This window comes from Bos mutus, chromosome 12, assembly GCF_027580195.1.
Source record: "Bos mutus isolate GX-2022 chromosome 12, NWIPB_WYAK_1.1, whole genome shotgun sequence".
In the NCBI taxonomy this organism is placed as follows: domain Eukaryota; kingdom Metazoa; phylum Chordata; class Mammalia; order Artiodactyla; family Bovidae; genus Bos; species Bos mutus.
In genome coordinates, this window is record NC_091628.1 from 82619845 (window position 1) to 82691933 (window position 72089).

Below are 72089 nucleotides of genomic sequence, written 5' to 3' on the forward strand. Positions count from 1 at the left end.
AACCATAGCTTTGACTAGATGGACCTTTGTCGGCAAAGTAATGTCTCTGCTTTTGAATATGCTGTCTAGGTTGGTCATAACTTCTCTTCCAAGGAGCAAGCACTTTTTAATTTCATGGCTGCAATCACCATCTGCAGTGATTTTGGAGCCTGAAAAAATAAAGTCTGACACTGTTTCCACTGTTACCCCATCTATTTGCCATGAAGTGATGGGACCAGATGCCATGATCTTCATTTTCTGAATGTTGAACTTTAAGCCAACTTTTTCACTCTCCTCTTTCACTTTCATCAAGAGGCTTTCTAGTTCTTCTTTGCTTTCTGCCTTAAGAGTGGTGTCATCTGCATATCTGAGGTTATTGATAATTTCTCCCAGCAATCTTGATTCCAGCTTATGCTTCATCCAGTCCAGCATTTCTCATGATGTACTCTGCATATAAGTTAAATAAGCAGGGTGACAATATACAACCTTGATGTATTCCTTTCCTGATTTAGATCCAGTCTGTTTTTCCATGTCCAGTTCTAACTGCTGCTTCTTGACCTGCATACAGATTTCTCAGGAGGCAGGTCAGGTGATCTGGTACTCCCATCTCTTTCAGAATTTTCCACAGTTTGTGGTGATCCACACAGTCAAAGGCCCAGTCAATAAAGCAAAAGTAGATGTTTTTCTGGAACTCCCTTGCTTTTTTGATGATCCAGCAGATGTTGGCAATTTCATCTCTGGTTCCTCTGCCTTTTCTAAATCCAGCTTGAACATCTGGAAGTTCACGGTTCACATATTGCTGAAGCCTGGCTTGGAGAATTTTGGGCATTACTTTACTAGTATGTGAGATGAGTGCAACTGTGTGGTAGTTTGAGCATTCTTTGGCATTGCCTTTCTTTGGGATTGGAATGAAAACTGACCTTTTCCAGTCCTGTGGCCACTGCTGAGTTTTCCAAATGTGCTGGCATATCAAGTGCAGCATCTTCACAGCATCATCTTTGAGATTTGAAATAGCTCAACTGGGATTCCATCACCTCCACTAGCTTTGTTCATAGTGATGCTTCCTAAGGCCCACTTGACTTCACATTCCAGGATGTCTGGCTCTAGGTAAGTGATCACCCCATCATGATTATTTTGGTTGTGAAGATCTTTTTGTACAGTTCTTCTGTGTATTCTTGCCACCTCTTAATATCTTCTGTTTCTGTTAGGTCCATACCATTTCTGTCCTTTATTGAGCCCATCTTTGCATGAAATGTTCCATTGGCATCTCTAATTTTCTTGAAGAGATCTCTAGTCTTTCCCATTCTATTGTTTTCCTCTATTTCTTTCACTGATAACTGAGGAAGGCTTTCTTATCTCTCCTTGCTATTCTTTGGAACTCTGCATTCAAATGGGTATATCTTTCCTTTTCTTCTTTGCCTTTTGCTTTTCTTGGGGATGGTCTTGATCACTGCCTCCTGTACAGTGTCAAGAACTTCCATCCATAGTTCATCAGATACTCTATCAGATCTAATCCCTTGAATCTATTTGTCACTTCCACTGTATAATCGTAAGGGATTTGACTTAGGTCATACCTGAATGGTCTAGTGGTTTTTCCTACTTTCTTCAATTTACATCTGAATTTGGCAATAAGGAGTTCATGATGTGAGCCACAGTCAGCTCCCAGTCTTGTTTTTGCTGACTGTATAGAGCTTCTCCATCTTTGGCTGCAAAGAATATAATCAATCTGATTTTGGTATTGACCATCTGGTGATGTCCATGTGTAGAGTCTTCTCTTGTGTTGTTGGAAGAGGGTGTTTGCTATGACCAGTGCGTTCTCTTGGCAAAACTCTATTAGTCTTTGCCCTGCTTCATTCTGTAGTCCAAGGCCAAATTTGCCTGTTACTCCAGGCAAAAGTAGGAAGTCAAGAAGTACCTGTGAAGTGACGTGAAGTCACTCAGTTGTGTCCGACTCTTTGCAACCCCATGGACTGTAGCCTACCAGGCTCCTCTGTCCAGGGGATTTTCCAGGCAAGAGTAGTGGAGTGGGTTGCCATTTCCTTCTCCAGGGGATCTTCCTGACCCAGGGATCAAACACAGGTCTCCTGTGTTGTAGGCAGACGCTTTATCGTCTGAGCCACCAGAAAGTACCTGTAGTAACAGGCAAATTAGGCCTTGGAGTTAATCGTCTATATCCCAATACAAAATAAAAAGTTTAAAGGTTGCAGAAAAAATTAAGGACTTTTGTTTATCAAAAGACACCAACAAGAGTATGAAAAGGCAAACCGCACTGGGATAGTATGTTTGCATGTATATATAAATACTAAGACCTAATACGAATATATAAGAGAAAAACAACTTGTTTAAACAATGGACAAAAGACACGAACATCACAAAAGGGTGATGGACATCAAAAAGGTACATCACGAAAGAGGAAAACCAATGGCCAATAAGCATATGATTATTACTGACCTTAGAGAAATGCAGAGTAAAATCCACGATGGCATTCCACCACACACCCACCAGAATTACTGAAGTGAAACACACTGACTGCACTAGGTATGCACGTGGGTGTGTGGAGTAGGTAGACTCTGCGGGGCACTGCCCGGATCTCCTTTCAATGGAGTGATTGTTGCCCGGATGCTTGGAGCACGGACAGCCTCCACCCCTAATCCTTCTGTGATTGTCTCAGCCGCATCTCATCCAAGGTCACAGTGACTGAAGGACGGAGGGCACAAAGGACTTGACACAAGTGGCACGAGTCACTTGGCCCGACTCGGGATAACTCTGCGGGGCCATTCTAATTCTCCCGAGCCCAGGTAGTTGTCGGCCCTGCAATGCAGCTCAATTTCCCTCTCCCTCTACCCAATCTTGGTTCCTACTGCTCCCGTCTGCAGGATCCAATCCCAGGGGCGTGTGTGTGTGTGCTGTCACTTCAGTCGTGTCCTACTCTTTGCGACCCACCCTATGGACGGTAGCTCACTAGGCCTCACTGTCCATGGGATGCTCCAGGCAAGAATACTGGAGTGTGTTACTATTTCCTTCTCCAGGGGATCTTACTGACCCACAGATTGAACTCACGTCTCTTAAGTCTCCTGCACTGGCAGGTGGGTTCTTTACCACTCGTGCCTCCTGGGAAGCCACCTGGGATTCCAAGGGCACTCCGTAATAAACATCCTGCATACTAACTCTGTTGCAGCGTCTGCTTCCCAGGGAGCCTGTCCTGTGACCCGTGGAACTTGAGTTCTCACTCACCGCTGGTTTTGGTGTGAGCTGGTACAACCACCTGAGAAAACCGTCAACTGTGACTTTATATTTACCTGGGAGAAGTGAGCCTTGTGTCTGTCTACCACCAAAAGCCATCTATGGGAATGTTCATAGCAGCATTTTTTTCTCCATAATAGATCCAAAGTGGGAACAGCGCAAATGTCCATCAACTGTAGATTAATTATGTAAGTAAGTTCATACACAGGAATGCTGTACAGCGATAAGAAGAAGCTACTGTTACACATAACAGCATGGCTAATCTCACAAATACAATGCTGACCCAAAGCTTCTAGATACAAAAGAGCATATGCTGTGTGATTTAATTTATATGAAGCTCATGAACTGGCAAAACTAACCCATGGTGTTAGATGTCAGAATGATGTTAACCTGTGGGGTGTGGGTATTGACTGAGAAGGAGCATGAAGCAGCCCTTTGGAGGGACAGAAATAGTCTGTATTATGATGTGGTTGGTGCTTTCATATGTAAAAGTTCCCTGAATTGTACACTTAGTTTTGGGCATTTTACTATATGTGTGTTATTCTTGTTGTTGTTCAGTCGCAAAGTTGTATCTGACTCTTTGCAACCCCATGGACTATAGCATGCCAGGCTCCCCTGTCCCTCATTGAATCCTAGAGATTGCTCAGATTCATGTGCATTGAGTAGGTGATTCTATCTAACCATCTCATCCTCTGCTGCCCTCTTCTCCTTTTGCCTTCAATCTTTCCAGCATCAGGGTCTTTTCCAGTGAGTTGGCTCTTCACACCAGGTGGCCAAAGTATCAGAGCTTTATTTTCAGCATCAGTTCTTTCAGTGAATATTTAGGGTTGATTTCCTTTGGGATTGACTGCTTTGATCTCCTTGCTGTCCAAAGAACTCTCAGTAGTCTTCTCCAGCACCACAATTTGAAAGCATCAGTCCTTTGGCACTCAGTCTTCTTTATGGTCTAATTCTCACATCCACACCTGACTACTGGAAAAACCATAGCTTTGACTACATTGCACCTTTGTCAACAAAGTGATGTCTCTGCTTTTTAATACATGTCTAGGTTTGTCATAGCTTTCCTTCCAAGGAGCAAGAGTTTTGTGTGTGCTATATATATGTGTGTGTGTGTGTGTGTGTGTGTTATAGGTCAGTTAAAAAAAAAAAGCAAACTCAAACTAAATTCCGTATTAACCCACTGTAGATTAACTGGTTTGTGGACTAAATCTGGTTAAGGTGCTATAGTCACCTGTGATACTGTCGCTTTCTAGGGAAAGTTGGTTGGAATGGGTTTAGTAAAAAGACATCCTGATTAGTACACTGACTTGCTCCCCTGCAGCAGAAAGAACCAAGCTCTAGGGCTTGGTGATCTGATGGGGGAGGAGAGGAACGCTGTAGGGTTCACACTTCTGATTTAATCAGGACAGTTCCTCCCGCTCAGATATCTACCACATCTTATCAGCCAAGATTCTCTGGGAGAAAACCTCTCTAGGGAGAACAATCTCTTTTCATGGGCAGTTAGGATAGTCTACAAACCAAACCAGTTTATCTACAGTCTGGTAAATTCACTAATTGACAGGAAATCAATCATCATTAGACATTTAAACTGCTTCATTATCAATAATTATGAACCGATTGTACAAGGAAGAAAAAAGGAATCAGATAGTTACTATTTTTTAAAATGAATTTCATAAATACGTTTTCATTAACCTTGACCAAGAGGGATTAAATCTATAACTTAAAGGCTCAACCTTTCCAACTTCTCTGGTGATCCAGTGGTTGACTCCACACTCCCAGTGCAGGCTAGAACTTCCTCACTTTCTTACCACACAGACATGACTACGGACCAGATAAATGAACCCCTGGCTGCTTTGGTTCACCCTTTTTTGGCTTCCTAACTTGGAGTTTCTGACTTTCTTCACAGAAATTCTATTGTCTCTCTATCATATATCATTCCTTGGTGTTAGTAGTTTCCACTCAACAGTGATTTATTTCAGTTGCTATAAGTACATATGAATCACTCATTTTGTAGAAGGGTCTTAAAAAAGAACTTTCCAGTCCTGATGTTTTTAACCATAAATCTAAAACCAAAAAATGTCTAATATCCAACTGTAGGCACAGACCTGGCATTTACTCTTCTGTGTCCTGATACATACATGCCTCTGGCCCCCTTAGTTTTGCTGTGTCCCTAAATTACCTCAGAGCCCCCCACTGCCCACCCTCCAGGAGCAGGGAGGGCCCTTGCAGATCTGTTGTCAGCCTGAATGCCTCCTTAGGAAAGAGACATTTGCTCCAACAGCAGAGCCCCAGAACCCTGCTGTACGGCCATCCGTCCAGACTCCTCAAGCTCCTCAACAGCTCAGGTTGGTTGCATTGGCTTTGGAAAGAATGGAGCCAGCTGCAGTACCTGTAGACTATGCCCAGGACTCTGGGTCCTCCTGGGTTGCTGGAGCACTGGCATGTAAAAATAGGCAATGAAAAATGAAAGTGTTAGTTGCTCAGTTGTGCAACTCTTGGCGACCCCATGGAACATAGCCTGCCAGGCTCCTTTGTCCATGAATTCTCCAGGCAAGAATACTGGAGTGGGTAGCCATTCCTTTCCCCAGGGGGATCTTCCCAACCCAGGGATTGAACCTGGGTCTCCTGCATTGCAGGCAGATTCTTTACTGTCTAAGGCACCAGGGAAGCCCTGAAGTAGGCAGGGTACAAGTTAATTCATTCTTGCCAGTAGGCTAATTCGTATACAGTGAGGTAAAGGGAAAAGCAAGAAGACTAGTAATAGAGGCTGAATGTTTGTTCCCTCAACATTTGTGTGTTGAAACTTAATCCCCAGCATAATGAGGCTTTTGGGAGGTGAGGGAGGTGACTAGGTCATGAGGTGGACTGCTCATGAATGGGATTAGTGCCCTGATGAAGGAGACCTCAGAGGGCTGCCTTCCCCCTTCTGTCCTCTATGTGAGGACACGGAAAAGTCAGCCATCTGCAACCCGGAAGAGGGCCCTCTCTGGACACTCAATCTGCCTGAGCCTTGATCCTGGACTCTGCGATCCCTGAAACTGTGAGAAATAGATGTTTATTGGATAAACCACCCAGTTGATGGTATTTGGGGCTTTCCAGGTGGCTCAGTAGTGAAGAATCCACCCACCAATCCAGGAGACACAGGGGATGTGGTTTGACCCCTGGGTCAGGAAGGTCACCTGGAGGAGGAAATAGCAACCTACTCTAGTATTCTTGCCTGGGAAATCCCATGGACACAGGAGCCCGGTGGGCTACAGTCCATGAGGTCGCAAATATCTGGACACAGCTGAGTATGCAGGCACGATGGTATTTTGTCGGAGCAGCTTGAAGGGACCAGGACAATTAAATTGTCTTTGGTATCAGGGATTATGTGTCTGTGCCTATCGGTAAGGTTGTGCCATGCCAGGTGTAGGAGTAATCCTCAGGGAATAACAGATGAGTGAGCCTGGAATGAGTGGATACCATTTAAAAAAAGAAGTAACAGTAGGAAAAAGGTGATTTAAAGTTATGAGTCTGGATCTCAACCCTGGCACTTTTATTAGTTCAGTGACCACGTGTGATTAATTTTTATTGCTTTAGAGCCAGTTTTCTTATAAGCAACATAGAATTATTTATCCTTCTTACACATGTGTGTGTATCTGTATATGCAGAGAAAGATGTCTAGAATGGTTTACATCAAATATTAACATGGTTGTTTGGGGAATTTGGAAATTGAGTGGCTTTTCCCTTTCTGTACATTTCACTGATATTTGATCTTTTTAAAGGTAAAAGTGTAAAGCATACCCCAGTCAATATAAAATTGTAATGATATGATAAAACAATGAAATCTTTCATATTTTTGAGTTTTTGAAGTGGGAGATTCCTTAATAAAAATTCCCACAGACAGAATCACATTATTGTTCAGTCAGTTGTTTTCCCCTCTAATTTGTGTGTATAAGTAGGTCTTCATATTGAATATTTCCAGCAGGTATTCTTCTACTTTTTTTCTCCATTAATCATGTACGAATCTTTAGAAAGGTAACATTAAGACCATTGTTCAAAGAAAATATTTGAAGAAATAACATATCACGTCACCTGGAAGAGCAGCAGAGAAGGCTGAGCATCAAAGAATTGATGCCTTTGAACTGTGGGGCTGGAGAAGACTCTTGAGAGTCCCTTGGATGGCAAGGTTGGTCAAACCAGTCCATCCTAAAGGAAATCAACCTGGAATATTCACTGGAGTCAGGACTAATGTTGAAGCTGAAGCTCCAATACTTTGGCCACCTGATGAGAAGGGCCAACTCACTGGAAAAGACCCTGATGCTAGGAAAGATTGAGGGCAGGAGGGGAAGGGGACGACAGAGGATGAGATGGTTGGATGGCATCACCAACTCAATGGACATGAGTTTGAGCAAACTCCGGGAGATTGGGAAAGACAGGGAAGTCTGGTGTGCTGCAGTTCATGGGGTCGCAGAGTTGGACGGGACTTAGTGACTGAACAACAACTTCAAAAAAACAAAAGCAAAAAGCAGGGGAAAAAAGTTAATATTGAAAATCTAAAACCAGTTTAAATTTTCCATTTAACAAATGAAGTATCACTATGTTTTTTTCCTAGTTACTTGGAAACATAGATATTCATGTTGAGATTTGACAGAAAACAAAATTCTGTAAAGCAATTATCCTTCAATTAAAAAATAAATTAATTAAAAAAAAATAAAGAACATGAAAAAAAGTGTGCTATACTAGAACAAATGGGTGTTTGCTCATGAAAGAGGATGTTTGGGTTTTTTTTTCAGGGATTACATTTTTCACCCTTTAATGTAATATATTTTTCACGTAATAAAGTTTATTTATAGAGAAAGAAATAAGAGGTCAGCAGCTTTTTAAAGGGATTTTGTGACAATTTTCTCTGCTTCACAGGTCTCAAGAGGTCAGAAGGGTTCCCAATTGGTAGCACTTTTCTCTTTAGCTTTTTATATTTTTATTCATGGTCCTCTAACAATCAATAAACAGTACAGTGTGTTAGAATTTCAAAATTTTATTTTCCAGTCACAAAGAAATTCTCCCAATTGGAAGCAGAATGTGATAGGCTTGAATACTTTACAAAGGCTTCAAATGAGATTATGAGGCCAACCAGTAGATACTTGTTTATTATACTAAAATATAGACACATTTTCCTTTAAATATTTGAGATTCTGCCTACAGTGCCTCTGTTATATTCATTCAAATTATTCTATTCCAAAACAATGAGGCTTCTAAACTGGTGGAATGTTGCCAGGAAATTTCAACACAGTTTGAAGGCAACATGACCAAAAGGCACAGTTTAAATTGGCTTAGGGAATGAATGGGCTCCTTATCAGAGCAGCTGAAGGCTGTATATAATTAACAGCATCTGTCAACATTCACAGGGCCCTATATAGAACAAGCAGGCCCTACAGCCCTTACTAAACAGCAACCTCCAGCCTCTGGTACCTTAAAAATCCACAAGACCTAAACAAAGAGACACCCCCAAGCCATCAGTGGAAGGACACAGATACATTTCTGTGATACCAGCAGGGCCACAAAGCAACTGCTAATTAATGTTAATTATCTAGAACAATTCTGTGAACGTGAATACCGTTGAGATTTCAAATTAGCCAGCTATCATCAAAAATATAAAATACTGTTCATATCTAAACTTACTAATTTAAAAATCTTTCTCATGTTTTTATTTTTAAAAGCTATGAAAATGATCTACTAACCTCCCTTTTTAATATGATGAATTCTCAGCTTGACCATTTCTGTAAACAGAATTCTACAGCAATTTTTAGTTTTTGAAAAAATACATTTCACCCATGAACATACATACAAAACAACAAGAAAAAATCCAGAGGCAATTTCATTAAATAAATTTATTTGTTAAAATAATTTAACTCCAAATACAACTGTTGAATTTGCATTGAGTTATAACTACAATTCATGTTTTAACTGAAAGGTCAAGGTTTAACAACTGACACTGTTACAAAACAATAAACTGTTGTTCAATTTTAAATGGTCAGTTGTATTAGAGCTCAACAATTAACTGTGAACTATATTTATCTCTGGGAAACCCCAAATCAATAAGGATAAGTCTGTTTCCAAAACCCACTGCAGTCATTCTTGAAACCCTGATCAAGATTTAAGAGATGCACAATGACATGTTAATTAAAAAAAAAAAAAAGACCCCCATAGTCTTTAACATTTGATTGGCTAAGGAGACCATTAAAGCTTACCCAAGTGCTAACACAGGACTACCGAGAAGAACAAAAAACCACAAAACAAACAAACAAAAACCCAATGGCAACAAGCGAAATAAGCACTTTCATATTCATACACATAGACAATATTCCTACTGGACGACTCCTGAAAACAAGCAGCAGACATCCTCAGGCAACATTTCTTTATATAGAAAAGCAAATATCAGTAGTTTGACCACAGAAAAGTGATGGCAACTGTAGTGATTAGAGTCAAAAGTTCAGTCCTAATTCTACAAACCAAAGAAGAAAAATCATCAAAGCACCTTTCCATAGTTTAAGGAAGATTTTATGTAATACTTTTGATCAGATGCTGGCTTGTTTTGTATGAGTTGAACAAAAAGAAAGGCATCAGTTACCATCACTATCACAGCTTAAGAGAACCAAAAAACAACAAAAAAGTTGCGACATAGAACAAAAAATCTTACCAAAAAAAATGCTGCTTTTGTATAAAAGTAAAACAAGACAAAACAAAGGAAAAAAAAAAGAAAACCTTATCGTAGTAGCTAAAGAAAAAGTGGGTCTTTGGATCAAACCATAACATTTTTAAGGCATGTTAGAAAAACTTTCACTTATCTAGTTGCTATTCTGATCAGGGCATAAAATAAATAGCGACACAAGGTCACCAACTATTAATCATGTGCCAACAAATTTCATCTTCCTGTTCTTAAGCTCTGTATTAACATCTCAACAAACACATTCATTCAAGCTGAGTTATTTTCATACCAGATGAAACACCAACAGTAAGAGCACACGAGGGTTTCCAAGTTTCTGGATATATTTGATGCTTTGTCACTAAATACGCAGGGCTGGGTGGAAACACTGATCAGGCAGCCATATCAGTTATTAACATCTTTACAGTAAAAATAAAAACAACCACCTTATTGTCTGACATAAACACATCTAACTAAAACCCAAATTTTTAGATAATCGTTTCCACCTTATATCCTGCCATACCTTTCACATTATTTAACTTATTTTTCTTGTCTGCATAGCAATCCACAATGTAAAACCGTAAAATCTTTATAGATTTTTTATATGTAATCTTACTTGCCATAAATTTCTACTAAATATGGAATTCTAAAAACCAGAATCATTCTGAGAAGTCAGAGGCTTCAAAACTCAAACAGTGCACTAACAAATATTTCTCTTTCAGTTGATAAAAATCATACTTCTTGAATCACTGACTTGTCTACATGATTGAGTCAAATCACCTTTTACATGACCAAATTTGATGCAGTAAAACTGGTTAGAACTTTCTGGCCTATAAAAGGTGCTTCATAATTGGGAATTATTCAAAAAATTATATTGAAGAATGCAAATATTCACAATTCAAAGACTTTTGACAACCATGCCTGGTTTGACCCACACATCTGTCTTCTCATTTATGAAAAGTACTATCCACCTTTTTTCTCTCCTCCAACATTAACATCAGTTTACTAAACACTTGGGGGGCGGGCTAGCAATGATTTCAAGAATGTATTAAAAAAAAAAAAAAGACAAAAAAAATGTTTTTGCTCCATGGTATTCTGCAGGACAGATTCTCAGTATAGGCAACTATCTCTGACTTGTGCCAAATTCTTCAGAACATTAACGCACGTGCACACGCAAACACACATTCTCACTCAGTAACACACGTAAGACCCAAGGTGACTTGCACAAGAGTGTGAAACCGACAAGAAATTTGAGGCGGTATGCAGATCACAGGCTCAGTGATACTGCAGTTCTGAAGGCCAAATTCATCTCCAGAGGATCAGCTCAAAACACTCTCTTCGGCATTTTATAACTCTGAAGGTGGTTGAAAACCCTTCTGCGCTTGATTGTAAAACTTATGAATACGTTTTTCCTGTGCCATTAGTCATGCAAATGATAAATACTTGGCGGCTATAAAAACCAAAAATGTCAGGGCTTGAGCACCTTTTCAAGACAAAATATTCACTCTAGCTTTATTTGCCACTTCAGTAATCAGGGCAAAATTGTTGTAAGAAAATCTTTATAGAATTTTCCAGGAAAATTAAAGGTTTTTTTTTGTCTCTTACCTTCCACTCTATAATTTCTGTTCTACTTTTAAGCCCCAATTATTTCACATGGTTATTCAAATTTTTTTTTAATGCCTGCAATAAAGCTCTGCTATAGAAAACTTGATTTTGAAAGCAGGTTAGCCAAGAATCACACCACAACCATAGCCCTTAAAGGCAAGAAGGAATTTGCTGCTTTAACGAACATAAAAATGCAAGATATCGGTACTGTCCTGTGAGGTTTCTGCAAACGGGAACATGTGGATGCAACATGGCTTCATTTTCCTTACACGATGGTACTAGTTCATCTACTGGAACGCTTCTCATTAGTAAGGCTAGGCAATCTTTTTCCATCACAGTTGCTTCCTTCTTGTTCAGTAAAGTAACAAAGACCATCCCTGCTTGGTGAACAGAGGGGTGGGTCTGGGGTTTTAATTTGACTCAAACCCTTGTGAGAGTCTCCACTTTCTGGGCAAAGCAGGTGATGACATTCTAACATCAGGCTGTATTTTCACCCAACCTGTGCTGACTCTGGCTCTATCAGAGACTGGTGCGTGAGTTAGTTCTGTGTCACAAATTAGGATAACATCTACAATTAAGCATCAACCTTGAAAAACAGAAGTGTGTCAGCTGAGCAAAGAATCTCTCCCTGGAATGCTGTCGGCAGGTCAGCTGCTATTACTTCCTTGATGTGATACATTGGTTAGAAGCACTATCTCAGTTCCTGAAATTCAGTACTCTGGTAGGAAAATATTTCTCCTTGACTCATCTATTTTTTTTAAAGAAGACAAAATATTTTAATGGTTAAGCGGTCACAGGAATTCTTCCGGTTTCTGTCCCGTGATTACTTTTAACGTTGACCATAGTTGCTTCTGTCAACTCAAGTGACAATGCCATCATAGCTTTCGAAGGAGGTCGCCCTGTGGATCAACTGGGCCACTACGCCTGAAGTTGCAGGTGCCTGGAGGGGACTGAGGACGATGGTGAAGACTGCAGTAACTGGACCCAAAGGTGACTCAGAGATATCAGCTGACAATCGCCGCTTGGCTCTGAAGGACAATCTGCTGCTTCCCTGGAGGTTCACACCGCACACCCTGCAGGCTCCATGGTCGAGCAGGAGAGGCTGGTGTCGCCTCCAATGGTGGGGGGCGGGCAGCCACATGTCAGTGCTATTGTATGTTACACGCAGAACAGCACGGGTCGTCCTTGTCGGGCTGTGCGGCATAGTTCATCTGCCTCACGATTTCGGCGAAGAGTTCGTCCACCATGGTTTTACTCTTGGCCGATGTCTCCATGAAAGGGCAGCCCCACTCCTCGGCGAGGGCCCGGCCTTCATTGGAGGACACCTCTCTCTCACTTTCCAGGTCTACTTTGTTCCCCACCAAGATGACCGGCACTTTCTCATACCTAGGAGAGAACAGACACGGACACAGGGGTTGGAGACGTTAGCACAGAGCTAGACAGGTGAAGTGGATTTTCTCTTTTTTCATCATATACTACAGAGTCCCTTGGACAGCAAGGAGATCCAACTGGTCCATCTTAGAGGAAATCAGTCCTGAATATTCACTGGAAGGACTGATGCTGAAGCTGAAGCTCCAATACTTTGGCCACCTGATGTGAAGAACCGACTCATTGGAAAAGACCCTGATGCTGGGAAAGATTGAAGGCAGGAGGAGAAGGGGATGACAGAAGATGAGATGGTTGGACGGCATCACCGACTCAATGGACATGAATTTTAGTAAGCTCTGGGAGTTGGTGATGGACAGGGAGGCCTGGTGTGCTGTAGTCCATGGGATCGCAAAGAGTTGGACACGACTGAGCCACCGAACTGAACTGATACTACAGATATTCTCCTTAGCTACATGAAAAATTATTTGCTCCAGTTGGTTTGACATTGGCCAGAAGGCATTTAGAAGCAGCTCTCACAGTAGATCACAAATGGGTTGTTCAAAATGACGTTTTAATCAATTACATATCTTTTAAAATCAATTTACCTTTCCAGATATACTTGGAAAATTATTATCAGAATCTCAGAATAATCCCCTTGGATGGATTAATGTAAACTTTGTTCATTATAAGGGATGTTTATGCAGAATTTCAGATGATGAGGTAATACCTCTAGTGACTAAACACGTAATTTGAATTTTATAAATTTTACTGTGTTCTAAAAGTATACCAGGGTTTCCCAGGTGGCTCAGTGGTAAAGAACCTGCCTGCCAATGCAGGAGACACGGGTTTAATCCTTGGGTTGGGAAGAACCCCTGGAGAAGGACATGACAACCCATTCGAGTATTCCTGCCTGAAAAATCCCAGGGACAGAGGAGCCTGGTGGGCTACAGTTCATGGAGCGCAAAAGAGCCAGACACGACTGAGCAACTGAAATGACAATGAAAGTGTACAAAACTGATCACATTCTAATCATTCCTGAATAAGAAAAAAGCTGGCAGAACTCACTAGGATGGAACCCACCAAATACAACTATGCTCTATCCCTTTATACAAACTGTCACAGATTAGCCTGTTGAAAGGTAATTACTGTTCTTTTCAGCCTGACAAGGACTTAAACGTTCCAATCATTAGCTCTGTTTGATGTCGTCTCTTCTTTTCCTTCCTGACTAGAATCAGCGTGCTATAGATTAAATGTGTGTTCCCTGAAATTCGGATGTTGAAACCTAATCCCCCATGGGATGGGATTTAGGAGGTCAGGCCTTTGGGAAAGGACTGGGTCATGGACGGGATTTGTGTCCTTATACAAGAGACCCCAGAGATCACTGCCCTTATAGCCACGTACAGACAGAGTGAAAAGATGACCCTAGGGAAGTGGGCCCTCACCAGATACTGAACCTTCCAGAGCCTTGACCTTAGACTCCCCAGCCTGAAGAAATATGAGGAATAAATTTCTGTCGTTTAAGCCATGCAGTCTGTGGTATTCTTGTTACAGAAGCCAGATGGACTAAGATAAGGTGTCTGTAAGTCAAGATGTTTGGAAAATGCTAACAGACAACAGAAATATGAAAAGAACAAAGACAAGAGGTCGTAAATCATTTTGTACTGAAAGATGATTCTCTCTACAATGGTTATTCATGGTGTAAAAAACAGATGCTACTGTGCAAATTTATTTACTACTTGTGTTTGTTTGTTCTAAGCAATGTTGCTAATACGTTTTTACTTTATACATCGTTCTAAAGGCTTTTTGTGATTTCAGCATAAATCAATATGTGTGTCTGTACTTTCTCTTCTAAGCAGAATCTCTAAATTTATCAAGGAAGCAAACTGCAAAACTGCACACAAGTGATAACAAATGTGACTAGACACAGCTAATCTGTTAGAAACTACACACAGTCAGGATTTACTAAGGCAGGGTTTGTGCAGCGTTTTTATCATTCAGGAACCAGTGACGGGCAGGCAGTTAATGCTAGCAACAATACTTTCACAGCTTCATCTTCTGGGCAACATGGTTCTCTCCGCTCACTCTAATTTATAAAGCTAACTGTATTCCCAACAGAGTCTCGTTTTTTCCCTTTGACACAAGATCACACTGACAACGGTCTCAACAAGAGGGCATGCTCTAGGCAGTGTGCTCCTTAGCAGTCTGAAACACACAACTTCAAAGTGCAGCCACGAAATTAAAAGACTCTTACTCCTTGGAAGAAAAGCTATGACAAACCTAGAAAGTGTATTAAAAAGCACAGATAACACTTTGCTCACAAACGTCCATACAGTCAAAGCTATGGTTTTTCCAGTGGTCATGTATGGATGTGAGAGTTGGACCATAAAGAAGGCTGAGTGCTGAAGAATTAATGCTTTCAAACTGTGATGCTGGAGAAGAGTCTTGAGAGTCCATTAGACTGCAAGGAGATCAAACCAGTCCATCCTAAAGGAAATCAACCCTGAATATTCTTTGGAAGGACTGATGCTGAAGCTGAAGCTCTAATACTTTTGCCACCTGATGAGAAGAACTGACTCATTGGAAAAGACCCTGATGCTGGGAAAGACTGAGGGTGGGAGGAGAAGGGATGAAAGAGGATGAGATGCTTGGATGGCATCACCAGCTCGATGGCCATGAGTTTGAGCAAATTCTGGGAGATGGTGATGGACAGGGAAGCCTGGCACGCTGCAGTCCATGAGGGCACAAACAGTCGGACATGACTTTGTGACTGAACAACAGCATTATCAAAGATAAATCTAAGATTTGGATATTGTCATTTCGCAGGAAATGGATCTGGACAACTCTAATTTTTATCAAAGGACTTTGCATGCATTTACTGTGTATCAGCAGTGATTATGCTCTCTGATCATACTGAGAGCTCTGAACGTAGGACCCAAGAGTTGTGCACATCTAGGACCTTCACATACAACAGTTACGTGTTCCTCTTGTGGCTCAGCTGGTAAAGTATCTGTCTGCAGTGCAGGAGATGCCAGGTTCGATCCCTGGGTCAGAAGATCCCCTGGAGAAGAGAATGGCTACTCACTTCAGTATTCTTGCCTGGAGAATCCATGGACAGAGAAACCTGGGGGCATACAGTCCATGGGGTCGCAAAGAGTTGAATACAACTGAGCGACTAACACTTTCACTTTCAGTCAATGTATTATATATTTATCCATCCATTTAACAAGTGTTTATTTGATAGAAGCCTATTTTTGTGCTAGATGCTATTCAAAACACTTAAGATACATCAGCGAACAAAGCAAAGAGCTCTGCCATATAGTCTAGCAGAGAAGATAGTGGTTGATAATAAACCCAAGTAAATAAGTAAATTATTGGTTTACTAATGAAAGTGAAAGAGGAGAGTGAAAAAGTTGGCTTAAAGCTCAACACTCAGAAAATGAAGATCATGGCATCTGGTTCCATCACTTCATGGGAAATAGATGGGGTAACAGTGGAAACAGTGTCAGACTTTATTTTTGGGGGCTCCAAAATCACTGCAGATGGTGATTGCAGCCATGAAATTAAAAGACACTTACTCCTTGGAAGCAAAGTTATGACCAACCTAGATAGCATATTCAAAAGCAGAGACATTACTTTTTCAACAAAGGTCCGTCTAGTCAAGGCTATGGTTTTTCCAGTGGTCACGTATGGATGTGAGAGTTGGACTGTGAAGAAAGCTGAGCACTGAAGAATTGATGCTTTTGAACTGTGGTGTTGGAGAAGACTCTTGAGAGTCCCTTGGATTGCAAGGAGATCCAACCAGTCCATCCTAAAGGAGACCAGTCCTGGGTGTTCTTTGGAAGGAATGATGCTAAAGCTGAAACTCCAGTACTTTGGCCACCTCATGCAAAGAGTTGACTCATTGGAAAAGACTCTGATGCTGGGAGGGATTGGGGGCAGGAGGAGAAGTGGACGACAGAGGATGAGATGCCTGGATGGCATCACTGACTTGATGGACGTGAGTTTGAGTGAACTCCAGCAGATGGTGATGGACAGGTAGGCCTGGCGTGCTGTGATTCATGGGATCACAAAGAGTCGGACACGACTGACTGACTGAACTGAACTGAACTGAAATGGTGTTAAGTGTGATGGGAAAAAACAATCGCAGAACAGGGAGGGGGCTGGGGGCACAGGTGCAATTTTAAACCAGAAGAGCAGGGAAGGCCTTGCTGGGATGGTGGCAGTTGAGCAAGACCTGAAGGGAGGGAGGGAGTTTGCCAAAAAGGTGTCTGGGGAAGAGCATTCCAGACAGGACACAGACCAGGCAGTGTGAACGCTGGTGGGAAGAAGAGCAAAGGGCCCGCGGGGTCCATCTGTATCGCCTCCCTGACTCCAGCAGTCAGAAATCCTGCGGTGTAGGGAACTTGTTCACTTGGAACAAATGAACTTTGGAACCTGGGTGGCGAAAGTGGCCTCAGAAGACGAATGTGACCTTTACAATGAGATCGACTGGATTATTTAGGAAGACTAGGTGCTTGGTTAGCAGGAGATAATTAGTATTTTCATCTCATGATCATTATTTACCATAGTTTGGTGAGCTGTCTTGATTTTTGCTCCCCACTTTCTATTAATAAACATATCACTTAGGAATGAAATTGAAGATGCAAAATCCCCCAAACACTTAATTTATGTGTTACTGTTGATGTGATCATGAACAGGGCACTGCTGTATCCACATCTCAGGTATCAGCTGGTTTCTCATCGACTTCAGCGTATCTTCCTTAGTATTTCCTTTGAGAGCGCAACCAGGGTCATACAGTGGCTTTTGCAGCTCAAATCGCTTTACTTTTGTTTATGGTCTGAGAACTAACACTGGTTTTATTAACATGAATGTCCCTGTTGTTAACAGTATTCATAAGCACAGTTACATAATGTATTAATAAACAGAGCTAGTTCTTTTGAGCAGCTCTGCTTAATGCATTGAATGAAACATCAGAAACACTGGCTTGAGTATCACTTAGCTGTAGAGCACTGATGGGCTTCTCCACACGAGGCGGCTTTGTAAACCTGAACAGTTCAAGCGCATCTGATGTTTATCAATGGTCTTTATGTAACTGTCCCGATAGGGGTATATGTGTATGTGAATTTAATTGTGGTTGTGTCTAAACTCAGCTGATCACTAAGATTCCCAGGCCCAAATCCGGGGTTACTGAATCTGAATTTCTGGGATTGGGCCTAAGTGCCTATTTAAAACTGTGTCTAAGTTCTGAAGAATGATTGTGAGGTTTGGCAAGGTTTAGGAATCACTGACCTGTTGTTACTTGTGACCCTAGACAGCACTGGGTGTGTACAGCTCATGGTTTTATACTGCGGCAAGCCCAGGCTCAGTTCCTTTTCCCCTCGTTGATTCACCAATGATAACCTGGGGACAGATGCCACCACACTCAGTTCCTTTGACTTCCTTTTGAGGGTGCTCTATTGTAGCATGTTAAAAGAGGCTAGGCCCTCACACGAATTTCAACACTGTGCTATTTCCTTACTCACTTTTCTGTAAGCAGGCTGAAATACAATTCTCTTTGAACTCAGAAATGAGAATTGGACAGAGTTTTACTTTCCCTTGTTCAACCTTCTACCCATTGTTAAAAATCTCACCTACCAAGAGAGTCTCAAGGTAAAATGTCAGAACACCTGATGCTTTAATCATTTCCATGACAACCTCACCAAATGGGTTGTATCTGAACATCTTTAGTGATGCGGAACTCACATCTCAGGCAACCCATTTTGTCCCGTCAGCTCTGTTAAAATGTGAGTGTTAAAAAGTTGGTGCTAAAAAGTTTATCCCTATCTAATGAGCTGTGACCTATAACACCTTGTCCTTCCTGTGACTGTTGAGAACACAGAAATCTTTTCTCACAGGTTTTCTTCCCCATCTCCCTGCTCAAATTAAGTAACGCAAGATAATTTTTTAAAGTCCATGGCAATATTTAAATAAGTAAAGACGAAAATGAAAAAACATCCTTCATTTCACCTCCATGAGAATGACTGCTATAACTATTTTGGTGTGTATCGTTTCACGCTATTTTCTTATACATACGTATACAAATGTAGATTTTTCGGAAAGGCGAGCATACCCGTTATATTTAGTCGCTCTATTTTCACTTATTATCTTGGACTTTGTATACCCATAAGTGGTATGCATCATATTAATGGTTAAGGAGTACTCCATTTTATAGTCTATGTGATAATAAATGTACCATAACTTAATTACGCCCTCCCCATTTGTGTGTGAAGCGTTCCCCTCCCTGTGTTCTCATTAACCAACAGCAAACCGATGAACCACACCTACACAGGGAGCTTCCTTCTCAAAAGTGTGCACAGTGTGTGTTGTATGCGTGTGTGTATGGCAGACCCTCTGAACCAGGAAAAACACCACCACCACATTTCTAGATTAGTTCAGACTACTGTGCTCACACACATGCAATCTTGACTGACATCCAGGAATTTATACTACAGCCAGTAGAGCTGAGGTCAAGGGTGCCTGTTTCCCCACCCTTGGGATGGGTATTTTTAATCTTTCAGGGAAGTATGATGGCAGTTCTAGACAAAGAGAGTGGTTTTATGGCTGGGAGTTGAAGGCCCCAACCACAGCCTGCTAGCATAAAAACATCAATACTTCTTATAAAGGTGGAAAACGTAAGCTAAGTAAGGCTTCCTTCTTCCTCTAAACTGACTTGTTTTGAGGTGACTAAACATTTCATCTTAAAAGGGAATTTCTGGTAATTTAGCTTGAATAATAAAAGGAAACCAAAATTCCTGGCGGTAACGGTCTCCTGGTTTCAGACTGCATGCATACTGAAGAAGAACAGAAAGAAATCTGTAAATGTAATCTAAAAATTAAGTAAGGGCTGTAATGACACCAGAAAGATATACAAGGCACTCAGGGCTACTCCATGACGATACAAATGAAAATAATCTGTTTTTACAGAAATTAAGAGCTGACACTGTATCTGAAGAACAGTGTGATGGGGAGGGACCAATTGGTCATGACAATGTAACTCAGGCACTTTGAATGTTGTGTTGAAAAGCCATTTGGGAGAGAAGATACTTGGCAAAAGGCATCTGATAAAGGGCTGTTATCCAGCATATACACGGGAGTCTTAAAACTCAACAAGCAACAGACAACCCGATTGAACAATGGGCCAATGACCTTTAAGATACACCTCAACAAGGAAGGTATACAGATGGGCAAACGGGCATGTAAAGAGATGCTGCACATCGTGTTTTGTCAGAGAAATTAAAATAGAGACACCAGCACACACCTCCTGGAATGGCCACAATCGAGAGCACTGACAACACCAAATGCCAGGAGGACGTGGAGCAGCAGGACTTTCAGTCACTCCTGGTGGGAGTGCTAAATGGTGCAGCCACCTGCAAGGCAGTTGAGTGATTTCTTAGAAAACAACATATACCCTTACCATACAAACCAGCAATCCCTGGTATTTAGCTCCCCAAACCAAACATTTACAAATATATAAAGCCTGCACATAGATGTATATAGCAGCTTTATTCGTAACTGCCCAAACTTGGACACAACCAACATATCCTTCAGCAGGTGAATGGGTAAATAAACTGTGGTATATCCAGACAATAAAGTATCATTAGTGTTAACAAGAAATAACCTAATGAGTCATGAAAAAAAAATAGGAAATTTAAATGCACCTTATTAAGTGAAAGAAACCAATCTGCAATGGTGACATACTGCATGGTTTCAATTGCATGACATTTTGGAAAATGCAGAATTCTGGAGACAAGTTAAAAGATCCGTGGTTGCCAGGGGTTGATGGGGTGGGGAGGAAGGGCAGAATGGATGGAATACAGAGGATTTTTAAGAGTGAAAATACTCTTCATGATACCATCATGATGGATACATGCTATTAAACATTTGCCCAAATTCACACAATGTACAGGGCTTCTCTGATGGTTCAGCAGGTAACGAATCCGCCCGCAATTCAGGAGACACAGGACATGCAGGTTCAATCCCTGGGTCGGGAAGATCCCCTGGAAGGACAAAAATGGCAACCCACTCTAGTATTCTTGCCTAGAGAATCCCATGGACAGAGAAGCCTGGCAGGCTACAGTCCACCAAGTGGCAAAGACTTGGACACGACTGAGCAACTGACACGCACGCACACCGTACAACACCAGGAGTGTACTAAGGTAAATCACCAGGCGATTACGGCAAGTCAGTGTAGATCCATCAGTTTAACCAAGGTCAGAGCTCAGCTGGTAAAGAATCTGCCTGCAATGCAGGAGACCCCGGTTCGATTCCTGGGTTGGGAAGATGTGCTGGAGAAGGGATAGGCTACCCACTCCAGGATTCTTGGGCTTCCCTTGTGGCTCTGCTGGTAAAGAATCTGCCTTCAATGTGGGAGACCTGGGTTTGATCCTTGGGTTGGGAAGATCCCATGGAGAAGGGAAAGGCTACCTACTCCAGTATTCTGGCCTGGAGAATTCCATGGACTGTATAGTGCAGAGGATTTGCAAAGAGTCGGACAATACTGAGCACCTTTCACCTTCCCTTCCCTTTCCCCAGTCTGGTGGGGGATGGTGTTAATGGGAGAGGTTATACATGTGTGGGGTCAAGGGCTATACAGGAAATCTCTGCATCATCTCAATTGTGCTGTGAACCTTAAACTACACTAAAGAAATAGAGTCTTTAAAAAAGAAAGCTACTGGAGGACTAGGGTAGCCAAGGGGGCTTAAGTTCACTAAAGTCTTTATGTCCCACTGATCACAAGTGAAAACTCATGAGAAAATACAAAAAGTAACTACCAAACAACTCTGAAATATAAAGAGAAAAACAGGCAGATTGGTGCGGGCGGCCAATTCCTGGAGAGAAGACCCATGAGGTTGAGTTTCTTGGTTTTTTCTCTTTGCTCCGAGAGTGGGCAGTCAGTGGTATGCACACAGCCAGAACTCTGGGAGAAATTCATTCTACCCAGAAGGTCAAGTGAAGGGATGCCTGTGAGCTGGAAGGTGTGCGTGGGTGGGAAAGCCTCCCTTTTTCCTTTGCTTGTCCTTTCCCAGCTCACCTACAACGGGCCCCCTAGCAGAGCTGGGGTGGTGGGCAATGCCCATAGCTAGGACTTCATTAGAAATTTCTGGTTAGAGGAATGGAAAACAAGGCTTCTTAAGGGCCAAGGAGGATGAGAGAAAGCTCTAGTTTTTTCCCTTCTCTCTTCTCTGCCTGCTTTGCTAGGAAGATGACCCAAACTGGGAGAACTAGTTGTAGTGTAGCAGTGCAGAAGGATACCAACCATTTACCTAATTAATATTTATAGAATACTCTACTTCATAAAAGTAGAATACATATTCTTGTCAAGTGCACCTGGAATATTCACTTAAGACCATATTTTTGGCTATAAAAACTGTATAAATGTAAAAGAGCTGAAATGATACAAAACATGTTCTCAGACCATAATGGAATTAAACTAGAAATCAGTAACGAAAGATACCTAGAAAAATCTCCAGATACTGAGAAACTCAAGCATATACTTCTAAATAATCCATGGGCCAAAGAAGACATCATTAAAAAATTAGAAAAAATTTAAGTGAATGAAAATAAAACATAACAAAATCTGTGGGATGCAGTTAAAGCACTGCAGAGAGGAAAATTATAGCACTACATGTTTATATGTCTCAAATCAGTGATCTGTGCTACCACCTTAAGAAAATGAGAGAAAAAGCACAAAATAAATCCAAATTAAGCAGAAGGAAGAAATACTAAAGGACAAAAATAAAAGATATGAGAGTTGGGCCATAAAGAAGGCTGAGTGCTGAAGAACTGATGCTCTTTAATTGTGGTGCTGGAGAAGATTCTTAAGAGTCCCTTTGACAGCAAGGAGATCAAACCAGTCAATCCTAAAGGAAATTAATTCTGAATATTCACCGGAAGGACTGATGCTGAAGCTGAAGCTCTAATACTTTGGCCACCTAATGTGAAGAGCCAACTCGTCAGAAAAGACCCTGATGCTGGGAAAGATTGAGGGCAGGAGGAGAAGCAGGCAACAGAGGATGAGATGGTTGGATGGCATCACCAATTGAATGGACATGAATTTGAGCAAACTCTGGGAGATCGTAAAAGACAGGGAAGCCTGGCGTGCTGCAGTCCATGAGGTTGCAAAGAGCTTGGCACAACTTAAGTGACTTGACAACAACAACAAAATAAAAGAAATAGAAAACAGAAAAACAGTACAGAAAAAAATCAGTAACACTAAAAATGCAGTTCTCTGAAAACAAGCAATAAAATTGGTAAACTTTTATCCAGACTGATCAAGAAAAAAAAGATGACACAAATTAACAATACCAGAAAGAGGAAACTTACTACACACACTACTGACATGGAACAGAATATGCTCCTGAAAGAGAAACTTGGATGAAATGCACCAATACCTTGGAACATATGTGATGTCACGTATGCCCCTCTCTTCAGAGGATGATAGCACTGATGATATAATCTCTAAACCTCTCCGTTTCACTTCTTCAGGTATCTAAACTCTAGTTCTTCATTATCTAATTCAACTTTATCTCCTACAGCTTGATAAACAGAATCTTCCATTCTGAATTCTGTCCACCTGTTCATGATAGTTCTCTAATGAGAATGGTCCCTACCAATCAAATTCTAAGATCCATTCAAAGCTTAGGTCAGATTTCATCTTTTAAAATCCTCCCTTACTTTTATAAATAGCTCATTAGTCTGAACTCTTATATTTACATTTTATGTCATTAAGAATTTGGGCTTCTTGGGTTTTCATTAATTTATTTCTTTGAGTATCTACTAGGCATTGTGTGAGGGACTGTGGATATAAGACATATGAAATCCTTAAGAGTTTGTGCTCAAGTTCAAGGAAACACAATAAACAAACAACCAATATCACTAAAGACTGTGATACCTGTTTCAGAGAAAATCAATATTGATTAATATACAGTAACTTGGGTGGGCCAATATTACATGAGGGCATCAAAGAAGGCATCTTTAGGGAGATGAATTCTAAGCCGAAACCTGAAGATTGAGAGTTGAGTCAGCCACAGGAAAAAAAAAAAACCAAAAAACCAGGAATCAAACATTTTAACCAGAAGAAAATATAAAGGAAAGGCAGTAGAAAGCTGCCAGCTTTATTCAGGGAACAAAAGGGAGACTGGCACAGTTACAGCATAAAGAGCAAGGGGAAGAAAAGCAGGAGGGATGACTGAAGAAGGACCCATGACCGCTCTTCTAAGAACAGGAGAAAGTGACTGAAGGTCTGTTAGCAGGGAAGTGAGGAGGTTTATGTGTCACGAGAGCAGTGTGGCTAATACACAGAAAATGTTCTTTAGGGGCACAGAAGTAGCAGGCAGACAGGAGATGACTGCTGTGTCCAAGGCATCAATGATGGCTTGAATTGGAATGATGGCCAATACCAGTGGAAAGAAATAAAAGTTAAAATATATTTTGGAGGCAGCATCAACAAAGACATGATAATGGACTGGTTGAAGAAGACAGCAGGTAATTGTTGGACGACAGAGAAATCAGTAAATGGTTCGTAGGTAAACTACTGCTTTTACAAGTATGACTTATCTCATGATTTATGACAAAGGTCCATCTACAGTTCTTTGGGGAAATGGTCTTTTAAATAAATAGCACTGGATCAACTGGATAGCCATACATGGCGGGACAAAAAGAAAAACCTTGACTCTCTGTGTCTCACACCCTTCATACAAATTAGAGATAAATCCCAGAATAAAAGTCAATACACCTCCTAGAATTAAATATGGAAGAGGAATCTTCATAACCTTGGAGTGCAGAAAGATGTATTAACTAGGACACAGAAAAGAACTAAACATAAAAATGAAAGATTAAGAACTTATGTTCTTTAAAAGAAACCACTAAGCAAGTGAAAAGGCAAGGCAAAGTGGGGGAAAGGTACCTGCAATACATGGATCTCCAAAATGTATAAAGAATTTCTACAACATTTAAGAAAAAGACAAAACAATTTTTAAGTGGACCAAACATGTAAGTTGTTTTAAAAAGAAGATATGCCACCAGTCATTAAGCAGATAGAAAAGTGTTTATCATTACATGCCAGAGAAATAAAAACTAAAATCAAAATGAGGTACCACTAAACTCTTACCAGATAAGCTAAAATTTTAAAAGGCTGATAATATCAAATGTCGGCTAGCAAGTGGAACAACTCTTACTGGGAGAAGAGTAAATTGGCACAACTGTTTTGGAGAATCATTTGTCACTGCAGTTGACCCTTCAACAATGTGGGGATAATCTGCACACAGCTCACAGCTGGCCCTCTGTATCCACGGTCACAACCAGGGCTTCAACACACCACGGACCGCGCGGCACTGCAGGGGTTACCACTGAGAAATGTCTGCATGTGAGTGGGCCTGCACAGTTTGCCCATGTTGTCCAAGGCTCAGCTGTATCTACTGTGCGTTCATGACCAGTAATTCTGCTCCGTGGCATTCACCAACGGACAGTGTGCACACATATGCACCAAAAGATACGTACTAGAATGTTCACAGTAGTGTTAGTCACGATAGCCCTGATCTCAAAACTGCCCAAACGCCCATCAACAGAATAAACAATGAAATCGTGGGATATCCACACACGGGACTACTGTACCTCAATGAAGTATTCGCTACTGCTACAAGAGACATGAATGAGTCTCATAATGAGGATGCTGAATGATGAGACCCTGGGTTGATCCCTGGGTCAGGAAGATCTCCTGGAGAAGGAAACGGCAATCCACTCCAGTATTCTTGCCTTGAGGATCCCACAGACAGAGAAGCCTACAGTCCATGTGGTCGCAATGAATCAGACACAACTGAGCGACTAACACTTTCACTTTCAAAAGCCTAAAAATAAACAAAACTAATCTGTGTTGGTCTTCGAGCATGGAAGTAACAGGCATGAAACTTGACGGAAACTGCTGGGTTGTCTGAAAGGTTTGTCCTGCATCTTTATGCAGGATTTGGCTACCTGGAGTATACATTTAGCTGTCTGATCTTATTTGTGTGTTTTACCACATAAAAGTTATACCTCAATTAAAGAAAGACACTGAAACAAAAAAATCAACAAATAAGATAATTATCTAAATGATTTCCTCACTGAAATAGGAATAGAAAAATAACCTTTAAGACCAACTGAGTAAGCATGCATGTTGGTAATAGGTGTAAGTTGCACAAAGTCCATGATTAAGTTGATCAGTTGGTTTACTGCTCAGCTAAACACTGCTAATGTATTCTAAAATTCTGTCCACGTCCTATGCTATTTATTTTATATTCAAAGCTGGCTGAAGACTGAAAGCATAAGGAATACTATACTAAAGTAAATGCTTTTAGAAATAAAAACGATGAAAACGCTGAACATTTTCTTCACTATTGGATCTATAAATTGCATCCATCTGACTGACTACAATTCTTCTCAGGCATAGCAAGATGTCACAGCAAGCCAGAGAACTCCAAATATCCATGTTAGAAACAGAATATAACTATGACTAACTATGACTTTTTATCTATTAGATATAAAAATACTCCCCCCCAGAGATGTGTCATATGTGGGGAAGTGTTTGCAACTGGAAGCCTTAAACCTTGTTATTTAGAAACTACACGCGCATATATCTGAATAAACCATTATTATTATTATTTTTAAAGCACAATATCCAAGATATCCAGACTAAGGCAGAGGAAAGCAGCTACTGGTCCACATTATGTATTTTAATGTGCAACAAAATTTCAACCTGCATTTTAATGTATATTCAGTCATCAACTAATCTGTCAACAAAGTAACCATCTTCTTACATAATTTAAACAGCAGGGACAATTCAAGCATGGACACATATTTGAAGAACACAGAACTCTCATCTAAGAAACAAAGGTCTTCAAACATAAAACCTGCATTTTATCTTTAGTGATAGCTGAAATCTAAAACCTCTGCATTAAAAAACAGGTCCAACTATTGTACTTGAAAAGACTAAATTGAGTCAATTACTCAGAAATACGCAAGTTATTTGAACTGTTATCTATATTTACATCAAATTATAGGATATTTCTTTTCAGCATCCCCTCATTTCAGCATTCCTGGCAAAAACGTTGATGAATGGAAATTTGTATGTTTTTGGTACACAGTTAAAGTTCAAGTATTTTTTAAAAAGTTACCTCTGACTGAAGAACATTTAAAGATGCATCAAAGCTAGGTAGAGCTAAGATTTTTAAAGAAACTTTGAGATCTTAAAATATTTATTTCCAAATCACTAAATATAAACAGCACCAAATAAAACTAAAAAACAGAAACATGCTGCATCTCCAGAAAGTTCAGGTTATCTGACCAGCAGAATGAGCTTTTCTTCTCTCAGCAATGAACAGCTCAGGCAAAGAGTGCCATCAATTATGCACGGCAGGTTGTAACTGGTTGGTTCAACTGGGCGTAAGTTTGACTGGTGATGTCTATTAAAAAGGATTTTTCATTTGAACTGGGAGAAGTTAACAGGTGACAGATGGCAGACGCAAAACAAAACAAATGCACAGTGAAGAAAGGAGCTGGAAACCCTCATTACTGGCAGCGATTATGGTGCCCAAGAGCAGCCAATGGAGAATGATGAGCTACGGGTATGTTGGCAGGATTCAACCCAACAGCAAAGTAAAAGAAGTTAGAAATGGTTATAAGAGGTCACTGTGGGAGCAAGGGAGAAAGGATGGTCAGCAAAAGTCATCAAGAGTCTCTAAAGTAATCAAGTTGGAGATGAGAGGCTGTAACAACAGGTCTGCAACAGTACTGATTACAGGGAACAGGCAGAGTGAGAATTATTGGATGTGAGAAAACTGGTCCCTTCATTTTCATTCCTGCTACAAAACTCCTTTAATTTCCAAAACAACTCACACCTGAGCTATGCAAGTCTCCTAACTGGTCCTACCTCCAATTTCTTGCCTCATTATTCTATCTTCTATGCCATTTCCACAACAGTTATCCTAAAACCCTGCACATGTTTCTCTCCCCATCCTTGCAAATCACTACCTTAGAAAAATAAATGGCGGCTCTACAACCACTGGGGCTTCCCCGGTGGTTCAGTGGTGAAGAACCTGCCTGCCAATGCAGGAGATGTGGGTTCAATCCCTGCATTGGGAAGATCCCTTGTAGAAGGAAATGGCACCCTACTCCAGTATGCTTGCCTGGGAAATCCCATGGACAGAGGAGCCTGGCGGGCTACAGTTCACAGGGTCGCAAAGAGCTGGATATGACTTAGCAACTAAAGAACAACAGTTAAACCACTAGATAAAGGCTAACACTTAAGGTCAACCACAGCTTTCAGTTCTGTTCAGTTCAGTCGCTCAGTCGTGTCCGACTCTTTGCAACCCCATGAATCGCAGCACACCAGGCCTCCCTGTCCATCACCAACTCCCGGAGTTCATTCAGACTCACGTCTATCAAGTCAGTGATGCCATCCAGCCATCTCATCCTCTGTCTTCCCCTTCTCCTCCTGCCCCCAATCCCTCCCAGCATCAGAGTCTTTTCCAATGAGTCAACTTTTCGCATGAGGTGGCCAAAGTACTGGAGTTTCAGCTTTAGCATCATTCCTTCCAAAGAAATCCCAGGGCTGATCTCCTTCAGAATGGACTGGCTGGATCTCCTTGCAGTCCAAAGGATTCTCAAGAGTCTTCTCCAACACCATAGTTCAAAAGCATCAATTCTTCAACACTCAGCCTTCTTCACAGTCCAACTCTCATATCCATACATGACCACAGGAAAAACCATAGCCTTGACTAGACGGACCTTTGTTGGCAAAGTAATATCTCTGCTTTTGAATATGCTATCTAGGTTGGTCATAACTTTCCTTGTCACTGGCTAAAATCATGATGGAGTCCACAAGGGGAAGAGAACTGGATGTATATTTAGGGTACCTAGAAAAAGTCCCAGCTGTGCTCCCTAAGACATGTCACGTGACCTCTCTCAGCCTCAGGTGCCCCCCTCCTTTTATTTCTCCTTTTTTGGCTGTGCCATGCGGCATGTGGGATCTTAGTTCCCTGGCCAGGGATTGAACCCACACCCTATGCACTGGAAGCTCAGAGTCCAACCACTAGACTGCCAGGCAAGTTCCCCTCCCGTTCCTTACTTGTGAAACAAACATTAGGTATTACAGTATGGAAGAAGATGGTGATGACTTTCCTAACAATAGCTTAGCACCCATGGAAGGCTTAGTAGGTGCCAGACACTGTGCTAAGCAGTTTGCATGAATTACCCATTGAAGTATTACGGATACTGTAAAATACTACAGAATGCTAATTATTCTTTTCTAAGTTCTTTCCAACCATCTGTTAGTAAGTCAGTTTTAGAATTTTAATTGTGGTGATATAGCTGTAAAAAAGTACAAAAATTGTTACACAGTATCTTATTTCTTATCTCCAGCTTCCATTCCCCGGCAGGATGGTCTTCTACAATAAAGGCCATTAGCTCCTATTGGTACAACGTGAGAACAACAGGATAGATATTAATATCAAATTAGTCTGCTGCTACTATCAAATTGCCTCTAATATCAAAAGCTGGCAGTTTACCATCTTCTCCAAACAGAAGTATCTTTCCTTACTCTATTCACCTTCTTGCTTCGAACACTGCTGAGTCAAGTCACTAGATATGAACCACAGCTCTGACGAGATGGGGGGTGTTCAGGGTGGTATGGCCGTAGGCTGAACCATGCTCTGAAGCCTTACAGAACAATGTGGTATAATCAAAAAGAAAATGGGACAGAACTGAAGAGAATGAGAAGAACCAAGGTCTCGTTTCTGTCTTAAACTAGCTGTGCCACCTTTGTAGATAGATCTGGGACCTCAGGAAAGTAAGGGCCAGGAATGTTTTTATGTAGCTGTTTCTCTAGTACTGGAATCAATTCTTGACACAGTCCTACAAAACAGAATGACTTAATGAAGTGATGATCTACAAATATGACAGCTTTCGCACGCGCCCCTAGTGAAAATGTCACAGAAACAATCCAAACATATCCATGGCTGCTGCTGTTTCAGTCGCTCAGTCCTGTTCGACTCTTTGCGACCCCATGGACTGTAGCCCACCAGGCTCCTCGTCCACGGGATTTTCCAGGCAAGAGTACTGGAGTGGGTTGCCACTTCCTTCTCCAAGGGATCTTCCTGACCAGGAATCGAACCTACTTCTCCTGCACTGACGCAGACTCTTCACCACTGAGCCACGAGGAAAGCCATAGCCACGGTCCCCAGGCTGGGAAAGCATTTTCGATGTACTTCATCCAGCATGCTTTCTTTTTCTTTACCCTTTATCATGGTTTACCATTAGATGCCAAAATGCTTAAAACTGATTTGCAGCATAAAGGCTCTCCAGATATTTGGAAGAAAAATGGTCAAAATCCATAATGTAACGAACTAAAGGAACATTTATTTATAATTCAACAAATACTTTCTTTGTACCAAGTGCTAGGTATCAAAATTGAAGCAGACTACCACCAAATCAATACATGGAAGAAGCTTTTCTTCTTAAGACAGATTAGATGTATTTGCCAACTACTTTTATAAACAACATACACTGTGGGCAGAGTACAGGGGGAGGGTCCAGTAAGACTATTATTATTACAAGCAGTTGCAAAACATATACATGTAGACTTAGATTTTTCTGCTGAAACTAAACTTTAATATGTTATAAACTAATAAAATTATATATGATCTCCAGTTCCGTTCCGTCAACTCAGTCATGTCTGACTCTTTGCGACCCCACAAATTGCAGTACGCCAGGCCTCCCTGTCCATCACCTACTCCCGGAGTTTACCCAAACCCACATCCATTGAGTCGGTGATGCCATCCAGCCATCTCATCCTCTGTCATCCCCTTCTCCTCCTGCCCTCAATCTTTCCCAGCATCAGGGTCTTTTCCAATGAGTCAGGTCTTCACATCAGGTGGCCAAAGTATTGGAGTTTCAGCTTCAGCATCAGTCCTTCCAATGAACACCCAGGACTGATCTCCTTTAGGATGGACTGGTTGGATCTCCTTGCAGTCCAAGGGACTCTCAAAAGTCTTCTCCAACACCACAGTTCAAAAGCATCAATTCTTCAACACTCAGCCTTCTTTGTAGTCCAACTCTCACCTCCATACATGACCACTGGAAAAACCATAGCTTTGACTAGATGGACCTTTGTTGGCAAAGTAATGTCTCTGCTTTTTAATATGCTGTCTAGGTTGGTCATAATTTTCCTTCCAAGGAGTAAGCGTCTTTTAATTTCATGGCTGCCATCACCATCTGCAGTGATTTTGGAGCCCCCAAAAATAAAATCTGACACTGTTTCCCCATCTATCTGCCATGAAGTGATGGGACTGGATGCCATGATCTTAGTTTTCTGAATGTTGAGCTTTAAGCCAACTTTTTCACTCTCCTCTTTCACTTTCATCAAGAGGCTCTTTAGTTCTTCTTCACTTTCTGCCATAAGGGTGGTGTCATCTGCATATCTGAGGTTATTGATATGTCTCCAGGCAATCTTGATTCCAGCTTGTAAGTGTGGTTAGTCATGTGTGGGTAAGAACAGTAAAATGACACAGGGCAGATAAAATGTGAAGGCAAATGGTGAGCACCTGCATCAGTCTACCACCTTTTAATACCTAAAATACACTCATCCATTCACTTACCACTCATCCTCAATATTCTTTAAAGATCTTCACAGAGAGAAATCCAAAGGATCAATAGTACTTTTATCAAAATAATTTATAAAATATCAACATGTTCATCTAAAAATGTTTTACCATTTCAGATAACTATTGCTGTATAAAAACTACCCCAAAACTAATGGATTAACATAACCATTTTACTGTATTTTGTGGTGGTGTGACTCAGGAATTTGGGCAGAGTTCAGTTGGGTGATTCTTCTGCTCCATGTGGTACTGACTGGGCTCATTCAGTGGTCCTCAGCTAGGGCTGGGCTGGGCGGACAGTCAACGCTGGCTGCACCCTAGGCCTGGCCCGTCGGTGGGCACAGTTGGATGGGCAGCTCCCTCCCTCTCTCCACATGGTCTCAGGGCCTTTTCAGGGCAGCTGGACTTCTCACATGGCAGCTCAGGGCTCCAAAAGACCATGGTGGAAGGTGCACAGTCCTTGTAGAGACTAGGCCCCAAACTCGCTTAGCATCACCTCCACCATCTTTCTTGGTCAAAGTAGTTACGGGCCAGCCCAGAGTCAAGGAAGGGGAAATAGATCCCACCTCTTTCTGGGAATCATGTCCAACAATCCACAGCCATCTTCAGTCTAGTATGTTTTGTAAAGAAGATGTCATTCTTTAAACTGAATTTCCAGTTCATGAGGATATTCTGCCCCAAGTTAAGAAATATAATACAGAAGGATGGTGCCAAGTCAAAGAAAGAAACTGTTTATACAGACTGGGTATTTCAAAAATACATGTAAAAAACTGGGCTGCAGTTGTCATGATTCTAAAAACAGAGAACTTAAGGTAAGAGTCTAGAGGGACTATATAATTTACTGCCAAGAGACGCTTTTGAGATGGAAAGGGACACTGTAAACAAATGTGCCAAGGCAACAGGCATAAACCTGAACTGTCCCAGGTAAAGAGACACCAGGTCACCTTTGGAGAAAAGGGAACAGATGAAAGTGGTGGTACTCATTCAAAGGAAAATATTCATGGGATTGTTAGAAGCCAATCAGTATGGCGTACAAAAGCTTTCAGTTCAGTTCAGTTGCTTAGTTGTGTCCAACTCTTTGCAACCCCATGGACCACACCACGCCAGGCCTCCCTATCCATCACCAACTCCCGGAGTTTACTCAAACTCATGTCCATTGAGTTGGTGATGCCATCCAATCACCTCATCCTCTGTTGTCCCCTTCCCCTCCAAAAGCTTTAGGATTTGTGATTTCAACAGCATGTGCTGATGGGAGCAACAGAACCACTCGCCTTCCCCAAATAGTCATTCCTCCATAAATGTCCAACCATTTCATTTAGTAAAACCAGATGATGTGCTCAGGACAGCCTGAGGAATAAACACCAAGACTGGCCTTTTCAAATGGATGTAGCTCTGGGAGGCGTCCTACCACCCGACAGTGTTTAGGTCCTTCCCCTCTGAAGACAGCAGTATGCCAAACTGGTTAATGGTTGTTTGAGAGCAAGAACAGGTAGAGTTCATGCAAGCTTTACAGCTCTTTAATGTAAGGCCACTGAAACCAGTTCTGTGTCATTGGTATTATGCGTAAACTGATAAATCGAGATGTGATTTTCTCATCTCTAGCTCCTCTAAAATAAAACTTGAAAATCACCTTAACTTTCTAGTTAGCGTTCAGGTAGTATGCACCCGTCTTAACAGCGAGCATCTAGCCCCTCATTATGCCAACAGGACTGATGGTCAAAGTTTGGCTCACAAAGCCAAAGAGAAAACATTCTGAGTACACGTGGGTCGTCTGGGTGAGGAGGAGATTATATCTCAGTATAGTTTTGGAGGAAATGGAAACCCACTCCAGTATTCTTGCCTGGTGCCCTGGAAATCCTACAGACAGAGGATCCTGGCAGGCTACAGTTTATGGGGTCTCAAAGAGTTGGACATGACTTAGAGGCTGAACAAAAATAGTTTTATATATATCATGTTTGAAATTTTCAGTTTTACTAAATGCAAAAACCAAACCATCCCCCACCCCCACCCCCGCAAAACCCTGATATGACAACAAAGCTTATCCTTTGTTTCCCAATCTCTATTAAATTAACCCTGATAATGAACTTTTATTTTTAAATGAACTTTTATCTTTAGTTTATCTTCCAGCTATCTTCCCTGGGTACTAGCTAACCTACTCTGTTTTCTCTCAATTATCCATAAATCAGTTTGCCTTTTTAATGCTTTCTAAGACAACAATTCTGCTCAAACCATTCAACAACCAAATACAAACAGCAAGTTTTAAGATTTCATTTCCAGGGAGGATTAAGATGTACTAAATAAAGCAAATACACAATTGTTGACATTAGACTTAGAGAAATTTTTGAGTCAGAATGCATCTTTAGAAAAGGTGAAATAGTTGAGGGGGATTAAGAAGCACAGACTTCCAGTTACAAAATATGATTCAGAGGTATGAAATATATAGTATAGAGCTGTCCAGGGGAATAGCATAGTAATGATGTAAAGTCTTTGTATGATGACACATGGTAACAGGACTTATCACGGTGATCATTTTGCAATGTGTAGAAATACCCGATCACTGTGTTGTGCACCAGAATGTAAAGTCTTTGTATGATGACACATGGAAACAGGACTTATCACGGTGATCACTTTGCGATGTGTAGAAATATCCAATCACTATGTTGTACACCAGGAACCACATAGCACTGTAGGCCAGTCATGCTTCAAAAACAAAAACAGAAAAACAAACTCACAGAAAAAGAGAACAGACTTGTGGTTACCAGAGGCAGGGGTGTATGGAGGTTGAGGGAGGAACTGGATGAAGGAGTCAAAATGCACAGATTTCCAGTTCTAAGTATATAAGTTCTAAGGATATAAAGTACAATGTGATTAAATATAATTAACACTGCTGTATGTTATCAATGAAAGCTGTTAAGAGAGTAAATCCTAAGAGTCTCATCACAAGGAAAAAAAATCTTTTTTTCCTATTTCTTTAATGTTGCATCTGTATGAGATGATTAATGTTCACTAAACCTCCTGTGATAATCATTTCATGATATACATGAGTCAAATCATTATGCTGTACACTTTAAACTTACATAGTGCTGTAGGTGAGCTACAGCTGAATAAAATAGGAAGGGGGAAAACAACTTGTACCCCCCAAAAGCTTCCTTAGAAAAAGTGGTCTAGTAAAAGCAATGTCTTTGGTGGAATAATACTTTAAAACTTAGACATAAAACTGTTCCAAAAAAAAAAAAATGTATTCTGTCTCTCTCTCCATATATAATAAACTCAACACTGTCAAACATATATTCATTTGTAGTACATGTTGACACACCAGATGGACGAAGATAGAATCTTGTACTTATTCTGCATAACGCCCAGGGCAATGTTATGCAAATAAAATGCTTTAAACCATAGTATTTGATGTTGACAGTGATGACTTTTATGCAAAGACAAGACTTCTAGAATCAATTTATTAAAAACCTCTGTCAACATTATTTCCCTCCATTGCCCCCTCCTCTCTCTCTTTATATATATACACACACACATATATACAGATGTAGTTATATGTAACTAGCCATAAACACTATTAAAATTATTTCTAACCTATGCACAGTTTTGGCTTTCACATAAGGTCTATTATCATTGTCAACTTTTTAAAAAAGAAATATTATTTAACAAATACTTTTTATATGTATGATTACTTCCTATGAAGTATTTTTACATTTTACATACATGTACTAAAAACAATGGAGGAGGAAATGGCAACCCACTCCAGTGTTCTTGCCTGAAGAATTCCATGGACAGAGGAGCCTGGCAGGCTACAGTCCATGGGGTCGCAAAGAGTCGGACACGACTGAGTGACAAACACACACACACAAATCACAATTCTTTGTGAGTCCAAAATCATACTGTCACCACTTATAGGCAAGAGAGTCTTGTGGAAGACAAACACACAAAGCACTGAGGCCGACAAGGTCTGTAACACACACCGGATGAGCACTCCAGACACGGAGGAGAACGCAGTGGAGAAATGGAAATGCAATGCTAGATCGTGCTGTGTGCTAAGTCGCTTCAGTCATGTCCGACTCTTTGCAACCCCATGGACTGTAGCCCGCCAGGCTCCTCTGTCCATGGGATTCTCCAGGCAAGAATACTGGAGTGGGTTGCCATTTCCTTCTCCAGGGGATCTTCCTGACCCAGGGGTTGAACCTGTGTCTCCTGTAGTTCCTGCACTGCAGGCAGATTCTTTATCTCTGAGCCACCAGGGAAGCCCACGGAGGAGAAGGCAATGGAAAAATGGAAATGCAATACTAGATTAGCTATATAATTTATCTACATAGAGGAAGGCAACTGAGTCTAATGCCTAAGAAATCACATGGCAGTACACTGATTTTATAAAGTTGGAAAACACTTGGGTCTCACTTCTATTTCTTTGATCTTTGGTGAAATGTTATTATTGATATTTTAGGGTTACTATGCAAAGAATTCTATAGGAAATCAGTCCTGAATACTCAAAGGAAGGACCGAAAAGCTCCAATACTTTGGCCCTGATGTGAAGAACTGACTCAATGGAAAAGACCATGATGCTGGGAAAGATTGAAGGCGGGAGGAGAAGGAGACGACAGAGGATGAGATGATGGTTAGATGGCCTCACTGACTCAATGGACGTGAGTTTGAGCAAGCCCTGGGAGTTGGTGATGGACAGGGAAGCCTGGCGTGCTACAGTCCATGGGGTCGCAAAGAGTCAGACGTGACTGAGGAACTGAATCGAAGCAAAGAAAGTTTACATTCATTACCTCATCAGTTTTTTATTATACCTATATTCCAGATGAGGAAGTTGAGATGCAGAGAATGCTAACTTGCTCCTCATAACATAACTAGTAAGTACTGAAGCTCAGCTTTAATCAGATTAACCCTTATGGTCTTCATAGGTAAAATCAGATCATTACAGTATGATAAAATTAAAAACTGAATAATTAGAACAACTACAATAAACACAGTATATTTGTTATGTTCATTGGAAACCTAAGAACACATGTATTTAGAATTAAGAACAAAATAAAAATTTCCACCCAAAATGCGAGAAAAACACTCTAAGGCTTCATTTGCAGAAAGATGTAAAGACATCTGGTAAGAAGAAAATATTAAGATGTACTGAATTATTAATAGGATGTAGGATTTCCACATTTGAATTATTAATTTTTAAGGGCTGCTCCAAGAAAAACATGAAAAACAACACTCCTAAGTGTTTTAAGTAAAGGTTTATAATGTTTCTCTGGGGTAATTTTACTAAGTGATTTTAAGATAGCTATAATTACGGTCATCTTCATCTATTTTTACTGTCTTAAAGGCAGAGCTGAATCAATATCATCTTGGAGAGATGCAGCAAGCCTCTTATAGAGATCAGTCTCCCCAGTAACCTGTTGTGGTAATGAACAAGCATTCCGGTCGGAATCCTCCTGCAACGTCCCATTCTCTGTTCTACACTGCACAGGGCCGGAGCTATCCTGCCTTATCAGGATGAACAAAACTACATGAGAAACAAGTCCTCATAATTGTAATCTGCCCAACAAACAGTAATAAATGCTTCCTCAAAAGATACACTTTCTGTATCTTTTTGGTCCTTGACTGAATGGTTTCTTTTTCCGTAACAGAGGCTGCATTTACTAGCTCAAGTTGGGAAATTTACTTCACTTTTAGAGCATTTATACAGCATTGCTGGAAAATGGAAAAGTGGGAAGAGAAGATAAAAGTTGTTTCAAACTATGAAAGATAGTTCCATTTATTTTTCTCAGAGAAAAATGTTCCACAATAGCAGTTTTCAAATTGTGTGTGATGAGATCAATTTAGTGGATCAAGAGGAATACTTATAAACAACGAAGTAAGAAAAGAATAATACAGAAACTATAATAATAGCAACACAGCAAGTGTAACTCTTGTTTCATGAAATTTTGGTTTCAGTTATACGTATTTATATCTGTATGTGCATTGTAAAATGTATTTCTGAGAGCCATGATTTAAGAAAATGTAAAAGCCCCTCACTGCTGGCTGAATACAAAGAAGTAGATAGCGTCTTAAAAAATATTCTTTTTGACAGATAATAACAATTTAAAAAAATAAGACACTGATGAGAGAAAATGAAGGAAAATCTAAGATTGTTCTGTACTCAAGACCTAGAAGATTATTGTTAAAATGTCCATAGTACCCAAAGCAGTCTACAGATTCAATTCAATCTCTATCAAAACTCCAATGGCATTTTCCACATAAATATAATAAACAATTCTAAAATTGTATAGAATTACAAAAGACCTCAAATAGCCAAAGGAATCTTGAGAAAGAAGATCTAAGCAGCAGCCATCACACTTCCTGATTCCAAACTATATTACAAAGCTACAGAAATCAAAACAGTATGGTACCAACATAAAAACAGACATATGTTAATATATCAGTGGAACAGACTAAAGAATGCCCTTACATATACGATCAACTACTTCACAACAAAGCAGCCAAGAATATACAATGGGAACGAATAGTTTCTTTAGGAACTGGTGCTGGGAAAATTGGACAGCTGCATGTAGGAGAATAGAACTGGAGTATTATCTTGCACCACAAACAAAAATCAACTCAAAATGGATTTAAAGATTTAAACACAAAACCTAAAACCATAAAACTCCTAAAAGAAAACATAGGGTGGTAAGCTGTTTGACAGTGGTCTTGGTAATAAGTTTTTGGATTTGACATAAAAAGCAAAGGCAACAAAACAAATAAAAAAGAGGGGGACTACATCAAACTAAAAAGCTTCTGCAGAGCAAATGAAACCATCAACCAAATGAAAAGGCAATCTATAGAATGGAAGAAAACATTTACAAATCATATACCTTACAAGGGGTTAATACCCAAAATATAAGAGGGACTCATACAACTCAATAGAAAAAAATAATCCAATTAAAAAATGGGAAGAGGATCTGAACAGACATTTTTCCGAAGGAGACATCAGATGACCAACAAGTACATGTAAAGGTGCTCAACACTGCTAATCAGGGAAGGACATATCAAAGTCGCAATGAGATTATCACCTGTTAGAGTGACCACCACTCAGAACACAAAAAACAAGTGTTGTTGAGAATGTGGAGAAGACAGAACCCCTGTGCACAGTGGGCAGGGATGGGAATTGGCACGGCCACCATAGAGAACAGTACGGAAGTTCCTCAAAAAATTAAAAAAAAAAAAAAAAGAACTATCATATGATCTAGGGATGCCACATTTGGACATTTACATGTGAAGAAAACAAAATCACTATTTCAGAGAGATGCATGCACCCTCAAGTTCACTGCCCCATCATTTACAAGAGCCAAGTCATGGAGGCAACCTAAGCATCCACTGTTGGACGGGCTGATAGAGAAAATGCGGCATATACGCAAAACAGCACATTACTAAACCGTAAGAAAAAAAAAGGAAATCCTGCCATTTGAGACAATATGGGATAGAACTTAAGGGTATTCTGCGAAGTGAAATAAGTCAGGCAGAGAAAGACAGATACTGTATAATTTCACTTACATAGAGAATCTTAAAAGAAACAAATAAACCACAAAACTGAACTCAAAGATACAGAGAACAGAGGGAGGGTGGTAAATGGGCAAAGGTGGTTAAAAATAAAAGGTATACACTACCAGTTATAAAATAACTAATAAGTAAGCCCTGGGCAGGTAGGGTACAGCATGGCAATAATACTGTATTGGATATTTGAAAGCTGCTAAGGGAGTACACCATGAAAGTTGTCAGCACACACACAAATTCTATCTATGTGTGGTGACAGATGTTAACTAAACTTACTGTGGTGATTGTTTTGCAGTATATATGTATATTAAATCTTTACGTTTTATGAGAAATAACTTCTAAATATTTTAAGTTAAAGCTTTACAATGTTTTTGTCCTGGGTAATTTTACTGAATGCAAAAACCCTACCACTATTACAATGTATATATGTCAATTATCTCAGTAAGAATAAACTTTAAAAAACCCACAAAATCATTAATCAGCATACTTCCCCATAAAATACCAATCTGATTCGTTTTCAAAACAAAAAACAAAACCAAACCAACAATCTATCCAATGTGACCAGTGAATACATTTTAGCATTTTGATTTAAAGAATGTGTAATTTACAGGTATACTTTATTTACATGCTGCAATCTGTTTTAAATAGCTTATTCGGACAGAGTTCAGCAATGTATGATAAGTTCATTTCCAACATTAAGTAATGAAATACATCAAACTGCAAAGAATTCCAATGCTGTTCTGTTACTAGATCTCCCAAACCATGTCTGCAATATAATATGCTGCTGACATTTGATTCAGATAACCAATAACCTTATTCTGACTCACATGCTGAAAAAAAAATCTTATTTCCTAGCGGTGACCTTTAAACTGAAATTTATTAAAAATCAGGCTAATATAGGTGTCTGTTTTTTTATTAGAGTTTTCCTACAAGAATAAAAGGTGAAGTAGTTGAAATATTAGGTCAGACGTTTCCAAAGAGGTTTCAATCTTTTAGAAGCATCATTTAAACAGTATTTAGTACTGTGTGTGTGTGTGTGTGTGTGTGTGTGTGAGTTGCTCAATCGTATCTGACTCTTTGCCACCCCATGGACTGTGGCCCACCAGGCTCCTCTGTCCATGGAATTCTCTAGGCAAGAATACTGGAGTGGGGTGCCATGCCCTCCTCCAGGGAATCTTCCAACCCAGGGACTGAAGGCAGGTGTCCCGCACTGCAGGCAGATTCCTTACCATCTGAACCACCAGGGAAGCCCATTCAGTAGTATACACCATGTCGAAATCTTGGAAGGTTTAATCTTTAAGGTTATCAAAATATGTGTTTTAATATATTTTGATAACCTTAAATCTTATCAATATATTTTACTTGTATTCTTTACTGAAATGCAGATGTCTAAAATCGCAGCATTTCATTATTGATATCATTGTACTAAAACGCTAGATCTGGTAAACCATAAAAGTGTGTTTAAGAAATTTTTCTGTCAGGCTGAGAATGATTTTTAATTTAATGAACCACAGCTGTCAAAGAGCTTCCCTGATATAGCTCAGTTGGTAAAGAATCGGCCTGCAATGCAGGAGACCCTGGCTCGATTCCTGGGTCAGGAAGATCTGCTGGAGAAGGGATAGGCTACCCCCTCCAGTTTTCTTGGGCTTCCCTTGCGGTTCAGCTGGTAAAGAATCCGCCTGCAATGCAGAAGACCTGGGTTTGATCCCTGGGTTGGGAAGATCCCCTGGAGAAGGGAAAGGCTACCCACTCCAGTATTCTGGCCTGGAGAATCCCATGGACTGTATAGGCCATGGGGTTGCAAAGAGTCGGACACAACTGAGCAACTTTCACTTTCACAACTGTCTGAGTTACAACTCAAAAGGCAAACATATACATGGTGGGTTTCTGTACACCATTACTATTTCATAACACATTTCCTAGAGAAATCCACTCTCTTCATTTTTACTTCTGCAATTATTCAGTCTCCAACAGTTTTATCTTGGGTTAAAGTCTACTCATGTTCAAACTCAAATTTCTCCCCACAAATGTGGGGCACATAGAATTCCTTTTAATACTATAGGCCAGAAAAACATAAGTACCTGAGGAAACAGTAGGTAAGAACAGATGGAGAGAAAGGGGGAAGCCCAAACAGAGCCAGAGGAAACCCTAGAATGGGAGCCACACTTCTTTCCCCAGGGGTTCAGGTTCTAAAGACGATGGCTGAGAGAGAAACCATAGAAAGTAAAAATTATCCTTGGGAAAAAACCTCCTTAAGTGTGGTATACCTAGTGTTATGTAAAGATCACTGCTTAGAAATATGTATAAATATCTAATGTGCCATATATAATTTCTGAAAAGATGCCATACAATTAGACCACTTAAGTATAGTGTTACTGGAAAACTTAAAAAGATTCCAACTGTGTTGGCTTTTCCTGTTGGTTTCGTCATCTAGACATATTTTATTAGTTCCTACTCCTTAACGTTTATCAATTATTGACTTTTTCCTAAAGGAGAGTTAGAAGGTCAGTGTCCTCTACCTGCCTGAATACTTCTCATTTCAGTGGCCAGTCAAAGTGCCTTTCGAATCATCCATTTGTTCCATTTGCCAGAGGATTTATCCATTTGGGGAGGGCTTATATCTTTTGTCTGTGTGCAGTGGCATGGATGGCTGGCTAAATTCTTTTTGCCCTCTCTACCTTTAAAAAGAAACTGTAATGATTCCCCTGATTAGAGATTTTATTGATACAATGATTACAAAACCTTAACTAGATTAAGATTTGCAAGTCACACGCTGCTGATTCTTTAAGATTCATAGCAAACTACTTTTTCCCTTATCGTGCTAACTAGACAGAGGTATTCCCATAAAGCTGAGCTGGAGGGACATCATCTACAAAGTGAACTCAAAAAATTCTAATACTGGGATGGTAAAAAGAACCTGACTCTACTGTAATTTAATTTTACATTGCAGTGAAACCAAGTTCCCCTTTCAGGGGAAAAAAAAAAACTCTGGGCTGTAAAAAGATGACTCATAGTTATTAGGCTCTGTACCTTGGAGGAGCTCTCAATTACAATTTTGGTTTTCAGAGGGATCAAACTGGGCAAGGTAGTGTTTGGGGAAGAAGGAGTTGGTGGCAGACTCCAGAAGTCATTTATTGGGACAAACAGCACTGGATGTATTTCCTGGTTTTAGCTCTATGCGCCAAATTACTGTGGGTCAAGATCTATGCTTTAGCAATTGGCAATCCATCTCTACCTTAGAGCAGGCTTTTTGGCAACTTGTGGTGAAAGAAAAAGGGCAAACAACCAGCTGGTCACTTAAAAGTGATCGCTCAAATGATAGAGAAATATAAATAAGAATAGTAAAAAAAAAAAAAAAAAGTCACTCACTCACTTGGGTAGTACACATTAACCACCCCTTTCCCCAGTCTTTTTCCCAGTCTTAAAACATGCCATTTCTTCTAACATAATGAAGTCTCCTCTAGGTAACTTGCAATTCTCAAGTTCTATCTTTGGCCATGTACATTTTATTTTCTATTACTGGCCACCCACTTCTGTCTCTCTATACTCTATCCAGAAGGTTTTGTCTACTCTCCAAATCTGAATTGTGAAGATGATCTCGAGTCTCTGTATTTATTCATACATAAACTGATCTTTCAGGCTTTATTCCAATATCCTAATTGCTTATTAGGTGCATCTATCTGGATGATCACCAGCTCCAAAGGTGAAAACATCTCCCGCAGCTATTTCTCCCTAATCCTATTCGCTCATGTTCAGAATGTCAAGGTTACTTTTGACCTTTCCCTCGTTTCTCCCACTAAGTTTGATTAATTCACATTGTTCGCATCCATTCTTTCCTTTCTGTTCTGACAGACACTGTGTTAACTCAGAATCTGTGTGAGATTCTGACAGTATCTTACAACTCTTCCTTCTGACTCTGGTCTATTATCACTAATCCATCTATCATATCATCACCATATTACCATTTCAGCAAGAATTTTGATCATGCTCCTTGACTACAAGATCAAGTCCGAAAGTCTTTAACCTTCTGTAATTCAGCTTTGCATATTAATATTTAGCCTTACCTCCTCTCACACTTTATATAAATTCCTGGTTTAGCTAATCTGGTCTATTTAACAGTCAACAAAGAGGAACTAAAAAGCCTCTTGATGAAGGTGAAGGAGCAGAGGGAAAAGATGTCTTAAAACCCAACATTCAAAAAACTAAGATCATGGCATCTGGTCCCATCACTTGATGGCAAATAGATGGGGAAAAATGGAAAGAGAGACAGACTTTATTTTCTTGGGCTCCAAAATCACTGTGGACTGTGACCACAGCCATGAAACCAAAACATGCTTGTTCCTTGGAAGGAAAGCTATGACAAACCCAGATGGCATATTAAAAACCAGAGATATTACTTTATCAACAAAGGTCCATCTAGTCAAAGCTATGGTTTTTCCAGTAGACATGTATGGATGTGAGAGCTGGACTATAAAGAAGGCTGAGCGCCTAAAAATTGATGCTTTTGAACTGTGGTGCTGGAGAAGACTCTTGAGAGTCCCTTGGACAGCAAGGATATCAAACCAGCCAATCCTAAAGGAGATCAGTCCTGAATATTCATTGGAAGGACTGATGCTGAAGCTGAAGCTCCAATACTTTGGCCACCTGATGCGAAGAGCTGACTCACTGGAAAAGACCCTGATGCTGGGAAAGACTGAAGGCAGAAGAAGGGGATGACAGAAGATGGGATGGTTGGATGGCATTGCCGATTCAACGGACATGAGTTTGAGCAAACTGTGGGAGATGGTGAAGGACAGAGAAGCCTGGCATGCTGCAGTCCATGGGGTCGCAAAGAGTCGGACACGACTGAGTACCTGCAAAACCCCCTATGCATTTCCCATGCTGTGTTCTCCATCTGGACAACGTCACGTTTCTAATTCGTTAAGGTTCTTATTAAACTATCTCTTTTCCGGTTGCCCTAAGCAGACACAAGTATTCTCCTAGAATGTTAAGAGTTGAAGGGACTACAAAATGGGCTTTAAAGAATCATCTCCTCTATCTATAAAATTCAAATGCTTTGGGAAACTGAGGCCACTAGAGTAATTCTTTCTTTGAACACTGAATTTTTTCAACATATTTTTCTTGATTGTTTCCTAAGTGCCAGGAGCTGTGCTAGCCACATGGGATTAGAGTTTAATAAGAAAGACTGATTGTACTTAAATATCACCCAAATATTTAAATTCTGATAAGCACTACGAGCAGAGGGGAAGCACAGGGTGCCACTGATGTCTGAAATACGCGTGGTTGAGGGAAGGCGAGAGGCATGAAGTCAGTATAGTGTGGGAAGACGGGAAGGAGGAAATTCAATTTGGGAAGATGAGGAAGGCTTCCCTGAGGAGGAAATCTTTTAATTGAGTGTTAGTCACTCAATCATATCCGACTCTTTGCTACCCCACGGACTGTAGTCATAGGTTCCAGGTTCCTCTGTCTTTGAAATTCTCCAGGCAAAAATATTGGAGTGGGTAGCCATTTCCTCCTCCAGGGGATCTTCCTAACCCAGGGATGGAACCCGGGTCTCCTGCATTGCAGGCAGATTCTTTACTGTCTGAGCCACCAGGAGGTGCAGATTCGATCCGTGGGTCGGGAAGATCTCATGGAGAATGAAATGGCAACCCACTCCAGTATTTTTGCCTGGGAAATCCCACAGACAGCGGGGCCTGGCAGGCTACAGTCCATAGGGTTGCAAAGAGTTGGATATGACTCCGCGACTAAAAAACTACAACCACCAAGAGGAGGATTTAACTCTGCAAAACGCAGGTGATTTCTACATGTAGAAGGAATGCCCAGAAGATAGGCAATTTTGCGGAACTAAAAGGAACTAAAAGGTCTGGGTGCTCAAATGCAAGGGACAAGGAAGGTTGCCAGAGGTGAAGCTGGAAAGGCCAGGAGGGATAAGAGCATGCTAAGCCTGGTCATGGTGAGGATTTCTGGGCTTTATCCTAAGACAGGCCTTGGACAGCATGTTCCAAGATACTCCACGTCAGGACCACAGCTTACCCTGGGAGGAATGGGACAAGCACCCATGACATTAGAAAGAATTCGAGTTTTATTTCAACTGAAATATATTCTATATCCCCGCCACTCTTCCCTATGTGTTTGATCTCATCCAAAGTCAATTTCAAAAAAAGAAAGCATGGGAATTTATAAAAACCACCACTTAGTCGGCCCGCTAGGCTTGGATAGGAACTTGCGTATGTACTTTCCAAATGTCCTGTGCTTTTCCAAAGCTGCTTTATGCCACTTTGCGTTTACAAAAGACCTCTGTTAGTACCCGTTTTTGATAACCAAAAAAAATCAGGTGATTTTTGCTTTTAAAAGTGAAAAATGAAAATGGCGTTCAGCATTTGGTTTGATGTGAGCAGCTGAGAAGTAGCACTACCCTATCAAGGAGAGAGGCACCCCAGGCTCCCTCCCCAGGAACCACGCTCAGCATCTCAGCATCAAGCTGCCACAGCTCTGAACTGTGTCTGTGCACATCTGAGCTTCACCTAGATTTTTTTGTGTGTATCTGTAAGCACAATGTGTCCTAAGGTAACCACTTCTTCACTTTATGCCATTGTGGCTTAGGAAAGGTTTCATAGGAATGCTCTCCTTTCAGATGGGGCGTGGGAAATCTGTGTATGAATATCCATGAACCTAGGAACCTATGACTACTTTTTTTCCAGTAGTCATGTATGGATGTGAGAGTTGGACTATAAAGAAAGCTGAGCACTGAAGAATTGATGCTTTTGAACTGTGGTATTAGAGAAGACTCTTGAGAGTCCCTTGGACTGCAAGGAGATCCAACCAGTCCATCCTAAAGGAAATCAGTACTGAATATTCATTAAAGGACTGATGCTGAAGCTGAAACTCTAATACTTTGGCCACCTGATGAAAAGAACTGACTCACTGGAAAAGACCCTGATGCAGGGAAAGATTGAAGGCAAGAGAAGGGGACAACAGAGGATGAGATGGTTGGATGGCATCACTGACGCAATGGATATGAGTTTGAGTAGCCTCCAGGAGTTGGTGATGGACAAGGAAGCCTGGTGTGCTGCAGTCCATGGGGTCTCAAAGAGTTGGACACAACTTAGCGACTAAACTGAACTGATAGACACTTAAGGGAGTGGGGGCCTCTTTTATATTTTCTAGAAGCAACACTCCATACAAGAACAATCTAGCGACACGCTCCATTTCACTGTTGCCCACGCACAGATGCTACAGTAAAAGTTACATGTTCATTCTGTGGCCTTTTCCTGCAAGATCCTCAATAAGAGAAAATATATATATATTTTTTTTCTTGTCCATAAGCCTGTTAAATAAGGCTAAGAGAGAAATAAGAGAAAATATTTTAAAAAAATACCAACAAAATTTTTCCAAGGATTGTTTTCATCACGATTGCCTTTTTAGTATCACCTTGGGCTTCCCTGGTGGCTCAGATGGTAAAGAATCTGGCTGCAATGGCAGAAGACCCAGGTTCAATCCCTGGGTCAGGTTGATTCCCCTGGAGAAGGGAACGGCTCCCCACTCCAGTATTCTTGTCTGGGAGATCCCATGGACAGAGGAGCCTGGGGGGCTACAATCTATGGGGACGCAGAGTCAGACATGACTAACACTTTACTAGTCTACACTAGGTAATGAATTTCAAAATGCAGCCACAAATTTACTTCCTCTAAAATAACACTTAAGCAGACAAGGAAACAAAGTTAAATAACAGCTGGCATTTTAATGTTCAAGGTATTGCACTGGACACCTTAAAATGCATTACCTCATTTAATACTAACAAAGACTCTGAGAGGTACATGTGCGTGTGTGTGTTAGTCGCTCAGTCGTGTCCAACTCTGCGACCCCATGGGCTGTAGCCTACCAGGCTCCTCTGATCATGGGATTCTCCAGGCAGAAATACTCGAATGGGTTGCCATTTCCTTCTCCAGGGGATATTCCTGACCCAGGGATTGAACCTGGGTCTCCAGCACTGCAGGCAGATTCTTTGAGAGGTGCATGCCACACTGTTAATTCACAACATGGAAGCTGGAGCTTAGAGAAGCAAGCGTTTCCCCAAAATATTTACACCTTAGACCTGTACTGTCCCATATGTTAGCCTTGGAGCCACGTGTGGCTGCCGAGCAACTGAAATACAGCAATAATACTGTATAAATACTGAGATGTGCAGTAAGTATAAACGGCACCCCAAGTTTTGAAAATTTAGTACGCAAAAGAAAATGATGAAAATACTTCAATTTTTGAATACTGATTAGATGTTGAAATGACAGCATTTTAGAGTGGGTTAAATAAAATTTATTATTAAAATTAATTTTACCTGCTTCACATTAAAAAAAAAATTCAGCTACTAGACATTTCAAAACTACACATGTGGCCCACAATTATATTTGAATTAAATAGTACTGCCGTAGACAAAAGGCTGCATAATTCAATTTGTCAGTAAATGCTAAGTTCAAAGGCAGCCTGGTGTAGAGGAAGAGAAGAGTATATGGATTCATGCAGATTTGGTTTAAATATCCTCTCCACCAGTGACTAGTTTTTGGCAAAAAATATCAACCCTCTCTACATTTCACTTATGTCATCAGCATTATGGTGATATTAAACATCCTCAAACGACTGTTGTATGTAATATGTACAGCAGCTAACTGGCAGAGGGGAAAGAACAACTACAAATACCTCCTACAGCAACTGCTTAAAAATTGATCCTCAAAAAGAATAGAAAATGCACTTATTTGAAAATCATATTTTATTCTTTAAGTTAAAGAATCAATACACTGAATGCCTGCTCTAGCATAATATATACTGTATTATAATATACATGAAATACACAGATCCTTTCTTTCAATATTGTTTAAAATATGCTATAGGCTGGGAGGCCAGATAATGAGGTTAGGGAAAGGTAAAAAAAATATCAGGACACAGATAGGCCCAAGTGGTTCTTATGGACAATTATCTTGAGCTTATGAACTCCACGTCAGCTGATTTTTTTCTACCTTTTACATCAGGAACTGAGACGAGTGAGTAAAATGACATCAGGGCAAGTAGAGTTTTACTTTTTTCCTTCCTGGGTCATACTGCAAACAAATAAATTGGTCCAGTACACTAAGTTCAGAATAACTCATTATTGGTGATCTCAAATATACCAAAAGAAACTACAAAATCATGTGAATATACTATCCAATGACATTTTGCCCTATTCTGTCCCCTAGGCTCCTGTCAAGAAGTTTGCACTGGGCATGTGACTTTATCAATGTATGTATTATCTGTATATATGTAAATACAAAGAGTGGAGCAGGTGGGGCATTTACTTTAATGTGATATATGTATACAGCCCAAGATTGACATGTGACAATGTGTTTCATTGCCCTGTTCTATAGGGATTTTTTGTTGTTGTTATTGTTAATAGTCCCGGGGAAGTGTTAAAGATTTCAGTCACTTAAATGTAGCCTCTTAATATCATATGCTTTAACACCAAAAGTATTCCTATGTTAACTATAGCAATTAACTTTAAGAAAATGATACTGAAAAAAAAAAAAGCTATTAAATTCACAGATCTTAGAACATCATCAGAGACCATAAAAATATTGACTTTATTCTAGTTTGAAATTTAATGGAAGAAGTAATATACAAAATTTTAATTTACCTATTAAAGTGCATATTCAATGAGTTAAAGGTGGGGAGGGGTGCTTCAGGAGAGGGCTTCCCCTTTGATCTCATATGTGGCATCAAAAATCTGCTTCTTGTAATGAATTTTTGAACAACCCCTGAGGGCACATGACTTGGTATTTGCTCTTTCAAAATGAGTTGATTCAACTTGGCTAAAAATGAGATTACGTCTACAGTACACTTACAACTAGCTTTCAGCCAATGTCTATTAATTTAGGGTTATAGGTAGAATTGGGTAAGAAAAACAAAATTACACTAGATCAAAATTATTAGCAATTATTAATAATAAGAATCAGACAAAACAGTAACGTGCACTTAACCAGTAATTAGAAAAATTTGCTAAAACTCGGAACTGAGACATTGCATTTCTGATTCTTGAAATTATAGGAAAAAATATAATCAATTTAAGAGAATACAAATATCATAAGCCATTTAAGCTATCAGCCATATTTTCAAAATGCACAGTTAAGAGTAAAAGAGTTCCTATCAGTAAAGTGCTTATTTGCATTAACTTTACATTAGCTGACATTTGAGTCACACCTTTGAAGAAACTTGCTTTATTTCCAGGAATGTCTCCCCCTCCCCCCTTTTCTTTCTTTTTTGTTTTTGAGAGGAATAAGGCAGCTAGACTAAAGAAAGAAAAAAAAAAGTTGTCATATTCTTTAATGTGAGTGGTATATTTGTGCTTCTATATACTAGAATATACTCATCGATTCCACTGAGCCAAGTCTTCAAATAATATGATAATCTGTCTTTCAAGTTTCATCTTAATTGCAGAGTTCATTTTTGTTAAAACGCCCTGGCACCATTCAGTCTTCTATGAAATGAGAAAGGTCTTTTTCCTTCGGACTTGACATGTTTACCACGTATGTGTGAGCAATTTTTGCTGTCAACTAACTGCAAAGGTCTTTTTGTTGTTGTTGAATCTGAAAATGTCTCCACTATACTTGCACAGCTGCCCTCTTCCCAGCAGAAACCAACCCGCCCCTCTCCCCTCTGCGAGTTTTAAACTTTCTTTGCTTTGGGGGTTCTGCACAGGCGCTACTAGTAACATCCAAGAGACAAAGAGCTGTGCTTGTGGGATGCCAAATTTGAATTGTGAAACAAAGCACTCAAATTTGAGATTCAAGGGGATGAGGATGATGCTGGTAAAAAAAAAAAAAAATTTTTTTATAAAACGTTATGATCCTACAGCCCTCTCCCTAGACAGCTCCTCCAGCCCACGGCCACCCGAGAGCACGCGGGAGGGAGTTCTGATCCCCGAACAGGAGGGCTGAGGGGCCCCCACCGGCGAAGCCCCCTGCCCGCGCCCCCGGCCCTCTCACCGCTTTACTCGGATGATCTGGTCCCGCATGGGCTTGATGTCCTGGAAGCTCTGCTGGTTGACGAGGCTGTAGACTAGGATGAAGCCCTGGCCGTTCTTGATGTACAGGTCCCGCATGGACGCGAACTGCTCGGTGCCCGCCGTGTCCAGGATCTCCAGCACCGACGGCGACGAGTCCACCTCGATCTCCTTGCGGTAGAAGTCCTCGATGGTGGGGTCGTATTTCTCGATGAAGGTGCCGGTCACGAACTGCACGGTCAGGGCGGATTTGCCGACCCCGCCCGAGCCCAGCACCACCACTTTGTACTCGCGCATCGTCCCTCCGCGGCCGCCGCCGCCGCCGCCGCCCGCGACATAGACCTACGCCCGCCTTGCTGCACGCCCGGACCCTGCGCCGGCGGCCTGCCCCGCCGCCTCCCGCGGCCGCCCCCACCTCACGGCCGCCGCGGCCCCCCGGGCGCCGGCGGAGGCAAGCGCAGCCCTGGGCATAGGGGCCGAGCCAGGTGGCAAGGCGGCCCCGCGGGCGCCGGCAGGCACTGAAGGCGAGCGCGGAGCGGGAGCTAAGGAGCCGCCCGAGCCGCCCGAACCGCGGGCCCGCAGTGCCGCCCGCCCGGCCGCCCCGCCCCTCGCGCCTCCACGCCCAGCTCCCCGCCTGCCGCCGCCGCCGCCGCCGAGGCTGCTGCTCTTCCCGGCGGCTGAGCGCGCGCCCGAGCCCCAGCCGCAGCGCTGCCGGGGGGCGGGGCCCGGCGGCCCAGGGGGCGGGGCCCGGCGGCGTAGCCCCCGCCCCTGCGCCCCTGTCGCCTAGGTGACCAGCCGCGCGCGCGCTCCCGGGAGGCTCTGCGCGGCGCGGAAGCCTCGGCTGGCGGCTTAGATAAACAACCACCTGGGCCACCGGACAACACCCCACCCCGTCGAACCCAGCGGGTGAGGGACATACTGAGCATGCGCAGTTCTCCACTCGGCGACGGGAGGGGTTTCTACCTGAGCACGCCACGTTCAAGACTTTGGTGGAGACAGGATGTTGGAGGGGCCAGAGCAGTCTCCAAGATTTAACCTGAGGAGGGAAGTGAGAAGAGAGACACCGGCAGGGCCCAAACGGCGACCATGGCACGAGGGCCTGGCTGGACACCACGCGGTGCGTCAGCATTCCTGAGGGATTTGTTTTTATAAAGATAACGAGAAGGCTCTTTGTTTTAGGGAGGAGCAGGCACACCACGAAAGGAAGCTTTTATTTTACGCCTTAGGACACTCAGGGAGACGCGAGAGGCCGCAGGGAGCTTACTGCCCAAGGCAGTGAGGCCGAGGTAGCCGGGGCCCACGCCCGGTGACGTCGCCGGGGTCCCGCCCACCTCCCCCAGCCCCGCCCTTTTCTTGGCCTGAGAGAAAGTCGAGCTCTTCCCACGCCCTGTCACCACGGGCGCTTGGAAAACCGGGAGAGCGGAGCCCTCAGCCACAGCCGCAAAGCCCGGGGACACCTCATAGCAACAGCCAGCCGGGACAACCTAGTAGGAAGCTAGGGGTCCATCTCAGCCAACCAGCCCACCTCTGTGGACCCCGTGGTGCCACTCTCGGCCAATGGAGAGCCGCCTTATACCACGTGATACCATCCATCAGCCAATGGGGGGGGAAGTCCAGTTGCAGGCTCCGCCCTCCCATCGCCAACTGCTTGGCTAGGATGGTCCTTTGCGCCTGAGCGTGCTCTGCCAGCCAATGGTAGGTGAGCTCACGCATGACGGAGACTTGCTCTGAGCCAATCAGAAATCGCGATTCTCTTGCCAACCCAGACTGGTAGTATGGAGACAGGGACGAGCTGGTGGGGTTTGGGCTGGGTCATTGATTGAGGTGGCGGTCGCAGCACCCTACTCTGGCGAAGGAACGAGTTGAATTGCAAGCGAGAGTGATGAATTTCGCTTTAATGTCGTCTCCGTGGCATTCTGCCTAAATGATGCACACAGAAATAGTGCTGAGGGATGCGGGCTAAATCGTGGGATGAATCGAGAGAACAGTATCTTGTATTTAGGGTGAGAAAATTTCTAGACGTTAGGGAGACATACTGCAGCAGTTGCATGGGTTATCCAGGCATGCCTCCTATAATGTTTTTAGCAACACACTTTTGCCACTTACTGTTCTCTTAATTGCACATTCTCTCCCATCCATAAAGTGAAATTTAGGATAACTTATGTCCCTAAATATTCCTGGCTTGTATTTTGCAATAACTGGTTATTGGGTTTACCGTTCTTAAACTATGTCCTTCTCTAACCAGTCTACACCCATTCATTACTAGTACACGTTTCTTGGGAATTACAAATTTCTATACTTCTAGGGTTTGATCTGGGGCTTCCAGTGGTAAAGAATCACCTAGCAATACAGGCGACACGACTCGCACAAGAGACTGAATTCAATCCCTGGGTCGGTAAGATCCCCTAGAGAAGGAAATGGCAACCCACTCGAGTATTCTTGCTTGAAAAATCCTGTGGACAAAGGAGCCTGGTGAGCTGTAGTCCATAGGGTTGCAGAAAGAGTCAGACACAACTTAGCGACTAAACCACCACCGCAGCAAGGTTTGATCATAGCGTGCCTCTTCACCCTTTTTGGCCCCCACAATGTCATCTTGTGGAGAGGGTTTTGTTCTGTGTTAATCAGTAAAACAGATGTTCTTTATCATCTTTTTTTTCGTCAATTATCGAACTACTACTATAAAGATGTACTAAAATTGAGCAGTGTCCTAACAGCTGTATCGCTGTTACCTTAAAATGGATAGCTTACTTTTGCATTACCTTGGTATAGTATAACACCTCAAGTTTGTGCTTAAAATAATTGCAGGAAAGTGTCCTGTCAAAATATGTAGTAATATATAAATGAGTCATTATTTCTTGATTACATATCAAAATATGAGAGTTACATTTGAGCCACCAGAATCAACAGCGAAGGCAGATTGCAAAAGAATTAAGAATCAAGAGGAAAGTTTCAAGAGAATTGAAACCAAAGAGGGTCTGTTATCCCATCTTAAACTAGTAATGTGACTAGGTGAATTAAAATTAAGAGCTCATATGGGCTTGAGATAAAACTTCACATCTAAGCTTTTTTGGCAGGCATGTTTCAAGATGATTTTGTAGGTGCATACAATATTCAACTAGCTTTTTAGACTTTTCATATATTGCGTGAAACTTACATGCTTTTTGTGGTTTCTTTGTAAGAGCTATGCTTCTTTCACAGAAAAGACATACTGTCTCTTTTAATATCCAACTTGAGTATTGTGTTAATAAGTTCCTAGACATGTTGGGGTTTAAATAGGCCAAGAAACATCAAACTTTCTCTCTTTGTATAGTTCTTTACTTCCTGTGTAGTACCTTCTATTACAGTGGAACTGGAAAACCATTCACTTTGCAAGGAATAAAAGTCCAGCAACTTTTTTTTTTTTTTTTTGAGAAATTTGCTTTGAGGGACTTGTTTGGTGGTCCTGTGGCTAAGACTCTGCACTCACAATGCAAGGGGCCTGGCTTTAATCCCTGGTGGTGTGTGCTTCAGTCGTGTCTGACTCTCTGTGACCCCATGGACAGCGGCCTGCCAGACCCCTCTGGGCATGGAATTCTCCAGGCAAGAATACAGGAGTAAGTTGCCATTTCCTTCTCCATTAATCCCTGGTCAGGGAACTAGATTTCCCATACTGCCACTAAGAGTTCACATACCTCAGCTAAGAGTTCACATGCCACAGCTTACAGATCCTGCATGTCGAAATAAAGATCCTTCCTGCTGCAAGTAAGACCTGGTGCAGTGAAAATAAATGAATAAATAAGCACATAAATAAGTTTGCATTGGGATTGTGGGTCCAGAATGTACCCTTAAGCAACTGTTTTCATTTCTTAGGTCCCCGGAAGTTGAGAAGCTATGACCTGGAACGCATCTGTTAGAAGTTGTCACACACACACAAATAGTGAATGGAGTGCCCATTTACTCCTCTTAGCCTTATAGAGAGAGGAGAAGTTTTAGGGGGATTTCTCAGGTTATTTTCCCTGCTTTTTCATCAGTGTGGACTTTATGAGAAGTGTAGAGACTGTGGCTCTTGGAGTAGTCGTACCTCGTTTATGTTTCTCACAATGACAGACCTCAGTTTTCATTCTCAGTGCTGCCATAAAGATAGATTTTTAATCACTCAGACAAACATGTCAAGTAGGAGCATATTTTCTTATTCTGTCTTGGTCATGACCTGATTTGAGGCTCAGTGTAAATGCTGGCTGAAGAATTAGCTGCTGTAAGAAAGGATGTTGAAATGTGGAGAGAATTTTAAAGATTTGGGTGGGAATTGGGTGTGTATCTTCTGATCCCTTAATCGTGTTGATTGCTATGCTAGCATGAACTATCTATTCTGAGAGTGATTTTAGAAATAAAATATCTCCATTCATTTGTTTGTGGAAAACACAAAATAAAAATGAGATAAAATGAAATTGAATTTTCCCCAAGAGCGGTAAATCTGTATGCTAGTGAAAACTTAAACAGTGTACACTGACACTTTAGGATCTCTTTAGCTTCAGAAGTGTACTGCTGGGAGGAAAAAAGAGAGAGGGAGAGAGAAACTTCATTTTTCCTCTCCTCACTGAATCTGAGAGTTATCTCACCTATGCCCATACACCCTCAATTGTCACACTTGTGTTACCATGGAAACCCAGCTCCTTTCTTTGCTTCTGTGAAAGATGTTGGAAAAGGTGGGATGAAGTGGGGAATACACTGTGTTCTGGGACTTTCTGGCAATAGCAAGAAGCAAGTATGCAATGAATGTAATGTAAACAAATAAGAGGGCATTTTTAAATGACCAGAGCTTCTTGGCTATAAGACCCTGATTTCTATGGCTTTCCATAAAAGCCTATGTATCTCTTGATTAGCCGTAAAGGGGAAGGACAAGTCAAATACATCTAGAACCTATGAAATGGTCCTGGCAGTTAGAGCCGAAGACATTTTCTTGGCCTGCCAGGCTCCAGTACAGGTTAGAATCAAAAATATTCATGAAGAGTGAAAAGGAAGGAGCAAGATAAATGTGTGTCTCTTTTGAAAATATGATATGTCTCAGTATTTTAGAAAATAATTAGAATGCAGAAATTGAGTATGTAAACAAATCAGTGAAAGAAACCTTTTTGTTGAGAAATTTTTCAATAGGCAATTTTAAGCAGAGGAAAAAAAAAAAACAAAGTCCAGAAGGAAAGGCTTAATGATTAAAATATAAGGGAAAGAAAAAAAAGAAAAACCTTGAAGAATCTTAAGAGCTTGAAGGTCCAGAGGAACATTTGTGCCTGTGTGGTTAGTCATGTCTGGCTCATTGCAGCCATGGGAACTGTAGCAGATCAGGCTCTTCTGTCCATGGGATAATCCAGACAAGAATCCTGGGATGGGTTGCCATTTCCTCCTCCAGGGGATCTTCCCAACCCAGAGATGAAACCCTTGTCTTGTGAGTCTCCTGCATTGACAAGTGAATTCTTTACCACTGAGCCAGCAGGGAAGCCCAGAACAACATAACTCTAGTGTAATTTATTGAGCGTAGAAGACCAGGCACAATGTCGCTTGCATACCCTGGTTTTCCTTTACTTTTGAAGATACAAAAAAAGGTGAGGGGGATGAATCAGGATTGATCACTGAAGGTAGCACCTTCCCCACTGTATACAGTTACTAATAGTTCAGAAGTAAGCACATGATTCAGTTCCTGCTGTTGGTCTGGGAAGAAGGATGCTAGACTGGGGGATTTATGGGATTCTGATAAGATGAAGTCGACATCCCCAATTTTGACATCACTTGTTTTCTGCTTTGCACGTTGAAATGTGAGTATATGGTCACCATCTTTGGGCTGTGGTACTTTGGTTGGCTAAGAAGAAAGATGGGCAGAGCCTAATCCTGATGACAGCATTGAAATGTCAAACCTATACTGTAAATGCCCACTTTGGGACCACAGCTAAGTACACAGCTAGTCCTTTCATTTACGTTTTTTAGTTTGTTAGGTTTCCTGCATCTTGCAGTCAGATACATCTCAACTGTTACACAAAGTGTTAGGGATTTGAGACAAAAATATGTTTACAAAGATTAGCAAACACTCATGAGCACTTTCTTTCTACTAATATCCTGGATGGTATTTCAAAGACATTATAATATTTATTGAGCACTTACTATGCATATTATTCTAGGCTCTGAGGATATAACAATAGACAATTAGCCAAAAGAGCTTGCATTCTAGAAGGAGGTATAGAAACTATAAACAGAAGAGGCATGAATTAGGCAGCTGATCACACATTAAAATTATTATGTTAATGGTTATAATTAATGCTAGTAAGGAGGGAAAAACTCTGGAATTACAACGGGTATAATAAAATCATAAGGTTAGAAAATACATAACTAAATAATTGAATAAAACTACAAAAACACTTTTTCAAGTACACGTAATATTCAGTTGAGTTCAGTTCAGTTCAGTCGCTCAGTCATGTCTGACTCTCTGTAACCCCATGAATCGCAGCACGCCAGGCCTCCTTGTCCATCACCAACTCCTGAAGTTCACTCAAACTCATGTCCATCGAGTCGGTGATGCCATCCAGCCATCTCATCCTCTGTCATCCCCTTCTCCTCCTGCCCCAATCCCTCCCAGCATCAGGGTCTTTTCCAATGAGTCAACTCTTCGCATGAGGTGGCCACAGTATTGGAGTTGCAGCCTCAGCATCAGTCCTTCCAATGAACACCCAGGACTGATCTCCTTTAGGATGAACTGGTTGGATCTCCTTGCAGTCCAAGGGACTCTCAAGAGTCTTCTCCATCACCACAGTTCAAAAGCATCAGTTCTTCGGTGCTCAGCTTTCTTTATAGTCCAACTCTCACATCCATACATGACCACTGGAAAAACCATAGCCTTGACTAGACGGACCTTTGTTGGCAAAGTAATATCTCTGCTTTTTAATATGCTATATTATGTGCCATTTATACATGAATTGCTAGAGGTCAAGAGAAATGTAATAACCTGGAGGGGATTTAGTCAAGGAAAGCTGTCTGAGAAAATTAATATGAAGCCATATTTTGGAGGAAGTGACAACCTAAAGAACAAAAGAAGAAAGCAGGAATGAGGCGGAGTGAAATGAAGGGTAATACAGGACTACTTGATTCCTTACTTCTCTATAGCAGCACCATTCTAGTGACAACTCTCAGGGAAAAAATCAGAAGTCTCAAAGCAAGATTATAACAGGTACAAAAATACTATACACACAAAAAAAAAAAAAAAGAATACAGAAGAAAAAGTAGAAGAGTACAAAGGTACCTAGCCCTTCATGGACCACAGCCTCGCTGTGACAAAGGAGCTGGCCTTCAATGAAGCTATGAGCCATGCTGTGCAGGGTCATCCAACACGGAGGGTTCATAGTGAAGAGTTCTGACAAAACATGATCCACTGGAGAAGGGAATGGCACACCACGCCAGTATTCTTGCCACAAGAACCCCATAACAGTATGAAAAAGCAAAAAGATATGACACCGGAAAATGAGCCCCAAGGTCAGAAGGTGTCCAATATGCTACTGGGGAAGAGCAGAGGGCAATTACAGTTAGCTCCAGAAAGAATGAGGTGGCTGGACCAAAGTGGAAACAATGCTCAGTTGTGGATGGGTCTGGTGGTGAAAGTAAAGTCCAGTGCTGTAAAGAACAATATTTCATAGAAATCTAGAAGATTAGGTCCAGAATCAAGGGAAATCGGACATGGTCAAGCAGGAGCTGACAAGAGTGAACATTGACATCTTAGAAATCAGTGAATTGTCAATAAAATGGACAGGAATAGGTAAATTAAGGCATTATTCAAAATAATGAATAATTTATAACGTGGGTGCCATGAAGAAATTGTCATAGGACGTAATAATGGACTTGAGGACATCATGAAGAAGGGATTCACACTTTCACAAATAGAAGCAGGAAGGAAAAATGAGTTGAAGCAAAAAATGAAGATGGAAGATAGGTTGGAAAATAATTTTTGCTTAGAGTTATTTTTTCATGGTAGCTGTTATGTAAAAATGAATGGAAGTTGATTGAAAAAAATTTCAACAGACCAGTAATATATAAAGAGAAGTCTTTTTGGTAAATAATGTAATTTAAAATGTTTTCTGTACAGTACCTTTTTGCCATAGGGAGAAAAAAAAAACTTCAATAAAAAAGCTGTTAAGGAGCAATAAATTACAGCTTAGTGATACATTTTGGAAATTAAAAAAAGGTTTGCCAAATGTAATACTATAGCAACAGCAATAAATACCTCTATTAAAAATCAGAAATTTTTCAGCTATTATTTGGTTTTTGGTCAAATACAGTTCTAGTAATTTTTCTCATGCTATCTTCTATACAAATCTAAGAATATTTTTAAAAATTAAGCTATAGTAGACATATGAGTATCTTGATGTTACTCATAACGTAACTAATATTTGTTGTGTTTTGCATTTTCAAAGGCCTATCCTATAAATCCAAGATGCATTTTGTTTTTAACAAAAATTTTAAAACTAATTAGGAGCAACTATGCTCATATGTGGAGAAGGCGATGGCACCCCACTCCAGTACTCTTGCCTGGAAAATCCCATGGATGGAGGAGCCTGGTAGGCTGCAGTCCATGGGGTCGCTAAAAATCGGACACGACTGAGCGACTTCACTTTCACTTTTCACTTTCATGCATTGGAGAAGGAAATGGCAACCCACTCCAGTGTTCTTGCCTGGTGAATCCCAGGGATTGGGGAGCCTGGTGGGCTGCCGTCTGTGGGGTCGCACAGAGTCGGACACGACTGAAGTGACTTAGCAGCAGCAGCATGCTCATATGTAAAATGAAGATGCTCCTTCCTCCTAGATCGCTAGAGTATTGTGGAGAGTGAAACGCTCTCCGTGAAGAAGACTATGGGAGAAGCCAGTCATGAGGATTTTTGTTTATTTTTCTGATTGTTTGGGGCTAGAAGAGGGTAGTGGTGGTGTAGGCCTGGGGCAGTCAGCAGCCAGCCACCTTGTGGGAGAGTAAAATAGGAAAAGAACTGTTGTGAATCTGCCTGTGCTTCTCGGTCAGCATTGCCTTGGGAAAATCAGCGCCGGCCCTCACCTGTATTGTGACTCTGAGCTCTGGTCCAGGAGGACTCAAGAAGACAATCAAGGCTGTGTAGAAGCTCTGTGCTTACTCTTTCTTTCTTTAATTTTGGCTGCACTGGGTCTTCGTTGCTGCTCGCGGGCTTTCTCTAGTTTCGGAGAGCGGGCTTCTCGTTGCAGTGGCTTCTCCTGTTGTGGAGCACAGACCCTGGAGTGAACAGGCTTCAGTAGTTGTGGCACACAGACTTAGTTGCTCCATGGCTGTGTGATCTTCCCAGACCTGGGATGGAAGCCCTGTCCCCTGCATTGGCAGGCAGATTCTTAACCTCTGGACCACCAGGGAAGTCCTGCCTTGTGCTTCTGAGGAGTCAAGAAACTCCTTAGGTCCTAACCAACTCAGGGAAATTGCCCACTAACACCTCCTTCTCTAACTCCCCTGGGCTGGTGAATTACAACCTAATGACTGCTTCTCTCTGGGAAAATAGAAGATGAATTCTTGATCTAAGAAGTGATTGATTGGGATTTGGGATTCTTCACTGTCGAGCTCATTTACTCTCACCCCCTGAGCAACTTGGCATCACTCAGACCGGAGTCTAGTGAACTGATGAACCATCCTTGTTTACCTTGGTCTGTCCTGATTTTAATCTAGCATCCCAGAAAACCCCTTCAGGCCAGTGGGTCATCCTAGGCCTGTTCTCGCGCACACATTTCCAGAGGAAAATGAATGCATGTGCAAAGAAGGTATTTTGATAAAGTATGGTTATTTCAAAAGACAAAGTAGTAGTCATAGTTTCCAGCAAAAACATAAACATTCGAGTGGACCAAAAATTTAAAGTAAGCCTAAAAAATATAAGGGATAATGTTAGCTGTATGAAAACAAAGAAACAGACAAAAAGGAACCAATTTGGATATATTGCAAATGATATATGTAGTAGTTGAAATAAAGAACGAGAGAAATGGGCTGAGATAGCAGAACAGATACAATTATGTGAATGCACTGGAAGATCAGATTGAGGTCATCTCCCCAAAGAAAGAAGGGAGTATGAAGAAATAGAAAAGGGGGAAGCCAAGAGATAATGGGAAGCAGATGTAGAAGTGGCAGCATGCAGATAATTCTCAAAAGAAAGAGAAGGAAAAATAAAGAGATGACTTCTTAGGTAAAGTGTTTAATTTTCAACAAATGAATGAATGGATGGATGAAAAAATAAAAGACTTCAGCTAGAAGGGTCCATGAAGTTTCAAAGGAGAATGTTATAGAAAACCTGTACCTACACAGGTTATAGGGAAATTTGAGCTATCCAAGACAAAGAGAAAATTCTAAAAGTTTACAGTATGAAAAATTAACATCAGATGTTTCAATAGCACAGAAGCAAGAAGAACAATAGAATAAGATTTTCAACATATTCAAGGGAAAGAATTTAGAAACTGAAGTTTATATTCAGCCAAGGTGCATTCAGGGCTTGCCTCCTGGCTCAGACAGTAAAGAATCTGCCTGTGATGCAAGAGACCTGGGTTCGAGACCTGGGTTCAATCCCTGGGTTGGGAAGATCCCCTGGAGAAGGGAATGGCTACCTGCTCCAGTATTCTTGCCTGGAGAATTCCATGGCCCGATGAGCCTAGAGGGCTACAGTCCATGGAGTGACTAACCCTTTCATTTCAAGGTGTCATTCAGATATGAGAATAGGGTACAAATAATCTCAGGTGTAGAAGACCTCAGGAATATTGCAGCGCAGAGACCCACATTGGAAACAGCATAAGAGTACTTGAGGAAAAGGTGGTGATGCTGCATGGAATGTTGAAGAGGAGATGATCAAATATTTTAGTAAAATCAGTTGTCTTTAAAAATACCTAAGATGAAAGAAATATCCAAGAGAAAATACATCCATAAATTTTCAGAGTTAAAAGTCTAGATAATATCAGCATGATGAGCCTACACCAAGAAGTCTGAGAATATGCTAGGGGTGTTCTTATTTTATTAAGGGGGATATTATATATAAAATAATAGCAAGTGTGTATATATATTCACAAGAAAAAAAAGAATAATGTTGGAAGTATTAAAAATAAAAGACTTAAAAATATAGAAAAAAAAAAGGAGAAAAGGAAAGATAGCCCATTTGAATGCAGAGTTCCAAAGAATAGCAAGAAAAGATAAGAAAGTTTTCCTCAGCGATCAGTGCAAAGAAATAGAGGAAAACAACAGAATGGGAAAGACTAGAGATCTCTTCAAGAAAATTGGAGATACCAAGGGAACATTTCATGAAAAGATGGGCTCAATAAAGGACAGGAATGGTATGGGCCTAACAGAAGCAGAAGATATTAATAAGAGGTGGCAAGAATACACAGAACTGTACAAAAAAGATCTTCATGACCCAGATAATCACGATGGTGTGATCACTCACCTAGAGCCAGACATCCTGGAATGTGAAGTCAAGTGGGCCTTAGAAAGCATCACTACGAACAAAGCTAGTGGAGGTGATAGAATTCTAGTTGAGCTATTTCAAATCTCAAAGATGACGCTGTGAAAATGCTGCACTCGATATGCCAGCAAATTTGGAAAACTCAGCAGAGGCCACAGGACTGGAAAAGGTCAGTTTTCATTCCAATCCCAAAAAAAGGCAATGCCAAAGAATGCTCAAACTACTGCACAATTGCACTCATCTCACAAACTAGTAAAGTAATGCTCAAAATTCTCCAAGCCAGGCTTCAACAATACGTGAACCATGAAATTCCAGATGTTCAAGCTGGTTTTAGAAAAGGCAGAGGAACCAGAGATCAAATTGCCAACATCCACTGGATTATGGGAAAATCAAGAGAGTTCCAGAAAAACATCTACTTTTGCTTTATTGACTATGACAAAGCCTTTGACTGTGTGGATCACAGTAAACTGTGGAAAATTCTGACAGAGATGGGAATACTGGACCACCTGACCTGCCTCTTGAGAAATCTGTATGCAGGTCAGGAAGCAACAGTTAGAACTGGACATGGAACAACAGACTGGTTCCAAATAGGAAAAAGAGTACATCAAGGCTGTATATTGTCACCCTGCTTATTTAACTTAATGCAGAGTACATCATGAGAAATTCTGGGTTGGAAGAAGGACAAGCTGGAATCAAGATTGTCAGGAGAAATATCAATAACCTCAGATATGCAGATGAGACCACCCTTATGGCAGAAAGTGAAGAAGAACTAAAGAGCCTCTTGATGAAAGTGAAAGAGGAGAGTGGAAAAGTTGGCTTAAAACCCAACATTCAGAAAACTAAGATCATGGCATCTGGTCCCATAACTTCATGGCAAATAGATGGAGAAACAGTGCAAACAGTAGCTGACTTTATTTTTGGGGGGCTCCAAAATCACTGCAGATGGTGATTGCAGCCATGAAATTAAAAGACACTTGCTCCTTGGAAGAAAAGCTATTGCCAACCTAGACAGCATGTTGAAAAGCAGAGACATTACTTTGCCAACAAAGGTCCATCTAGTCAAGGCTATGGTTTTTCCAGTGGTCATCTATGGACGTGAGAGTTGGACTATAAAGAAAACTGAGTGCCAAAGAATTGATGCTTTTGAACTGTGGTGTTGGAGAAAACTCTTGAGAGTCCCTTGGACTGCAAGGAGATCCAACCAGTCCATCCTAAAGGAGATCAGTCCTGAGTGTTCATTGGAAGGACTGATGTTGAAGCTGAAGTTCCAATACTTTGGCCACCTGATGCGAAGAGCTGACTCATTGGGAAAGACCCTGATGCTGGCAAAGATTAAGGGCAGGAAGAGGAGGGGACGACAGAGGATGAGATGGTTGGATGGCATCACCGACTCAATGGACATGAGTTTGGGTAAACTCCGGGAGCTGGTGATGGACAGGGAGGCCTGGCGTGCTGAAATCCATGTGGTCACAAAGAATCAAACACAACTGAGCGACTAAATTGAACTGAACTAAAGATATTCAGAATACAATCTAAGGTATCAGTAATTATCAAAAAACTAAACTCACCAGTTAAAAGAAAAAAAAAAAAAAAAAGATCCACTTATATGGAGTTTACAAAAGATGCACCTAAAGGGTAAGAACATATAAAAATTGAAGGAAGAGACTTTCCTTAACCTCACAATTTAAGAGGAACAATACACAAGGCCCTAAAAACGGGCTTTAGAACTGATGTCTTCCGCACCCACACTCAAATGCCAGGATGAAGCAGTTCCATAAGACAGTATTCATTCAACAGATCTCTATTCAGTGTGAACTGGAACACAGGCACCGTTTTAGATGCTAGAGATACAGCAGTGAATAAAGTTGATTCAGTCTTTCTCCCATGGAGTACAATAGTCTGATGGGGAAGACAATGAAGTAGATTAGTCAAAAAAACAGGTAAAGTTAATAATTACAGGATACTTTATTGAACCAAATCTATTAAAAATATTATCCTTTCAGTATATAATCGAGATGCGTGTTTGCATGCTCAACTGCTTCAGTTGTGTCTGACTCTGTGAGGCCCTATGGACTGCAGCCCGCCAGGCTCCTTTGTCCACGGGATTCTCCAGGCAAGAATACTGGAGTGGGTTGCTATCACCTCCTCCACCCAGGGATCGAACCCGAGTCTCTTGTCTCCTGCATAGGCTGGCAGGTTCTTTACCACTAGCGCTACCTGGGAAGCCTCATATAATCAGGATAAACATTATTAATAAGATCTTTTACTTTTTTCATACAAATCTGAATTTGAAATCTGGTGTCTATTTTACAGTTATCGCATTCAGACTAGACACATTTCAAATGATCACTAGCCGTGTGTGGCTAGTGGCTACCATATCAGAAGAGTTCCAGGTGATAGACGATGGTGGATGGTTCAGGGGAGCGATGGAGAGATTTGAGATGCTGTTTTGTGGGTGATGCTGACAAGCCTAAATGATGGTTTGGATGATGGGGTGATAGAAGACAAGAAGCAACAAGGAAAACTTTCAGGTTCTTGGCCTGAGCAGACTGGTCTGTGTTTGGTGTCTGTGGTTGGGTCAGATTTTCAGAATGACTTTGCTTTGGGTTTTTCAGATTTCTATTTGGTGGATTCCTCCTCGTTTTCCCAGGCTTCTCTTTCTTTAGAAAGACCTTTCTTATCCAAACAATCTAGAGTTATCTCCATCCCTAGAACATGCTTTCCTTTTTTTCTTTTAATGTAATTATTTTAATAATTAATAGTTATAATTATCATTTAAATAATATTACAATTATAGAGTCATTATAATATTAATAGCACCCATTGTAATAGTTTTGGAGAAGGTGATGGCACCCCACTCCAGTACTCTTGCTTGGAAAATCTCATGGACGGAGGAGCCTGGTGGGCTGCAGTCCATGGGGTTGCGAAGAGTCAGACGCTACTGAGCGACTTCACTTTCACTTTTCACTTTCATGCATTGGAGAAGGAAATGGCAACCCACTCCAGTGTTCTTGCCTGGAGAATCCCAGGGACGGGGGAGCCTGATGGGCTGCCATCTATGGGGTCCCACAGAGTCAGACACAACTGAAGCGACTTAGCAGTAGCAGTAGCAGCAGTATAATAGTTTAGGTTGTTGGGGGATGTAGAATAATTAGCCCCTGCATCACATGGCTCCTGTCCATTGTACATTGCTTTTTTTTTCTTCTTTTTTAAAAAATTTATTTATTTTTTAATTGAAGGATAATTGCTTTACAGAATTTTGTTGTTTTCTGTCAAACATCAACATGAATCAGCCACAGGTATACATATGGCCCCTCCCTCTTGAACCTCCCTCCCATCTCCCTCCCCATCACACCCCTCTAGGTTGATACAGAGCCCCTGTTTGAGTTCCTGGAGACATAATGCAAATTCCCATTGGCTATCTATATTACGTATGGTAATGGAAGTTTCCATGTTACTCTCTCCATACAGCTCATCCTCTCCCTCCTCCCCTCCCCCCGTGTCCATAATTCTGTTCTCTATGTCTGTTTCTCCATTGCTGCCCTGCAAATAAATTCATCAGTACCATCTTGCTACATTCCATATATATGTGTTAGTATACGACATTTATCTTTCTCTTTCTGACTTACTTCACTCTGTATAATAGGCTCTAGGTTCGTCCACCTCATTAGAACTGACTCAAATGCATTCCTTCTTATGGCTAATATTCCATTATGTATATGTAGCACAGCTTCCTTATCCATTCATCTGTCGATGGACATCTAGGTTGCTTCCATGTTCTGCTGCTGCTGCTGCTGCTAAGTCACTTCAGTCGTGTCCGACTCTGTGCGACCCCATAGACGGCAGCCCACCAGGCTCCCCCATCCCTGGGATTCTCCAGGCAAGAACACTGGAGTGGGTTGCCATTTCCTTCTCCAATGCAGGAAAGTGAAAAGTGAAAGTGAAGTCGCTCAGTTGTGTCCGACTCTTAGCGACCCCATGGACTGCAGCCTACCAGGCTCCTCCGTCCATGGGATTTTCCAGGCAAGAGTACTGGAGTGGGGTGCCATTGCCTTCTCCAGCTTCTATGTTCTAGCTATTGTAAATAGTGCTGCAATGAATATTGGGATACATTTGTCTTTCTCAATTTTGGTTTCCTCAGGGTGTGTACCTAAGACTGGGATTGCTGCTTTTATTGCTGGTCATATGGTGGTTTTATTTCTAGTTTTGTAAGGAATCTCCATACCGTCTTCCATAGTGGCTGTATCAATTTACATTCTCACCAACAGTGCATGAGGGTTCCCTTTTCTCCACACCCTATCCGGCATTTATTGTTTGTAGACTTTTTGATGATGGCCATTCTGACCGGTATGCAGTGATACCTCATTGTAGTTTTGATGTGCATTTCTCTAGTAAGGAGTGATGTTGAGCATCTTTTCATGTGTTTGTTAGCCATCTGTATGTCTTCTTTGGAGAAAAGTCTGTTTAGGTCTTTTCCCCACTTTTTGATTGGGTTGTTTGTTTTTCTGGTATTGAGTTGTATGAACTGCTTGTACACTTTGGAAATTAATCCTTTGTTAGTTGTTTTATTTGCTTTTATTTTCTCCCATTCTGAGGGTTGTCTTTTCACCTTGTTTATAGTTTCCTTTGCTGTGCAAAAGCTTTTTAGCTTAATTAAGTCCCACTTGTTTACTTTTGTAGAACATGCTTTTAGATTACTGTTTTATATTTTATAACTCATCGTCATTACCTGTTATTTTGATTATTTGCTGGTTGTTTGTTTACTCTGCTCGACTCTAAGCTCTTGTTCTCTCTCAGTCATTGTAATCCTGTGTACCTGGGTCAGTGCCTAGGACAGCACGAATGCTTCTCAGGTGGCACTAGTAGTAACGACCCTGCCTGCCAACGTAGAAGACATAGAGATCCAAGTTCGATCCCTGCATTGGGGAGATCCCCTGGAGGAGGGCATGGCAACCCACTCCAGTATTCTTGCCTGGAGAATCCCATGGACAGAGGACCCTGGTGGGCTACAGTCCATAGGGTCTCAAAGTGTCAGGCATGACTAAAGTGACTTAGCATGCACACACCCTTGAATAACTGAAAGCAATTCCGATAAACAAATTATAACTTTTAAAGTTATAACTTTATAAGTTATAAATTAAATTTAGATCAAAATAGAATTTTAAAAATTCCAAAAGTCAAAAGAGAGTAAAGAAAATATCTGTTACAGAAAAAGCAAATTCTTATGACTTATATGATGCTGTTTGCTGTTTTTAAGATTAGCACTGAATACCATCTACTGTGTGCAATGTGCTCTGCTGGGAATAAAAGGTGACTTCTTCCTCATCATATGTGTGTATCAGTTCAGTTCAGTTCAGTTCAGTCACTCAGTAGTGTCTGACTCTTTGTGACCCCATGGACTGCAGCATGCCAGGGCTCCCTGTCCATCACCAACTCCCGGAGTTTACCCTAGCTCATGTCCATGGAGTCGGTGATGCCATCCAATGATCTCATCCTCTGTCCTCCCCTTCTTCTCCTGCCTTCAATCTTTCCCAGCATCAGGGTCTTTTCCAATGAGTCAGCTCTTCACATCAGGTGGGCAAAGTATTGGAGCTTCAGCTTCAACATCAGTCCTTCCAATGAACACTCAGGACTGATCTCCTTTAGGATGGACTGGTTGGATCTCCTTGCAGTCCAAGAGACCCTCAAGAGTCTTCTCCCACACCACAGATCAAAAGCATCAATTTTCAGCACTCAGCTTTCTTTATAGTCCAACTCTCACATCCATACATGACTACTGGAAAAATCATAGCTTTGACTAGACAGACCTTTGTTGGCAAAGTAATGTCTCTGCTTTTTAACATGCTGTCTAGGTTGGTCATAACTTTCCTCCCAAAGAGCAAGCGTCTTTTAATTTCATGGCTGCAATCACCATCTGCAGTGATTTTGGAGCCCCCAAAAATAAAGTCAGCCACTGTTTCCATTGTTTCCCCATCTATTTGCCATGAAGAGATGGGACCGGATGCCAAGATCTTAGTTTTCTGAATGTTGAACTTTAAGTCAACTTTTCCACTCTCCTCTTTCACTTTCATTAAGAGGCTCTTTAGTTCTTCTTCACTTTCTGCCATCAGGGTGGTATCATCTGCATATCTGAGGTTATTAATATTTCTCCTGGCAATCTTGATTCCAGCTTGTGCATCATCCAGCCCAGCGTTTCTCATGATGTACTCTGCATATAAGTTAAATAAGCAGGGTGACAATATACAGCCTTGACGTACTTCTTTTCCTATTTGGAACCAGTCTGTTGTTCCATGTCCAGCTCTAACTGTTGCTTCCTGACCTGCATACAGGTTTCTCAAGAGGCAGGTCAGGTGGTCTGGTATTCCCATCTCTTTCAGAATTGTCCACAGTTTTATTGTGATCCACACAGTCAAAGGCTTTGGCGTAGTCAATAAAGCAGGAATAGATGTTTTTGTATATAAACTAGCCATAATGTTAAAGTCTAGGCTTTGCTTTAAAAAAGTGGCTCCCAAAAGTGTAGGTAGAGGATTATTTAGGATACATTTCCATGTGTAGTCTATTTTCTGACATTTTTTTTTTCTGGTTGAGTTTGTGAGTTTCACAATCCTTGTCACACTTGTGACAAATGTGTGGTTAACCTGATGACTTTTGAGTTAGAACATAATTTCCCAAAATCACTTTTTCCATTTGAAGTTAAGGACAACTGCCAGTTTCTTGCTGGGGGTTACAGTAGTCTATCTTTTTATACAGTAGGTGGAATATTTGTTTGTCAGAGGTTAGTCGGTTCATATAGAAAAGGATGCTGGAGGTAGAATTTACCACTCACGGCTTGTGACCCCCAGTGTAACCCTAAGCAGACTTGTGTCTTAGCATCCATAACATCACTGCAGTTTTCCTCTGCTGAGACTGGGGCAGTGTTTTTGTTCATTTGAATGTTAGCACACCAGGGCTTCCCAGGGGACTCAGTGGGAAAGAATCTGCCTGCCAATGCAGGAGATGCGGGTTTGACTCCTGGGTTGGGAAGATCCCCTGGAGGAGGAAATGGCAACCAGCTCCAGTATTCTTGCTGGCAAAAATCCCATGAACAGAGTATCCTGGCAGTTTATAGTCCATGGGATCGCAAAGAGTCAGATATGACCGAGTGACTGAACACACACACACACGTTCAGTGCATTCCATGACATTTGCAAATCCTAATGAACAACTGAACTCTGACTATGCTTCTGAAAATCCTGTATTTAACATACAGAGAGGATGAAAACAGAGGAAAGGAATGAAGATTTTGTCAATATCAAGGAGAGGGAAATACAAATATTTCTCTAAAGCTGGCTTTGTCCCACAAAGAAACTTCCAGCTCAAAAAGAGGAAGTCTACAACAAGCAAGGTAGGCATCAGTCTATGAGTTTGAAGGTAGAAGTGCCAGGAAGGATTTGAAAAATCACCTCTTTTATCAGCTGACTGCTGCCCGAAATTCTCCACTTAGGGTTTTGGTCTTTTGATGTAAAGCCTTTTTTTTTTTTCCTGTCATAATGTAAGTGGCAGATATGTAGTTAAATTGCAGCATCATCCTATAAACTTTAGGACTTTTAGCCATGCTTACTTGGCAGGAAAAGAAAACAAGGAAAATAAAATAGAAAGAAATAAGTTAAGTCAGTACATAAATCATGGCATGAGTGTGTGCCCAGAATGATTGTGAGCAGTTCATGGGATTTCACAGTATTTTGCATCATACGTTGTTTTTGGTTAATGAGAAAATTAATCTCTTCACATGGTATGACACGAACAATGCCAGCTTTAACAACGACTGGATTCTCAAATTTGATTCCAATACTGTTTTATTTTCAAGTGAGTATGAGAATGTTCTGTATAGGAGCTTGCATCCTTCACCTGATTCCATCAATTTTTCTTTTGCTTCTCACTCTATTGTGTTCAACAGTGATTTGGGGCACCTTGGGGAAAGCAGATGAGAGTCACAGTGGAAGGTCCATCCAATTCTTCTCAGCAGCCAGTCAGTTCTCATGTCAAGGAGAGTTATTCATCCCACTCTTCAGGGCTATTGCCTCAAAACTTAGCATCCTGCTTTTGCAGAACAGTATAGCCTCTTATTATTATTATCCTAATTAATGCTTCTCAAACAGCTCCACAAAATATTAGCACTCAGTGAACCACATTCAAATGGCTGCACTAGTTGAAAAAGTTATCTTATTTACTTAGTGAAAAGCCTACCTCTGTGCAATGGCACCGATTGCAAAATTGATTCCAGTCTACTTTTGAGCAAGAGAATCTCAGAAAGACATTTCAGAGGGTGTTAAGCCCTTTCCTTTTCCTTGGCATACTGGGTAGGTGAACGAGGTTAAACTATCCTATAATGCAAGTTGCCCTGATTCCATCCTGTTGGAGACTGGTCTCTGCCATTTATAGTTTTTTTTTTTTCCTTTCTTTCTTTTTTCTTGTAATAAATATTTCGGCTGTGTCTCATGCAAACTCATGTTTCCAATGAAAAGGTTTATATATGTAAATTATTTAAGAAATATTAATCTGTGGACATACTTAGGTCATATGAACAACAATTAGCTCCAGGAATGAAACTGAATAAGTCAGTTCTGCACTACACCCTGACAAGCTGAAAGGAGCTAAAATGAGCAGTTTATGGTGTTGTCAGGTTCTGATGATGGAGCGCAAAAGAAAGAAATCCACTTAAGATTATTGAGAAAGGAGACCAATCAATAGCATACATTACTAAGATTTTTATACTGAAATTGCAAAGTTTCAAAGAGCTCAATGCCGCCTGGGTATTACAACTGTAGACTGTTGTAAGCCTGGGGATTTTCTGTCTGGATACCTGTGACTGATGGGGTTGGGGTGGGCCGAAGTTCAGTAAGACATTTAACCATGGTTTGGTGAATCATGTGTGTATGGGAGTCAGTCTTATGTAGTGAGTACTCCTCAATTACCTTGGCTTTCCAAAAGTGGAAATAGAGAATACTCAGGTCATTCAGGTCATCTTCCTATTTTGTTTTTCCACTTTACTCAATTTCAGAAAAGGACTGAAGTACATTTCATACATATATATCAGAAAACCTTAAATATAAATGAACTATAGTGATAAGTCTTCTAAATCCAGGAGTCAAATGAGATCTGTCCAAGAAACCTTATCATTATCTGTCCAAAAAAAGTATTTATAGAAACTGTGTTTCACACTGGAATACGTCTCTATAAAAGCTTTCATCATGGCATTCACACTTTGTCTGCTTCCTATGTGTGTGTACGTATCTGTGCAAGTGTGTGTGGGGAAGGCGGTGTGCACAGATCCTACTCAAGTCTCACCAACTAAGAATCTAGGGGACAGAAGGGTGGGTGGGTGTGTGTCTATTGGAAATACTATATATGTTGAACAAAATTCTGTAGAGTATTCTGTCATGCCTTCATGGTGAAAATTAATGTAACAATATTAATTTTGCATTTTCTAAAGTAAAAATCGGGACTCCCTTAGTGGCCCAGTGGTTAAGACTCTGAGCTTCCACTTCAGGGGGCCCATTTTTGATCCCTGTTAGGGGAATTAAGATCCTGCATGCCATCTGGCATGGCCAAAAAAACCAAAAAGTAACAATTTGGGTAATGAAATAAAGCCTAACCTCTTTTAAAAAAAATTAAGTGAGAATCATACTTTACATAGTGATCCTGGAAATTGCTTCTTAGGATATTGAATAAGTAGATTATGTACCCCAAATCCAGAACCTAGTCTAAATTCCTCCTCCCCAGGTGCTCCCCAAATAAGAATTAATCTCTCTTTCTAGATTTGCCAAACACTCCATGCTTTTCTTTTGATATATACTGCCAACTCTCTTGTATTATATTTGCTTTATCTCCATCTGCCTTCTCAGCTAGTATGTGGACTCATGCATGTTTGGAGCAGGGGAGAGAAAGGCAGAGAAGCTATAATTTTTTTCTCCGTCTTTCTGACCCTTATATTCCTTTGGCTGGTCAATAGTGTATATTTAATAAATGCTGACTGGATTGGATTAAATATGAAATATTAAGTGGTATTAAAATATGATCAAGCTCCAAATTATTGAATATTTATATTATCCTCTCTATTAAAAGATGGTGTTTTAACATTTTGAACTTAAACCCTAACCAGATAAAATCATAACAGTCAAAATTTTTAAACAATGTTATTCTTCAAAAAGCAGTAACATAGGCTTAATTCACAAGACTCACAACTGAGCCATATCTTTTAGGTAATCATTTGCTAATTTTCTAACTAAATCCCAGAACTAAAACACACACAATCTCTGGATTTGACAAAACAGTTGAAATTATAGAAAAGCTCCCATTTTCTATCTCACTGTATGTAAATTCATTCTTAAAATTCTGTTTCAATAAAAAGTAGCCAATAATGTTACTGAAAAGTGGGGGTCTGGCTGCTCGCCACTCAAAATTCAATAAACAGGCCAGTTAGGTGGAAAAGAAAGTGCTTTATTTCAGATGCTGGTAACTGGGGGTAG

The 72089-nt window shown here is 41.1% G+C and overlaps 1 protein-coding gene across 1 annotated transcript; it reads right to left on the reverse strand.

Moving 5' to 3' along the window:
- Positions 1-9366: 9366 nt before the first annotated feature.
- RAP2A (RAP2A, member of RAS oncogene family) lies at positions 9367-50755 on the reverse strand. The gene is made up of 2 exons (XM_005904435.2): positions 50103-50755; positions 9367-12898 (listed from the first exon to the last, which is right to left on the reverse strand). The coding sequence occupies exons 1-2, from the start codon at positions 50414-50416 to the stop codon at positions 12661-12663; spliced, it is 552 nt and encodes a 183-aa protein (XP_005904497.2). The 5' UTR covers positions 50417-50755; the 3' UTR covers positions 9367-12660.
- Positions 50756-72089: the final 21334 nt, after the last annotated feature.

Excerpts from the sequence above, each read along its gene's own strand:
- RAP2A (XM_005904435.2), bottom strand. The coding sequence starts at position 50,416 with ATGCGCGAGTACAAAGTGGTGGTGCTGGGCTCGGGCGGGGTCGGCAAA. Across the intron at positions 12,899-50,102 it reads CAGATCATCCGAGTAAAGCG|GTATGAGAAAGTGCCGGTCA; the intron begins GTGAGAGGGCCG and ends GTTCTCTCCTAG.